General features: G+C 48.7%; 1 protein-coding gene across 1 annotated transcript; it reads left to right on the top strand.

Moving 5' to 3' along the window:
- The first annotated feature begins 28129 nt into the window (after positions 1–28129).
- On the top strand, positions 28130–31086 carry FAM43B (family with sequence similarity 43 member B). Its single transcript, XM_047728433.1, has one exon. The coding sequence runs from the start codon at positions 28998–29000 to the stop codon at positions 29970–29972; it is 975 nt and encodes a 324-aa protein (XP_047584389.1). The 5' UTR covers positions 28130–28997; the 3' UTR covers positions 29973–31086.
- Positions 31087–53265: the final 22179 nt, after the last annotated feature.

Below are 53265 nucleotides of genomic sequence, written 5' to 3'. Positions count from 1 at the left end.
GATAAGTTCCCAAGGCACGAGGCAGAAACTTTGGGGGTGCCAAGCCTGGGAGACGTGGGCTACCAAGGACAGAGCCACCACTGGAAACACAGAGTTGAGGCCATTAATTTCCTCTTCGAGAAGCAACAATTCTCTGTGAGGCACTGAGTAAATGCCCTCTTCGGCCATCCATCCAGCAAGACACTTAGCAGGGTCCAGGCCCCAAATTGATACAAAAGCAGTCACCTTAGCACCTGCACTGACGTTACCAGACAGGTGCCATGGGAGACAGAAAATAGAAAAGATCCACATCTGGTTGTCACTCAGTGTCCCTACTTTCCCTTGGGAGAGCCTCTAACATAATAAGTATCATATATAATAATTATATGCTGTATATATAATATGATTATATAATAATTATGTAATTATATAATATTATATAATGTATTCAAAATATTTTTAATAAGCATCTTCCCCATGTAATGTACTCTTCCAGATATGGGACACAAGGATAATGTACAGGACATGCCCCCTCCTCTCATGGGATACAAGTGAGACTTTTTTTTCTTTTTACAATGGTTGAAGCCCCATCTATTTGTGAAAAGAAACTGAGATGATTTCCTAAGATGGAACATACCATAAAACAGATATATTAAAAATAAGCATAGGGTCATCTGGATGGCTCAGTGGGTTAAAGCCTCTGCCTTCGGCTTGGGTCATGATCCCAGGGTCCTGGGATCGAGCCCCACATCCAGCTCTCTGCTCCACAGGGAGCCTGCTTCCTCCTCTCTCTCTCTCTCTGGCTGCCTCTTTGCCTACTTGTGACCTCTGTCAAATAAACAAATAAAATCTTTTAAAAAAACATAAAATAAAAAGTAAATAAAAATAAACATAGAAATCAATCAATAACAAAACCCAGCAGAGGGGTGCCTGGGTGGCTCAGTGGGTTAAAGCCTCTGCCTTTGGCTCAGGTCATGATCCCAGGGTCCTGGAATAGAGCCCTGCATCGGGCTCTCTGCTCAGCAGGGAGCCTGCTCCCCCCTCCCCCCGCCTGCCTTTCTGCCTACTTGTGATCTCTCTCTCTCATTCTCTCTCTATCAAAGTAAAAAAAAGAAAAAAATCTTGAAAAAAAAAGTTATAAATGAGGGGCACCTGGGTGGCTCAGTCGGTTAAGCGTGTGCCTTCGGCTCAGGTCATGATCCCAGGGTCCTGGGATGGAGTCTAGCATCGGGCTCCTTGCTCAGCGAGAAGCCTGCTTCTCCCTCTGCCTGCTGCTCCCCCTGCTTGTGCGCTCTCTTTCTCTCTGACAAATAAATAAATAAAATCTTCAAAACCCAGCTGAAAGGAGCAGGAAACTAACAGGTACTGGGCATCTAGAATGAGTAACAATTACAGTTGGACACCATCTTTGACCGTGAGCTTCCCAACAGCCATGGCAAAAAGGAAGTGTGTTAGGTACGATCTCATACAAAAGACAGGGTGAGTACCTGAGAGATCAATTCAAGGCAGCTGGTGAAAAGTGTGATGAAGAGGGACGGGCCAAGTTGACTAGAGGTCAGAGGGTCGATTCACCGTCCATCCCCAAAGATGCTGCGGTCAGAAGCTCATGAAAGGATACAGGCTTTGAGGATTTCCCAAAAGAGGGTGCACCTGGGGTGGAAGCGGAGGGGGGAGTCTAAGCCCAGTGGGTTCACTTTCACTCTCAGTCGTCTTTGGGCCCGTGGCACCTACTTACCATTGACTGACCAAAGGTTCCAGCACACAGATGAGAAGTCTTGTGGAAGGCAAAATGGCCTGTGAGGATGTAGGGTTGGGCCTTGGCCTCACCAGCACCGCAAACCATGGGAGAAGTCTTAGCCCCTAGATGGGGACTGACCTGTTCACTACTTCACTCTGAAATTCCTCAACACAGTATGTTATCAACCGAACATTGTAATTTTCTTTTTTAACAGTTTTATTGACATATATTTCAAGTGTACAATTTGATGTTTTTTTAAAGGTTTATTTTTTTAAGATTTTCTTTATTTATTTGATAGAGATCACAAGTAGGCAGAGAGGCAGGCGGTTGAGGGAGGGGAAGCAGGCTTCCCACTGAGCAGAGAGCCTGATGCAGGGCTTGATCCCAGGACCCTGAAATCATGACCTGAGCCGAAGGCAGAGGCTTAACCCACTGAGCCACCCAAGCGCCCCACAATTTGATAAGTTTTGACATTTGTATAGACCCATCAAACCATTAGCACAATTAAGATTGTAAATATACCCATCACTCCAAAAAGTTTCCTAGAATTCCTTGGTGATGCCTCTCTTCTGCTCCCACCATCCTTCATCCCCAGGAAACCTCCTATCTGCTTTCTGTCACTATAAATTAGTTCGCATTTTTTGAAATCTTCTGTAAATGGAATCACACAGCAGGTACTCTCCCGTCTCTGGCTTCTTATGCTCAGAATCAGCATTTTGAGATCTACCTACTTTGTGTATCAGTAACAGCCCATCTCTTTCTTACTGTGAATCGTCTTCCATCATAGAAATACACCTCCATCTTTTTATCCATTGACCCGTTGATGGACATCTGGGCTTTTTCTAGTTCAACTACTACAAACAAAGCTGCTTTGGACATTCGTGTTCAAATGTTTGTATGGACATAAACTTTACCGCTCTGGGGTAAATGCCTAGTACTAGAATGCTGGGTCATACCATAGATAAACGTTCAACTTTTAAAGAAACTTCTAAACAGTTCCCTAAAATGGTTGCACCATTTTACATTCCCATCAGTGGTGTATGCGAGTTCTAGATCTTCCAAACCCTCACCAACATTTGGAACAATAAGCCTTTTTTAAAAAGGATTTTATTTATTTATTTTTGCGAGAGACAGCATGTGCACAAGAGAGCGAGCAAATGAGCAGAAAGGAGGGGCAGAGGGAGAAACAGACTCCCTGCTGGGCAAGGAGCCCTATGCCCATGGTGGACTGGATTCCAGGGGGACTCGATCTCCAGACCCCAGGATCATCACCTGGGCTGAAGGCAGACACTTAACTGACTGAGACACCCAGGAGCCCCCAATCAACCTTTTTATTTTAAACATTCTAGTAGGTGCAGAGTGGCATTTCATCATGGTTAAAATTTGCATTTCTCTAATATTAGACTAATGATGTTGAAGGTTTTTATGTGTTTATTTTCCACTCATCTGTGTTCATGGTGATGTGTCTGCTCAAATCTTTCTCCCATATTTTTGTTGGATTGTACTGCCAATTACTGAGAGTCCTTTATATATTTTAGACACAAGTCTTTCATCAAATATGTGATTTGTAAATATCTCCTCCATATCATGTCTTAACTTCTCTTAAATTGTCTTTGGAGAACAGTAGTGTTGATTTTTATAAAGTTCAATTTATCAGTTTTTTTCTTCTCTGGACCATGCTTTCTTTCTGGGTTGCATCAAAGAGATCTTTAGCTAACCTAAGATCACAAAGATTTTCTCCTCTTTTCTCCCCCCAGAGTTTTATCGTTTTCGGTTTTACATTCTGTCTACAATCTGTTCGGCATATGTGGTGTGCCAGGCACTGGGATTTCTGTGCACCATCTCCTGCTATCCTTGCGTTTCCCTGCAAAATGGTTACATACTATTTTCCTCCCCATTTTCAGATGTGGGAACTGAGGCTCAGTGAGGTAAAGTTGTAGGGTTTCCCCAACTTCATCTCCCTCCAGATCTATATGCCTCAGCACTAAACTATACTGACTCATTTCTCTCTTGTTGTTGGCCCTAAAAACTATTCAGTGATCAATCAGTCATTTCCTACCCTGAACCCCACAAGTTACTCCTGTTCAAAGATTGAGTCAGTGACAGCCCATCTGGGGAAATGGTCTAGAAATCAGGACTCCTGAGCTCTAATCCTGACTCAGGTTGGTTTTACCACTGCAGGGGGAAAAAATGGAAATTATTTGTAAAACGATCTCCAAAGGTCCTTCAATTTCTACATTCTATGATTTCGGGGATTTTCCCAAGAACCAGTGCAGTGGATACTCTTAGCCACAGAGAGGCGCAAAGCGCACAAGAAGCAGCCGGCGAAAAGCCGGAGGATAAAAGGGACTGGGGCCTACGGAGGGAAGACAAGGAAGGTGGAGGGAGCGCTCAGGCTAAAGGCAGTCCCCGGCTGGGCTGTATCCAGGGGTCCCACTATGCCTCAGTCTCGCTATTTGCCGACAGGTCCTGTGGCCCTCACATGTTGCTAGTTTTACCACCAGCCTCACCTGGGAAATACAGGAGCCCCCCTAGTTATGAACAGCACCCCTTGGCCAGTTGGAAGGACCAGCACCCTGGGTATTGGGAAAGGGGGTAATCAGGCAAGACTGGAGTCCTAGGCTCTGCCATTTACTAGCAATGTGGTCTTTGGCAAGTCCCGGGTAAAATGTTTTTCCTCTGTAGATGTAGATGGTCCCCAGATTATCCTCCAGCTGGGATTCTACTACTTAATTTCAAACTACTTAAAAATTGGAGAAAGAGGGGCGCCTGGGTGGCTCAGTGGGTTAAAGCCTCTGCCTTCGGCTCAGGTCATGATCTCAGGGTCCTGGGATCGAGCCCGACATCGGGCTCTCTGCTCAGCGGGGAGCCTGCTTCCTCCTCTCTCTCTCTGCCTGCCTCTCTGCCTGCTTGTGATCTCTGTCTGTCAAATAAATAAAATCTTTAAAAAAATAAAAATAAAAATAAATAAATAAAAATTGGAGAAAGAAACATTCTCCTCCCCAGGTACTAGACAAACCATTTCCCCATTCTGAGCCTTTGTTTTCTTAGCTGGAGGGTTTGTATGGTTAGGGAATAATAATAGCAGTAACATTTACTGAACGCCTACTATGTGCCACGCCCTCAGCTAAGCAACTATGTACAGAATCATCCATTTTGCATTCAAAAGGGACTCTGGAGCTCACCTGTCACACCAGCAATTCTATATTTACATGTATAATGATTCATTTCCGGTCCATCTCCCCTGCTGAATTCAAAGCTGAATGAGCCAGGTATCACTCTTGTCACCTGCTGCATTCTCAGTACCTAGCCCAGGAGCTGGTATACAATAGGTGCTCAATAAATACTTGTGGAATAAATAAATGAATGAGCAAACCCTGTCCAAACTGATTCCCAGTAGAAGAGGCCCTTCTACGGGGACTCAGAAAGAGTCAGCCAGCCGTTACCTGAATAATTCCCTCGGTGGGGAACTCACTACCTCACAGGAGTCTATGGGCAGCCTTCTGTATCTCTGGCACTTCACCTTCTTGGCCCTGGTCCTGCCATCCCGAGGTTTTGACCATCCTGAGGAAGAGACTGAATATTGAGCCCCTCTGCATACCTCAGAAATTTCCCTTGAGTTCTGCCAACCCTGAGCCCACCTAACTCTAATGGAAGGAAGTAGAGAAACATGATGGCAGGTAGAAAGAGTACAAGATGGTGCGGACCTGGGCAGCTCAGTCAGTTAAGTGTCTGCCTCCAACTCAGGTCATGATCTCAGGGTTCTCTGATTTGAGCCCCAGGTCAGACTCCCTACTCAAAGGGGAGTCTGCTTCTCCCTCTGCCCTCCCCTTGCTTGTGCACTCTCTCTTTCTCTCTCTCCCTCAAATAAGTAAATAAAATCTTTACAAAGGAAGGAAGGAAGGGGGAACAAGATGGGAGGAAGTTATCTATGTGTGAAGCAGCTGGGATAGACCCTGAAAAGGAAACAGACTGTAGACACTGGAGAGGAAGGGATAAACAGAGAACCCTCTGGGGAACCATGTGTTGCAGGAGGTGGGCCTTGCCTTCAGCCTCAACCAATGATAGTGGCCCTGGTTCCCTTGCCAGGGACTGGCTTAGGAATGAGCTCATAACCCAGTTCTAGTCAATAAGCTAGAGGGAAGGTCTGCTGAGGGGCTTCAGAAAAGCCTTCTCTTAAGAAGCACAGGCTGAAAGAGATGGCCCCTGTTCCACCTCTGATGAATGGATCTGGATGTGATGCAACTGTTGAAGCCCTCTTGCTGCCACCAAGACCAATACACGGAGAAGGGGAAATCCAAGAGAATCATAGAGAAGTGGAGTCGGAACCTTGATCAAACTGTGCCTGAAGGTGTTCCATCTCTGACCTTCTCATCAACAGAATAATAAACCCTATGGCATAATCCCAGTGAACTGGCCATTGGTATTACCTGCAAGAGCATCCTAACAGATACACAGATAAAAAGACAGCTGCATTACGAGGGCTCTTTCAGGGACAAGTGCAGAAGTTCACCTTCAACATGCTTGAAAAATAGAATGCCTTAGTTCAGAAACTGAAACGTTCAGTGTTGGATGGATCCAGGACTCAAGTCATGTTATCAGGACTCATCTTCTCTCTCTCTCTCTCTCTCTCTCTTTCTCTCTCTCTCCTCTGTTCCATTCTGAGGCAGTCAGTCCCCAGGTCATAAAGCAGTCACCGAGAGCCTTAGACCCATATCCTTACAGCTTTGCAGCCCCAGTGGAAGAGGACTTCCCTTTCTCAATTGTTTCAACAAAGTTCCTATGATTTGAGTTCCATGGACTGCCTTGGATTTCATATCCATCCCTGAGCTAATCACGGAGGACAGGGAAGGAAAACACTGACTTGTCAAGAAGGAATGGTGTAGCCACTATTAGATGCATTATGGCACGAGGATTGGCTGTTCAGTCCAATCCAATAAATATTTACTGATTGCCTTCTATGCAACAAACACTGTTCTAGGCACTGTAACCCAAAGAAATGGAGATGGACCAGTGTCCACTCCACCAGCCATAAGACATGCTGGAGCAGCAAGAACTCAGAAATGTACAATGACAACTGACCACATTATAACCAACACAACCACGTTCTTGATGTAATAGCTTGTGTTACAGCCTAGCCAGTCGTTGGCAGTTGTGAAATGGGCTACAGTTTCCTTTCTTGGTCTAGATACCCACGGGCTTTGATACAGTCGCCTATGTTCTACAGGAGGCACTCATTAATATTTAGATGAATTTGGCCAATTTGATCAACGAATATGTTTTTAACTTGTGATTACAAAATATAAATAGAATTTTTATTGATCAAAAATTCATTCAGTTACAAGTCAGTGAAACTCAACGGAGGGCCAAAGATGAAGGTGAACCAGCTTGTACTCTAGGGTGCAAATTTAAGGAGGCACTCATTCTTAGGTCTGTACAAACAAGCTTGCCTTCCTCCAGTCCCAGCCCTGGCTCAACTCAAACTAGCTGAAGCCAAAAAGGAAAAAAATATTTACAAAACAATATTCTAACTAGGAAAGGTACAGTGGTGATGCTGGCCAATAGGGCACATGGATCCAGGACTCAAAGGCACCCCTATTTATTCATTCTCTTCTCTTCTCCCCTTCCCTCTCCCTCCTCCTCATTTTTCCGCTGCCTTTTTACTTCCTTCTCCTACCACTATTCATCTTTCTCCTTACAATTACATCATCATTGCAAGCAGCTCCGGGTTAAGCTCTTTGTCTTGTAAGCAAAATGCAAGAGGGGACTGGGAGAGTTTCCCGGTAGTGGCATTCAGGAAAATCTCAGGGAAGACCTCGCATTGGTTATCTTTGGTCACGTGTCCATGCCTGGACCAATCACTGTGACCAAGGGGTGGGATAATACGGTGGTGTCATCTGGGACATGTATTTGTTCCTGTGGTCCAGGGGCTGCAGGTTGAGGCCAGGAAAGTGTCTGGTAAGCTAAGACAACTCCGAGTATTGTAAGTCTGAAACAGTCTAGCCCTCGTTTGTTTTTTTTTTTTTTTTCCATTAAACAATTATTTTTTTTAAATTTTTTTTTGAAACAATTATTTTTAAATAACAGTTTGATAACCTGATGTTCAAAAAAAAAAAAAAAAATGCAACAATTGAGTTACAAAAGAACAGATTCCACTTAGAGCAGGGAGTGTGGAAATTGTGGGGAAAGAGGCTGGAAAAAATAAAGCCAGATCAATGAGGTCCTGTAACTGATTACTTTAATAAACTTAGTATATCAATACCCACCAAATGGTGAAGTCCGCACTCTACTCAGGAAGCAGCAAGGAGTTTTTGAGCAGAGCAGAGGCATGTCCGAGTGAAAGAAATGGCTCTGAAAAGCCACCAAACTGTGTGGCCAACACCTCTCAGGCTGGCAGGAGAGGTAACAAGGCCCACGTGCTGGAAAGGACTGCAGTCTGGGGAAGCCGGTAGCCCGAATGCACACAGCACAATGCACATTGTCGGGGCCCTAACTCCTATGGCATCGTGTGGGTCCTCGAACTCAGAGGACTTCCACAGGGTCATCCCTGACACACCCTCACCCCCATATGACTCCCTGCTCTTTCCCAGGCAGACCCACTCAAGCTCCCCAGACAGGACCCACGACCATTCCATTCTGGGGCCATGGGGCAGTCACTTAAGACCCTTGGGCCCCCGTTTACTCAATGTTTACCAGGCGCAAATAGCTCCCAACCACACATACATGTTGAAAACCCGCACTGAAATATAGCTAATATTTATCGAGTGCTTATTCTATGCGAAATCCTTTGAATGCATTATCTAATCAAATCTGTGTGACAGTGAGTGGCAGAGACGCTAACTGCACCCAATATTGGTCCCATCCATTCTTGCCTTGTCATAAAAGCTCCTGGTTTCAGCTGGGCACATAAAAACGGCATTTCCCGGCCCTTCTTCCAAAAGTATAACCATCTCAGCAACAAAGTTCGAGACAAAGGAGAGGAAAGGGAAATGTCACATTCCAGGGAATGTTAACAAACATCAGTTTAATTAAGAGTAGGGGAAGAAACGCTTCAATAGATACATACTTAGATCATAAGACACATCCTGATTTTATAAAGAAGCTCATCCTCCTGCACTCCCTCCTTTCCTCCTGCTGGCTGGAATATAGTCAAGATAGCTGGAGCTCCAGCAGCCATACTGGATCATGAGGGAGAAGCCAGGCGCTGAGGATGGCAGAGCAGTAAGATAAATGGGTCCTGGATCCCTAATGGCTATAAAGTCAGCCTGGACTTCCTACATCTATCATAAAGAAGTGAAATTTTGTCTTTTTTTAAGTCACCATTTTTTGGCTTTTTTTGTTACTCCCAAGTGAACCTAATCGCAACTGCTAAGCCTAACTACCCTGCACTAGCTGTCCCCACCCACTTCCTGCTTCGTTTTTCTCCAGAGCACTAACTACCATCTAATGTACTTTATTTAATAATTTGTGGGGTTTTTTTTAATAATTTGTGTTTTTATCATTGGTCTGTCCCAGTGGAATGTAAGCTTACAAAGACAGAGATTTTATGTTTTGTCCACTCCTGCATTCCTAGTTCTTTGATAGTGCCCAATTCATAGTAGATGCTCAAACAAAATTAGTTTAGTGAACAAATGGAAGGATAAAATTACATAATAAAATGAACTTACAGATGAGGGTCTGAGAGTATCTCACAGCGAGGAGCCTGGACATGAAGGGAACCCAGGCTTTCTGGCTCTTGAACACTAACTTAGTTGCTACCCAAGTCAGGGGACCCCTCGAAATCCTTCTGACTGGAACCATACCTTGTTTCTTTTCTTTTTTTAATTGATTAATTTGTTTATTTATTTGAGAGACAGAGAGAGCATGCACACAAGCTGAAGGAGGGACAAAAGGAGAGGGAGAAACAGACTTCCGGCTGAGCATGGAGCCCCGACTCAGGGCTTGACTTGGGACTCAATCCCAGGACCTTGAGATCATGACCTGAGCCGAAGGGAGACACTAAACCGACTGAGCTACCCCGATGTCCCTCATACCTTATTTCTAACAGGAAAGGCTACACTTCTTCAGGGAAAAAATACGAGCAGGAATCCGAGGCGGAGGAGAGTCTCAGAGGTCTCAGGCTTAGTTACTCATGAATATTGGGAACAACGTTTTCTTGATTCTAAGACACCACTGATTATAAGACACACTATCAATTTTATTGGGAGTGAGGAAAGAAACGCTTCATTAAATAGGGACATTGATCATAAGACATCTTGATTTCAGAAACACTATACTGGGGAAAATGTGCAACTTCCCTTGAGGGAGTGGAGAGGCCAAAATGCCTTTGAGAAAGCTGTCAGAGGTATTTTCTTAAGTCTTCCTCGAATGAATAGAATTGGGCCAATTTTTTCCATAAAAGAAGCTAAAACAAGGCTGGGTTCTTTGATTTCCTCCCCCCACCTACATCTACGCCAGAGCTAAGCACCCCCTTCCTCCTGTGCCTTATGCACGACGCCTCTTTCTTTCAAGCCACTATGTAATTTGAGTGTTTACTTATCTCCTCTGCAAGATTCTGGACTGGAGAATGAGGGTCACTGAATCATGTCCTACTTGCCCCCACAGCCCCAGCACAGGGTCTGGCACACAGGAGGGTCTTAGTGAATTTTTACTGAGGAAATGCATGAATGAATCGAAGAGCAAATAAGCAGAACAATGGGTGAAGCGTTATAGGGTTATGCCTCCACCTGTCCGATCCTCAGCCCATGGGGAGTGGAGGGCGAGTGTTCCCGTGTATGTGCCCAGCGGAAGCCAAGCAAGGCCCCAGGGATTTGAACAGCATCAAAGAGAGGGGCAGGAGTCAGATCTCCTTCCCAGGGTGTGTGTGTGTCTGGGGGGGGGGGGGGGTGTTAGACATTGGTTATGCAACCCTGTGGAAAAGAGCTGTTTTTACACTGGGGGAGGGGCCCGGCCTCTAACCCGATACCCTCAGGGGCTCATCAATTCTGGAAGGAAACCTGGTGCTGCTCAGCTCACCTTCCCCCTCCTCAACCCCCAGGCAGGAAGAAGACAAGACACATTTTCTCCCCAAAATATGCAGAACGGTGGTTGCCATGAGCACTGGGATCTGCATGTTGCTTGACATCCGTTTTTTTAGAAGTTCAGTTGCCATGGTAACCAAATACCGTTTTCGAGACTGGAGATGAATCTCTGGCTTGAAGCTGAGGGAGACGGTGGCTCTTTCTAGACATCTCCTGGTGCGGCGGGGCGGGACTGAGCCTTCCACCTCGCCGCTCAAAAAAACATCAAAGAATTAAATCGAATTGCACTGAAGCAGCCTAGGAAAAATGGAAGGGGAGTGCAGCTCCCATTAGCCTGGCTGGGCTGGGGGCTGCCCAGTGCCCTCCTCGAAACCACCCTGGGCACTGTCAACACTGCCTGCTGCTTAGGTGGCAGGGACTTTCAAACAGGAGCCAGCGTTGCTGGGGGCACATAGCCCAAAAACAGGCAAACACAACCACAGCCGAAACAACAGGTGTTTATGCCACAAAAACATTTACTGAGCAGCTACTATCAACTACGGATAGTCCTAGGCACTGGGGATACAGACAAAAACCTTCCTCAAAGAGTCTAAATCCTAGGGGCGCCTGGGTGGCTCAGTGGGTTAAGCCGCTGCCTTCAGCTCAGGTCATGATCTTGGGGTCCTGGGATCGAGTCCCGCATCGGGCTCTCTGCTCAGCAGGGAGCCTGCTTCCCTTCCTCTCTCTCTGCCTGCCTCTCTGCCTACTTGTAAACTTTGTCTGTCAAATAAATAAATAAAATCTTTAAAAAAAAAAAAAAAAGAGTCTAAATCCTGCCCCCAAGAAGACAGATGATAGACAACACAGAAGGAAAAGATGGTTTTCCAGAAGGTGGGGTAGGTTGACAAGCGCCCCCCCCACAAAGATGTCCTAATCCCTGTGAATCTGTGAATATTTCATCTGAAGTAGCAAAAGAGGTTTCAGCAGTCATGATTAAGTTAAGGATCTTGAGATGAGGGTCTTATCCTGGATTATCCAGGTGGGCCCCAGATAAACAAGAGGCTATGCTGCTGGCTTTGAAGGTGGAGAAAGGGGCCACGGGCCTAGAAGTTTAGGAAACTTCTAGAAGGTGGAAAGGGGAAGGAAACAGATTATCCCCCAAGCCTCCAAAAGGAATATAGCCCTATGGCGTTCTGATCTCCAGAATTATTAAGATAATAAATTTGGGTTGTTTTAAGCCACTGTTATAGTCATTTGTCATAGTAACAATAGGAAACTGAGACAAACGGAAACACGTCAATGGAGAAAAATACAGCAGAGAATGAGGGCAGAGAGTAGAGTGGGGCAGTGGGTGTGGTGGGAAGCAGTCAGACCTCCAACGTTCTTGAAATAAGAGTCGAGGTAAAGGGGAAGAAGGACTGGCTGAGGGTGTGAAGGAAAGGAAGGAATCAAGATTGATGCTCATTTCTTGCCCAAGTAACTGGCAGGCTAGTCATCACTGGTTTGGGTCATTTTCATTTTGAGAAGTTTATGTGACCTGCAAGTCTAGAATAGGAAAGAGTTTGGAGTTCAGAGGAGAGGTCCAGGCTACAGATAGAATTTGGAGGTCGTTGGCTTATAAAATGGTATTTTGGGCAAAGCGCCCAGATGAGATCACCAAGGGAGTGTGGGCACTCCAGGACCTGAAGGTCAAGGAGATGAGGAGAGCCCAGTGGAAGAACTTGAGAGAGTGGCCATGGAGAGACAAGGACACCAAAGAGGATGTAAAGACGGATGTTCTAGAGGAAGGGGTGACCAGATGTATCAAACGCTGCTGGGAGCTCAGTTAAGGTGCGCACTGAAAGTTGACACTGATTTAGCAGCTTGGCAGTCGGCCGTGACCTTGAGAAGCACAGTGGAAGCCAAGGCCGGATATGAACGAAGGGATCCAGGAGACCGGGAGGGAAGGAACTGGACCCAAGAAGCAGAGAGCACGTTTTCAAGTTCCACTGCAAAGAACAGTGGGGAAGTAGGCATTGGCTAAAGACAGCATGTCAGATCAAGAGAGGATTTTATTTTGTTCTCATTTTGTATGGGATGAAAAATGATGGCATGTTTGTATGCTGATGGAACAATTACCCAAAAGAGGGGAGTGGGGGGAAATTGAGAACACAGAAGAGGGCACAGGGGCTCTCCGGGGGGAAGAGCTTGAGGAGGGGAATGGGGTGGGCTGTGGGCTCGCTCCCTGCGGTGGAGGGCCGGCTCTAGGCAGCTGCTCCACAGTAGCAGAAAGGAAGCAGCATGTGAGCACAGATGTAGGTGGGCGGGTGGGTGTGCTGCTGAGTCTGAGGAAGTTCTCTTCCTAGTGCCCCAATTTTCTTTGTGAAGTAGGAAGCAAGATCCACAGCTGAGAGTGAGGACCAGGAAGGAGGCGTGGGGGTCTGGAGGGAGAGGAGGTGTGAAGTCATCACGGAGAGCGGGAGAGTGAATGGACTAGGGACATAGAGTAGAACTGGCTGGCTGGCTGATGTCTGCTTGAGATGAATGGTCGTGAATGGAGACCAAGCTGCGGTCTCCGTCTTGGTCCAGCCAGGCCGAGCTGTGCGGGTGCAGACTCAGAGTAGGTGAATGGTTGGGTGAAGCGAGATTTGGGATTCTGCTCGGTTTAGTAACTCAGCCTGGGGGAAGAGCAAAGCACTTGAGGGGGTTTGCGGGAGGCAGAATAATGCCCCCCTCCCCAAAGATATCCACAGCCTTATCCCTGGAATCTTGGCATATTTTAGATTACAGCGAACAGGAATCCGAGTTAAGGTTGCAGATAGAATAAAGACTGGCAATCGGCGGACCACGAAACAGAGAGATTATCCTGCGTTGTTCAGACAGGCCAAGTGTGATCTCCAGGGGTCTCTATAAGTGGAAGAGGAAGACAGAAAAGACATAAATGGTCAGACGAGACTCCCCAACATTGCTGATGGTGGAAGGGGCAATGAACCCAAGAATGTGGGTGGCCCCTAGAAGCTAGAGAAGGCAGGGAAACAGAGTCCTCCCTGGAGCCTACCAATAGCTTGGTGTTAGCCCAGTGAGGCCCATTTTAGATTTCAGACCTCTAGAACCACGAGAAAATGGATTTGTGTTGTTTTCGGCCATCAGGTCCATGGTGTGAGAGCGGCAGCGGGAGACGAATACATGGATATGCCAGGAAGTCATGGCCTCTGAGCTCAGGGAGGAGCAAATCGAGCTATGAGCAGGGTACAAAGGTAGTAAGATCCATGAATGAGAGGACCAGGTGGGGTCCAAGAACTACAGGAGAGGACACACTGGAAGGTAAAGTCTTGTACTAAAGGATGCTTTGAGTTGACATTATGATGGGATTGCAGCTTTTGATAATGGCAAGGTCAAGGGTAGGATAATAAGAATGAGTACTAAGACGGGGCAGGAGACAGGATCCTCACAGGAGGAAATGGGGGCTGAAATGGTGGGGGATCCTGTTTGTGGCTATGGCAGAGAACAATGAGCCAGGACTTAACATCTTTCGTGGGGGAAAAAGGCCCCATGTGGGTGGCACGGTCTGGTGACATGGGAGATTTCAGGGGGGAGAAAGGGATTTTGATTTGGGAGCAACAATGGGAAGCAGCAAGGACCAGTACCCGGCCACAGGTCCAGTGGTTTGAGTGGTATGGGATAGGACCCACCCACCCATTGCAAGGGCTCCAAGAAAACACTGTATGGGAGGGCCATTGCTCAAACCCCTCATTTGTAACTAGCCTCTAAAATGCCTTCCAAGGGTCCAATTTCCCAGCACACATAACCCGATATAGTCCCTCCCAACCTGGAGCAGGACTGGTCCTGTGTGACTAATAGAACATGGCAGAGACACTCTGTGACTTTGGAGACTAATCATAAAGGGTTTTGCAGCTTCCGTGCTGGCCTCTTGGCTCATTCTCTCTGGGGAAAAGTCAGCCACCATGCCACGAGAACACACAAGCAGTCCCATGAAGAGAAACTAAGGTCTCGGCCAACAGCCATGCCATCTTGCCAGGTACAAGGGTGAGCCCTGTCACAGCAGACCCTCCAGCCCCAGGCGACTCTTCAGATGATGGCAGCCCCAGACAGCATGTGGCTGAGATCTGAGGAGAGACCCTGAGAACTAGCCAGGGGAGCTGCCCCCAAATTCCTGACCCACAGAAACCCTGAGAGGTAATAAATTATTATTGCTGTTGTAAGCCAATGTGTTGTGGAGGGAATTATTTCATAGATAACTAAATAAACCTGTGCTTTAAAAAAAGGGGGGGGGGTGCCTGGGTGGCTTAGTGGGTTGAGCCTCTGCCTTCAGCTCAGGTCATGATCTCAGGGTCCTGGGATCGAGTCCCGCATCGGGCTCTCTGCTTAGCAGGGAGCCTGCTTCCTCCTCTCTCTCTGCCTGCCTCTCTGCCTGCTTGTGATCTCTCTCTCTGTCAAATAGATTTTAAAAATCTTTTTAAAAAAATCTTATTTATTAAAAAAAAATCTTATTTTTTTTTTATTTGAGAGAGAGAGAGAGAGAGCATGAGCACGGGGGAGGGAGAGGGAGAAGCAGACTCCTTGCTGAGCAGGGAGCCCCATGTGGGACTCCATCCAGGATCTTGGAATCATGACCTGAGCCAAAGGCAGATGCTTAATGACTGAGCCACCCAGGCGCCCCAAACCTGTGCTTTTTTAATAGTCTCTCCTCAGCCAACACCCCTAGATTTCAAATGAAATGACTTCCTCAGACAGGTTGCCCCTGACCCTTTTCAGAGCCCTCTGTTCTTCTTACCGCATAATTAAATAATGATTTGCATAATCGTTCGTTTTGTGTACATTCCTAGGACACACGCCCCTCTCCCAGCCAAGACCATAAGCTCCAGAGACGGCCCACACATACCTTGCAGGCCTCTGTCCCCCGTGCCTGCCACATAACGAGTGCTCAGAACTCATCTGTTGAAAGGCTGGCAGAGTGACTGAAGACTGACCACATTTGCTTAGGGAAGGGGGTCCAGTGGAGGGGGCCCGTCGAGATCAGCTTCGGGACAAAACGGAGCCACATCCCCGCCTCCAGCCTTGTGTTTGATGCCACCTGCCCGGGCTCAGGGCCTGGAGGGCCGCAGCTGTCTCCTCTTGTCTGCATTCCCGAGAGCCAGCTGTACCCAAACACAAGCCTCAGCTGAGACTCTTCCGTTTGTTACGCAAACATGATTTTGCTTTGAACCAGACTATAATTTGATGGATGCACCAGGAGCTTATCTCGTGAACACAGGTGCACTGAAAATAACATTTCATCCATCACCCGTGTTCATCTCCTACCTTCATACCACTTGGCACTCAAGCATCTGATCGTGGACCAACGCTATCCTGAAGACTCCTTGACATTTTATATCCTCCTGAATGAATAGGAATTCTTACCATACTCCTCTTTTTCTTTCTTTTTTAAAATTAATTAATTATTTATTTAGAAAGCACAAGCAGGGGTGCCTGGGTGACTCAATGGGTTAAGCCTCTGCCTTTGGCCCAGGTCATGATCTCAGGGTCCTGGGATCGAGCCTGGCATTGGGCTCTTTGCTTGGCGGGGAGCCTGCTTCCCCCTCTCCCTCTGCCTGCCTCTCTGCCTGCTTGTGATCTCTCACCCTCTGTCAAATAAACAAAATAAAATCTTTTAAAAAAAAGAAAGAAAGAAAGCACAAGCAAAGGGGGAGGGAAAGAGGGAAAGAGAGAGAGAATCTCTGGCAGACTCCGCACTGAGCTCAGAGCCTGACGTGGGGCTCAGTCTCTTGACCCTGAGATCATGACCTGAAACAAAATCAAAAGCCAGAGACATGACCGACTGAGCCACCCAGGAGCCCCTCCCCCACTCCTTTTTTAAAATTTCTGAATCACAAATCCACATGTGCAATTTTTCCAAAGGTTAACAGCATGCCAAACAGATTTCAGCTTTCTCCACCCGCTGCGTGGCCTTAGAGAAGCTATCTATCCTCTTTGAGCCTCAGTCCCCTCATCTGTAAAATGGGGATTACAACAGTTCCTGCCTGGCAAACAGTGACTGTAAGGTTTGGCTTGGTGAAGGAAAAGGTTTTGCATAATGCCTGGTGCCGAGTTAGCTTTCGGTAAATATGGGTTTATTATTATCACAAAAGAATAGAGCCAAATGACTTAGAAATGAATACAGCTTCAAATACAGCTTCAAACAGGGGCACCTGGGTGGCACAGTCGGTTAAGCATCTGCCTCTTGCTTTCAGCTCGGGGCCTGATCTCAGGGTTGTGAGATCAAGTCCCATGTCAGGCTCTGCCCTCATTGTGGAGCCTGCTTGAGGTTCTCTCTCTCCCTCTGCCCCTCCCACTCATACTCTCTCTCCCTCTCAAATAAATAAATAAATCTTTGTAAAATACACAGCTTCAGGGGCGTCTGGGTGGCTCAGTCGTCAAGCGTCTGCCTTCAGCTCAGGTACTGATCCCAGAGTCCTGGGATCGAGCCCTGCATCGGGCTCCCTCCTTCTCCCTCTCCCACTCCCCCTGCTTATGTTCCCTCTCTCACTGTCTTTCTCTCTCTGTCAAATAAATAAATAAAATCTTTAAAAAAAATACAACTTCAAACAAATCTGTAGAATTTTAGATGTTCAAGGACAGTCTAGAACAAATATAAATTCTTCTTTAAAACAAATAGACACACAAAGGTCTATCAGTTTAGCACCAAAAGACCTATATATACACACACACACACCTAGAACTGAGATGCCTCCACACCAGAACATAACTCATTTCTATTCACCATTTACGCAATCACTTACAACCACCTGAATATTAAGAAAACTGTACTTTAAGAGCTCTGAAAACCTTGCCAAAATCTCTCTAAATGAAACAGTTCCCAGCCTTCAAGAGAAACTTTGCACCAATTACTCTCTACCTTTTTCAGAGAAGGAAGGCAAGCTGCCCAAGGTCACAAAATGAGTCATTGTCGGAAGTGAGTTTTGTGTTTTAGTTTTTTTTTTTTTTTTTAATTTAAGTGTATGTGCTGTCCTTTAAGAATAACGTACTCAGGATTTGCTCTAAGCTGTTTCTGTCGTAGCCGAGAGGACGACCACTGAGTCAGCTGGCAGGAGCACCTCTCATTCTCATTCTCATGTCCAACAAATGTCTTTGCAGAGCCTACTAGGTTCTGGATGCTCTCGGGGGCACTGTGGGGTTCAGCAGTGTAAAGGATGGACACACTCCCTGCTCTCGGTGTGCTCCAAGTCTTAGGGGTAGAGAGAGTCAAGCATTATATAAATGATTACACATATAACAACATGATGACAATTCTGAACAATGCTTTAAGGGTGCTGTGAGGGACAGAACCAAGGAAAAGCGGGAGAGCTCAGGGGACTGTTTCCCTGGCGGTGACACTTCAGCATTGGCTTGGAAGATGAACAGGCTAGAAGAGAATGAGATGAAGGGGAAGCATGGGGGTGAGAAAGAAAAACCTGCAGAGAGGACGGGACAGGGCTGGGGAGGTGGCAGGACCGGGAGACTGGCATAGCATGGCTGAGGCCAGGGAAGCCGGGAGTGGGGGTGGAGCGCAATCACACAGAGATTTGGGGGGCCTGTTGACAGATTAGGGATTGACTTAGTTATCTTCTGCTAAAAAAAAAAAAAAAAAAAAAAAAAATCCTCCCTCCCAAAGCTTAGCAACTGAAGACCCCAGTAAGCATTTATTACGTCCCAGTTTGAGGAGGGTGGGCGAGCCTCGTGGTCTGGCACAGGGTCCCTCACAAGGTTGCAGTCCAGATGAAAGCTGGGTCAGGGTCACCCGAAGGGCGGGGATCAGCAGGGTCACTTCCAGGTTCCCTCACATGCATGGTGAACTGATGCCGGCTCTTGGCTTGAGGCCTCAGTTTCTCCCCATGTGGACTCCTCCAGACACTCGCTGCTCAAGTGTCCTCATGACCCAGCAGCTGATTTCCACCAGAGACAGTGACCCACAACGTCCTTGCCTCAGAAACCACACCATGGGGTACCTGGGCGGCTCAGTCGGTTAAGCCTCTGCCTTCAGCTCAGGTCATGATCCTGGGGTCCTGGGATCGAGCCCCACATGGGGCTCCCTGCTCAGCAGGGAGACTCTTTCTTCCTCTGCCTGCTCCTCTCCCTGTGTATGCTCTCTCTTTCTCTCTCTGGCAAATAAATAAGTAAAATCTTAAAAAAAAAAAAAAAAAAAAAAAAAAAGGAAAGAAAAGAAACCATGCCATGTCCTTTCTCCAATGGCTGGCCCATGACCTATGCCAGCACTCCTCAGTGTGGGAGGGGACAATGCGCAGGCATGAGTACCAGGGAGGCGGGGATCAGCGGGAGCCTCTCAGTGGCTGGCGACAGCGGGAACATCTCATGCATTTCTTCAGTGTCCCCTGCAGTGTCTGGTTTTGAACTCAGCACCGACTCAATAAAATGATTCCTATGACGGCACAATGTCCAGACTAAAAAGGACTATGGCGATGAGTCCAACTTCCTCAGTTGGCAGAAAAACATTGCTGAATGAATATATAAATAAATACAGATTAATGAATCAATTGATGTGCATCAAGGTGCTTTTATGATCCCAGGAACAAATGGTCATGAGAATATGACATGTGACTCCTAAGCACAGCGGTGCCCCATCTGTGGGGCACCCGGGGGTCTCAGTCAGCTGAGCGGCTGACACTTGGTTTTGACTAAGGTCAGGATCTCAGGAGAGTGAGACGGAGCTGTGTCCGGCTGGCACTCGGCACAGAGCTGCTTGAGATTCTCCCTCTCCCTCCACCCCTCCCTGCCTTGCTCTCTCTCTCTCTCTCTCTAAAATAAATAAATCTTTTTAAAAATGATAAAATAATAATGGGACACCTGTGTGGCTCAGTGGGTTAAAGCCTCTGCCTTCGGCTCAGGTCATGATCCCAGAGTCCTGGGATCGAGCCCCGCAAAGGGCTCTCTGCTTGGCAGAGAGTCAGCTTCCTCCTCTCTCTCTGCCTGCCTGTCGGCCTACTTGTGATCTCTGTCTGTCAAATAAATAAATAAAATCTTTAAAAAATATAATAATAATAATAAAATAATGGCCCATCTGAAACTACTGAGGAGAGACTTCCGGTAGACATGGAAAATTGAGGTAAACTCCCCAGTCCTTCCCCAAGCCTCACCAAGATGACAACAAAAGACCAAAAGTGGCATCAACTGACAAGAAAAAAAGAGAGAAGTGAAGACAGCAGCTGCGAGGTGTTAAGAACATTCTGGAAGATGGACGGCACATGGGCAAGGGGTAGTAAGCTCAGTAGGGTAGGAACAACAGAAACCTCACAAGAGTCATGCCAGGGGGCCAGGAACCGGGGTCAGGTGGAAGGCGGCAGTGAGAACCCCAGATGCCATCCCCTTTCCTGAGAAGTGCACACATTCCCACTTCTGCCCTTGGGTGGTGGACTGGAGCTTTCCTCTCTGGAGGGACTGTCCCCAGGGCGTCTGGACTGAGGACCCCGGGGCACAGCCCGGGTGAGGGATTCCCTGGCAGCCTGCCTAGCCATCAGGAGGCAGGAGGCAGGAGGCCCCATCTCCACTCCTCCCCCAGAGGGAGGCAGCCCTCCCCCAGGTGCAGGCCGCTCTAGAAGTTCTCTCTGGGGCCAGTGGCTTGCCCAAAAGAAAAGCCCTACAGACCTTGATGTTGTGAGGGTTGTTCGAGAAAAATCAGAGCTGGACTGTTAAAGTGGTAAAAACAGATTTTATCCAGAAGTGATTGCAACAGGGGAAATGAGACCTCGGTACAGAACTGGGCTCCATTCCCAAAACAGCAAGAACAAGTGGGGCTTTATAGCCAAGGAGTAGCATGGACTCAGTGGGTGGAGAGTTAAGAGGCTCCAGCAGGGGTGAGGGGCTCTTCTCGCTAAACCGACTCCGCAGGATTCTTGCTGAAGGTGATCAGATCTCCCCTGCGGGGTGGTGGGGGGTGAGGAGTTGGATCAGACATTGAGGGTGACCAGATACGGAGGGCAGGGCCCTACTTTATCAGTAAAGTGACTCACTGAGAGTCTTGCTATGACCGAGCGATGCAGGACTGGGGCCAGAGCAAAAACAGTGCACAAGGGTCTGACTCAAGCTCTGGCAAGGAGAGCCTTTGTCCGGCTTGCCTATAACATCGACGGCTGAGTTCGTCAGGTACTGAGGCCAGGCACGACAAGTCCTGTCATCCCCCTCCACTCCCCAGTCTGCGTTTGTGCCTCTCAGACACAAGAAACAAGGATTCCCAGACAGTAGGGGAAAGCTGTCCACATGAGAATCAGAGATTTATATTTCTAGAAATGAATAATAAAAAAAAATGAAAAACAAGGAAAAGGAACCCAGGTAGCAGAGCAATGCCTGAAACTGAAGAGGGCTTTTTAAAACAACTATAATTAGGGGCGCCTGGGTGGCTCAGTGGGTTAGGCTGCTGCCTTCGGCTCAGGTCATGATCCCAGGTCCTGGGTTCAAGCCCCACATCAGGCTTTCTGCTCAGCAGGGAGCCTGCTTCCTCCTCTCTCTCTGCCTGCCTCTCTACCTACTTGTGATTTCTCTCTGTCAAATAAATAAATAAAATCTTAAAAAAATAAAATAAATAAAACAACTATAATTATAATTCCAAGGTTATCTTTTTCTCTATATATAATCAATGTAAAGCCTTATCAGAATGATGTAGTAATAATGCAATGTTTATAAAACATAATTCTTATTGCTCTTATTTTAATCAGGATACCAAACTGAATAAAAATCACAACAGTCTCCAGAAATAATAATAATAATAATAATAATAATAAATAAAATGTTAAAATAAAAACAACTGGGATGCCTGGGTGGCTCAGTCAGTTAAGCGTCTGCCTTCAGCTCAGATTATGATCCCAGGGTCCTGGGATGGAGTCCCATAACAGGCTCCTTGCTCAGTGGGGAGCAAGCCTCTCCCTTTGTCTGCTGCTACACCTGCCTGTGCTCTCTCTCTCTCTCTCTCTCTGACAAATAAATAAATAAAATCTTTTAAAAAAATAATAAATATAAAAAATAAAAACAACTATAATTAGAAAACTATAAAAATACCACAAAAAAACTTTTAAAGCAAGTTCACCAAAGTTACAAGATACAAAACCAACACACAAAAATCTGTTGCATTTCTATACACTAACAATGAACAATCTGAAAAATCTAAAAAATTAAGAAAACAATTTCATTTACAATAGCATCAGGAAGAATAAAATAGTTAGTAATGAACTTCACCAAGAAGGGGAAAGAGCGGTCCACCAAAGCCTATGAAATGTTGCTGAAAGAAATTAAAGAAGACACAAATAAATGGCAATGTTCATGGACTGGAACTGAAGAGGGCTTCATATTGTTACAATGTGTCTATCCTACCCAAAGAAATTTACATATTCAATGCAATCCCCATCAAAATCCCAATGGCACGGGGCACCTGGGTGGTTCAGTCGTTAAGTGTCTGCCTTCGGCTGAGATCATGATCCCGGGGTCCTGAAATTGAGCCCCGCATCAGGTTCTCTGCTCTATGGGGAGCCTGCTTCTCCCTCTCCCTCTCCCTCTCCCCCTGCTTGTCCTCCCTCTCTTGCTGTGTCTCTCCCTGTCAAATAAATAAATAACATCTTTAAAGAAAAATCCCAATGGCACTTTTTGCAGGAATAAATATAACCATCCTGAAGTTCACATGGAATCTCAAGGGATCCCGGATAGCTACAACCATTTTGCAAAAGAAGAATAAAGTTGGGGATCTCACGCTTTCCATTTTCAAAACTATAGTAATCAAAACAGTGCAGTACTGACACAAATACCAACATAAACCAATGGAATAGAACCGAAAGCCCAGAAATAAATGCTTGCATATGTGGTCAAATGATTTTTGAAAAGGGTGCCAAGATCACTCACTGAGGAAAGGACAGTCTTTTCAACAAATGGTGCTGGAAAAACTGGACACCCCTATACAAAAAAAAAAAATTATGTTGGATCCTCACCTCATACCATATGCCAAAACTAACTCCAAATGGTTCAAAGACCTAAAAGTAAGGCTAAAACTATAGAACTCTTAGAAGAAAACAAAGGGAGAAAACTTCATGACATTGAATTTGGCAATGCACCAAAATGGCAGGCAATAAGGGTAAAAATAGATAGAATGAACTACAGCAAAATTTAAAACTTCTGTGCATTAAAGGACATAATCAACAGAATAAAAAGGCGACCTAACGAACAGAGAAAATATTTGCCAGTCATAAGGGGTTAATATCCAGAATATATAAAGAGCTCCTACAATTAAAGAATTTTAAAATGGGCAAAGTACTTGAATAGACATTTCCCCAAAGAAGATATGCAAATAACCAACGGGCATATGAAAAAAAAAAATGCTCAACAGCAATAGTTAGGGAAATGCAAATCAAAACAACAATGTGATACCACCTCACAGCTATCAGGATGGTTACTACATATTTTTAAAGTAATAATAACAGAAAAATAGCAAGTGGTGAGGGTATGAAACTAAAACCCTCGTGTGGTGTAAAATGGTGCAGCAGCTACAGAAGACAGCATGGTAGTTCTTCAAAATATTAAAAAAAAAATAGAATTACCATATGATCTAGCAATTCCACTTCTGGTTCTAGATCCAAATAATTTGAAAGCAGGGCCTTGAAGAGACATCTGTACACCCACATTCATAGCAGCATTATTCACAGCAGCCAAAAGGTGGAAGCAACCCAAATGTCCATCAACAGATAAGCAGGTAAACAGAATGTGGTATATCCATACAATGGAATATTATACAGCCTTTAAAAGGAGGGAAATTCTGGCACCTGCTACAACACAGATGAACCTCAAGGACATTATACAAAGTAAATAAGCCAGTCACAAAAGGACAAATACTGCATGACTCATTTATATGGAACCACAGAGATAGCAGAATGCTGGTTGCCAAGGGCTAGGACAGGGAGAAATGGGGAGTTGTTGTTTAATGGGTATAGCATTTCAGTTTTATAAGATGAAAAAGTTCTGGAGATTGGTTGCACAACAGTGTGAATACGATTCACAATGCTGAACTTACGTTTAAGAATGGTTAGATGTACTCTGGAAAATAACATGCAGGTTCCTCAAAAAGTTAAAAACAGAGCTACCCTACGACCCAGCAATCGCTGGGTCACTATTGGGTATTTACCCCAAAGATACCAATGTAGTGATCCGAAGGGGCACGTGCACCCGAATGTTTATAGCAGCAATGTCCACAATAGTCAAACTATGGAAAGAACCTAGATGTCCATCAACAGATGAATGGATAAAGAAGATGTGGTATATATACACAGTGGAATACTATGCAGCCATCAAAAGAAATGAAATCTTGCCATTTGCATCGACGTGGATGGAACTAGAGGGTATTATGCTGAGCGAAATAAGTCCATCAGAGAAAGACAATTATCATATGATCTCCCTGATATGAGGAAGCTGAGAGGCAACGTGGGGGGCTTGGGGGGTAGGAAAGGAATATATGAAACAAGATGGGATCAGGAGGGAGACAAACCATAACAGACTCTTAATCTCACAAAACAAACGGAGGGTTGCTGGGGGGAGGGGAGGAGGGAGAGGGTGGTTGGGTTATGGACATTGGGGAAGGTATATGCTATGGTGAGTGCTGTGAAGTGTGTAAACCTGGCAATTCACAGACCTGTACCCCTGGAGCTAATAATACATTATATGTTAATAAAAAAGAAAGAAAGAAAGAAAGAAAGAAAGAAAGAAAGAAAGAAAGAAAGAAAGAAAGAAAGAAATTAATTTATCTTGGACTGGGACTGTCAGGGGTAAAAAAAAAAAAAAAGGCTATAGGCTTATTTCTTTCCAGATTTAAAAAAAAAAAAAAATCTCTCTTATGGAAAAAAAAAAGAGAGAGAATGATTAAGATGGGGGTGGGTGCGCCTGTGTGGCTTAGTCGGTTAAGTGCTGACTCGAGTTCAGCTCAGGTCATGATCTCAGGATTGTGAGGTCAAGCCCTGAGTCTGGCCCCACACTCCGCGTGAAGCCTACTTGGAGATTCCTTCTGCCCCTCCCCCCACACACTCTCTATTAAGTAAATAAAAATATTTAAAAAGAAAAAAAAGAATGGTTAAGATGGTACATTTTATGTTATGTGTATTTTACCACAACTAAAAACTAAAAAAAAAAAAAAGTTAAAGCAACTATAACTACTATTCTTTGAGACATGAACAAGAATGGGATGCTCTAAAAAAGAACAAAAAATTGCTTTTAGAAGTGAAAAGTTATGGGGCGCCTGGGTGGCTCAGAGGGTTAAAGCCTCTGCCTTAAGCTCAGGTCACGGTCTCAGGGTCCTGGGATCAGCACCACATCGGGCTCCCTGCTCAGTGGGGAGCCTGCTTCCCTCTCTCTCTCTGCTTGCCTCTCTGCCTACTTGTGATCTCTCTCTCTCTGTGTCAAATAAATAAATAAAATCTTTGAAGTGAAAAGTTATGAGAAAGATATGAAAAAAAAAAAAACTAATGGAAAGGTTGGAAGATAAAGTTGAGGTAATGTCCCAGAAAACAGAACAAACATTTTTAAAAATTGAAAATTGGAAAGAACATTGTGAAAAATGAGAAGACCAGTCCAAGAGGTCCAACATCTGACTAAACTACATCTGCAAAGAAAAAACAAAAACAGAAAACAGAATGGAGGCTATTAACACAAAGAAATGTCCCTCAAACTGATTTCCAGATTAAAAGAGACTGATTTCCAGATTAAAAGACTCACCAAGTACCCAGAGTCAATGCACATCGCTATGAAACCTACACCTCTGGGAGACCATTAAAACTTTCAGAGGGAGGGGCACCTGGGTGGTTCAATGGGTTAAGCCTCCGCCTTCAGCTTGGGTCGTGATCTCAGGGTCCTGGGATCGAGTCCCACACTGGGGTCCCCGCTTGGTGGAAAGCCTGTTTCTCCCTCTCCCACTCCCCCTACTTGTGTTCCCTCTCTCGCTGTCTCTCTCTGTGTCAAATAAATAAATAAAATCTTTTTTTTTCCCCAAAGATTTTATTTATTTATTTATTTGACAGACAGAGATCACAAGCAGGCAGAGGCAGGCAGAGAGAGAGGAGGAAGCAGGATCCCCGCTGAGCAGAGAGCCCAATGCGGGGCTCGATCCCAGGACTCTGAGACCATGACCCGAGCCGAAGGCAGCGGCTTAACCCACTGAGCCACCCAGGCGCCCCTAAATAAAATCTTTTTAAAAAACAAAATAAAATAAAAATAATGCAAATATCAAAAAATTAAAATAAAAATAATACAAGTATCAATATGATAGAAATAAAAATGAGTGGAAGAAGGACCACCCCCCAAAAAAATATCCAACTGCACACTAGTCCATAAAACAATGATGGCTGACGCAAAGGAGCTCGTACCAAGGACCAGAGTGAAGAGAACCTGAATAAAAAGAACAGCGGAGCTCTGGATGCCGCTGAGTCCTCTGAGGGACCCAACCTGGCAGAAGTGCAGGTCTGAGACCAAGCCTGAGGGTGTAAGGAGGAACCCTGGAAGTGAGGCGTGGGGGGAGGGAGAGATGAGGGGGGATGGGAGAGGTGGGTATCCCTGCCAATGAGGCCAAGTGAGTTGTGAACAAGGTAACAAATGAGCTCACAATGTCAATTGCAGCTTTGAGGTCCAGGGGACCTCACATAAAAGCAGACTACTGCACACTGATCTCCCACAGCCCTGGGGGCGCCCTCCAGAGGGGATGTCCCAAAGGCAGTGGGAACAGAAGCCACAGCCGCTTAGAGAGGCAGTGAAGGCCCTCCAGGCTGCACACCTACCTGTAGCTCCTTGATCTCTCCTCCTCTGGGAGGCAGGAGGCTCAGGGACCAGATAAAAGGCGTGCAATCCTGGGGACCTACTTACACGAAAAAATGGTGGTTTATCTGAAATGCAGATTTAAGTCTGTGTCTTGCATCTTGTATGTGAACCTAGTAACCTCAGAGGCCTGGACGCATCTCCGTTTTGCACGTCGATACTTCCCTGCTGGGGCCACTCCCACCAAGGCGGGGGACACAAGGAACCCTCACCCGGAGCTTCTACACAGGAGACCCCCAAAGCAAGAAACAGCAGGATTTCTCCATGAGCTACCCCTCTGGTCAAAACCAGCTCAAGCTTTTTCCATAAAGGGAGTTGGTTGAATTAATGTCTCCTCTGGCCCAAGAGGCAAATCTAGCCCCATGAAAAGCACTCAAAACATTCATTGTGCTTCTCAGAGCCTGTTCTCTTGTGGGGAAATGAGGCCACATCTTCAGGGCGGCGGGAACAGCGGGAGGCTTCCATGTCCTTCTTGAATGAATGTTGATCACAAGCACGTATTAACTTTTATAATCACTAAAAAGCAATAGACATTCCCATATTGAAAATAAAATGAGGCCACAGTAAACCAGATCATCTGTGAGGGTCCCTCCAAGCCTAAGAGTCTGCAATTCTAAGTAATTGTCTGTTCATAATTTGCATGTAATTTTAGAAACATTCAGTGATACAGCCTAGTTATGGGTTTTTGTTTGTTTGTTTTGGGGGGGTATTTGGGAGATTGGGCGGGGGCTTTGATTCCCCCAAGGACTCTGAACTCAGCCATTCACTACTGGTGCCTGCTGACCCTGAACGTTGAACAATCTTCCCCCTGCCCCCACTCCCAGAGGTCACTTGGCTTGCCTGGCGGGGCCGAAGCCTCTGAGCTGGTTCTTGACCTAGAAGAATCCCCAGATGACCTGTTCTGAAGCCAAGGAAGGAGCCTGGATGTTGGCTGTGTAAGAGCCCCAAGATCGTGAGACTCCTGGGCCCCATCGAAGCAGACCTGGGATTCTACAGAACCTATGGTTTAACAAATCCTGAAAGGGGGAGATGCGTCCCCCCATCCAGGGACAACTGTCTCCTAGTACTCCAGTCCCCTCCCCAGTTAAAGCACCCACTGATGGGTCGCAGAGGAGGACAGAAGACACTCATCTATATGCAGCACTTGTGGACTCCTAGGAGGATTAGGGCCTGCTTCTGGGTCTCCCAAACCTGAGTAGAGCACTAGTCCCACCTCCTACTGGCCCTTTGACCTTGGGCAAGTCACTTAACTGCTCCGAGGATTTCATGAGATAATGAATGCTAAACCCCAGGGCTTCCGGGAGCAGGATCCGAGTTCGCAAACAGGAGTTTTATCTATTTAATCCTCAGAGGGCCCAGAGGTAGCCCTTTGGCCAGAAGGAGCTTTTCAGCTGCAATTCCCACAGACCCAGGACTGCTCCGGAACGTTCCCCGACCCTCAAAAAGTACCCCTGTGCTTCCCGGCCAGGCGAGGGGCTCTACTAGGCGCTGGAGCAGTGACTGCTCTCCCGGCTCAGGCGCAGCAGCCTGGCCCATGACCTTGGAAGAACCGAGGAGAAAGCTTCACCAAGCGACAGTACTTTTCCACTACAGGGTTCGGCCACCTCAGCTGGCTTTCTGCTGTGCAGACTGGAGGCAAAGTGCGCCAGGCCAGCCCCATCAGGAACCCACCCAAAAGCACTCAGAGATGGGGGTAGGGATACGCGGTGACTGACAGGCAGCAGGAAACCTGGAGAGAGGAGGTGGATCCCGAATGCGCCAAGGGGAGCGTGGAGACCACCAGGGAGGTCAGAGAAATGTGCATTTAGCAAAGCCCTCCCGTACATCTCAAAAGATTCCTACTCCTTAACCGCCCCTCCTTCCCCACTCCTTCAGTAAGAAGGATTAGACCCGTTCCACCGCGCCTGTGCCGGGTCCGGGGCGAAGAGCAGCGCGAGCCGGCGCGGGGGAGGAGAGGGAGGAGGGCGAGGGGAGGGGACAAGAGAGCTAGCGGTCCCGCCCGGTGATGTAGGCAGCCCCGGGAGGTGGAGCCGCGACGCCTGAAGGAGTCCCCACTGCAATCGCGCTCTTGGTTTACCCCTCCGAGCGGCCAGCCGCCAGACCCAGCTCCCGCGACCTCCCTGCCGCCGCAATTTGAGCGCCAGGGACCACGGATTCCCCTGTTCGGGCCTGGGGGGCGCCTCCACCACGCCCAGCCCCCTCCCCTCTTCGCTTCCCGGACGGCTGGAGCTACTCCCGGGGGAGGCTGTTCCCGGACGCTCGGCCGCCGCCCGGACATCTCGGCTGCCAGCCCGGCCGGGCACCGGGCATCTCCGGACACCGACTGGCCCCGGCGCCACCCAGCTGCTGGCGACCCCGGGGCCGCGGGCTTCTGATCGCCCTCCCCTCCCCCGGCCGCCGGGCAGGACGCCCGTGAGCTCCCCGTGCCCCCAGCCCCTTTGGCCACCGCCGCCGCGATGCTGCCCTGGAGACGCAACAAATTCGTGCTGGTGGAGGACGAGGCCAAGTGCAAGACGAAGAGCCTGAGTCCGGGACTCGCCTACACGTCGCTCCTCTCCAGCTTCCTGCGCTCCTGCCCGGACCTGCTGCCCGACTGGCCGCTGGAGCGCCTGGGCCGCGTGTTCCGCAGCCGGCGCCAGAAAGTGGAGCTCAACAAGGAGGACCCGACCTACACCGTGTGGTACCTGGGCAACGCCGTCACCCTGCACGCCAAGGGCGACGGCTGCACCGACGACGCCGTGGGCAAGATCTGGGCGCGCTGCGGGCCGGGCGGGGGCACCAAGATGAAGCTGACGCTGGGGCCTCACGGCATCCGCATGCAGCCGTGCGAGCGCGGCGCCTCGGGAGGCTCGGGGGGCTCGGGGGGCCGCCGGCCGGCGCACGCCTACCTGCTGCCGCGCATCACCTACTGCACCGCGGACGGGCGCCACCCGCGCGTCTTCGCCTGGGTCTATCGCCACCAGGCGCGCCACAAGGCCGTGGTGCTGCGCTGCCACGCCGTGCTGCTGGCGCGGGCGCACAAGGCGCGCGCCCTGGCCCGCCTGCTCCGCCAGACCGCGCTGGCGGCCTTCAGCGACTTCAAGCGCCTGCAGCGCCAGAGCGACGCGCGCCACGTGCGCCAGCAGCACCTCCGCGCGGGGGGCGCCGCCGCCTCGGTGCCCCGCGCCCCGCTGCGCTGGCTGCTCAACGCCAAGTGCGCCTACCGGCCGCCGATCGCCGAGCGCGGCCGTGGGGCGCCGCGCCTCAGCAGCATCCAGGAGGAGGACGAGGAGGAGGACGCAGACGCGGAGGAGCGCGAGCGGCCCGAGGTGCTCAGCCTGGCCCGGGAGCTGAGGACGTGCAGCCTGCGGGGCGCCCCGGCGCAGCCGCCGCCCGCGCAGCCCCGCCGCTGGAAGGCCGGGCCCAGGGAGCGGGCGGGCCAGGCGCGCTGAGAGCGCGCGGGGGGGGGGGGGGGGGCAGGACTTGCGGCCCCAGCCCCGGCCGGCCTGACTTCCAGCCTCCAACCCTGGCCGTGCCCGCTTCGGCTCCCTTCTGGTGCCCTGCGCCCCCCCCCCCCGCCCCTCCCCTTGCCTCCCTCGTGGTCTCAGTTGTTGTCTACCCCTTGTCTCATCCTGGCTCAGGGTGACGCCTGATATGCCCTTGATTATTGGGGGACAGAGGGGAGGAGAGCAACAGAGTATTCGATGTTCACCTTTCCCCCCACATCCGGAGTTTCTGACTGCCTTCCATCGTGGAATTGTCCATAAGCTTTACAACAGGTCTTTGTCCATAGACCACCCCCTCCCTCCCAAAACAACCTCTTCAAAGAAGGGGAAAGAAGTTTCCAGAAAACCAGGCGGGTGGCCTTGGATGCCGGCCAGGTGGAAGCGGTGGTCCTCCCCTTGGCCAGTCAAGCCTTCCTTGCTGGGATGGGACCAGTTCTGGGCAGGCATTCTCATAGAGAACGAACAGTGGCCCCAAAGACCTGAGACCAGGTCCAAAGTGGGAAGGGAGTCCGCTGCCATACTCACAGGCCCTATTCCTGGCCTCTCTGCCCCCTGGAGGACTTCTGGACTTCACTGCTCTGCCTCTGGAGAAGACTGGGCTGGTCCTACCAACCCAAACAACAGGTTAGACCAGGTAACAGCCTTCTGCCCCAGGCGGCTGCTCAAGATTGTGCCCTGGTACCTGGCACCCCCAGAAGACTCCACCCCCCATCTCCACAGACAGATGTGTGGGGTTCCCCACTAGGTGCCTCCAAGTAGGAGCAAGATGGGGTCTCCAAAGGAGGTAAGGAGAACCTCTGGCAGGTGCTTGAGGACACTGACTACCCAGAAAGTGGACACAGAAGAGATGTCCCCCTCCCCCCACCTCCAGTGGAGGCTGGTCAGAGCAGGAGGGTCCTGACAGGAGGTGGGTTCTCATAGCCAGCTGAGGAAGGGGCATGTGTTCACCCAGCAGAGGGAGAGGGTCCCTGCTCAGGTGTGTCTCAAGAAGGCCACAAAAAGCCCAAAGATCTATGTGTCACCAAATGATCATTGTAAATAAAGTGGACCTGCTTTTTCATCCTTGTCTCCACTCTGGTGTTTTGTTTGATGCCAGGCTTGCTGGGGACAAAAATACTATCAGAACTCTAAGGGACAGGACAAGCCCCTAGGAAGGGGCCCCCTTTAGCATCTGGAGCCAAGCGGCAGGATGGGCGGGGAAGGGCTGCCACCAGGAAGCTGTTTCCTTAATGTCAGGGAAGGAGACAGTAGCAGGTGTGACATCACCTGTGCTAAGCCTTGGAGGAGTGTCTGCTGTCTGTCTCGGCCTCCCAGAATGTCTGCTGTCTGGGCACTCAGAGGCAAGTGTCTCTGGGATGTTTGGCAGGGAGGGGGCACGGGGGTGGGGACTTCTCATCAGCCCCACCTCTTTGAGAAGATTCCTGTGTATGTCAAAGCCTGTGGTCTGAGCACGGTGTCTCCCCAGGGATGAGGAGGGGGGCGGGTCATAAAGGAGATGGGGTGGGTAGCACATTTTTCTTTCCAAGGAGCTAGAGAAATCTGCCCAGACCTTTGTGACAGGGTGAATGTTGAGCTTGGATATCTTCTTTATTCCTGTACTGAACTGGGCACCGATCCCAGACTTCTCCGGAGCCCAGACGAGTAGCCTCTGCAGTGGCCGGCCGTCAGGACAGTTCTGTTTCCTGGAGCTGCAGGAACAGAGGGTAATGCTGCCACTTCACCGGGTAGAGCCCAGGCAGGGGCAGGGCTCCTCGAAGGGGGAGGCTGGAGATGACTCCATGTGTCGGGGAAGAGGGACGACAGGGACCCACCAGCCAGGATGTCTTGCATGTTCATGGCTCCCCTCTTACACATCGCCAGCAGTTCTGTTGGTGTTCCTCTCCATTTGCAAAAGGAGACGAGGACCCGGGAAGATGTCAGACCAGAGAGACCAGGATGCGCTGCGGGCGAGGCAGCTGCTGGTGTGTGAAGCAACCTCACCCGGAAACAAGGTCGCAAGTGCACCATCTTTAATCAGACTCATGGGGGTGACGCTGACCCAATGCCTGTCTCGGGACAGGTACTGAGCTGGACACAGGGGGTCCAGGAGTCCCTCCCCTTGGGCTCTTACAGTCTTAGGTGAGATGCACATGATTAAAAGAGCAGAATTGCTGCATAATAATGCACAGGCACCTTCTCAGCCTCAGCTCCTACTCTGCTTTTCTCTGGAGCCTCCCAAAACACACACACACACGTGCACGCGCGCACACACACACACACACAACCCTCCTCCCTCCTTCCCACTCTACTCTCTATGCCTGGGGTTAGAAGACCAGGGCGAGGGGACTCTGCCTCCTTACCAGCTGTGTGACATGGGACAACTCACTCAGCCTCTCTGAGCCTCCCCTTGATTAACATGAAAAAAAAGGATAATATCGACCTCACAGGCTAATTGTAAGAATGAAATAGAATCCTACCCCAAAACATTTTGGTAAACAATAAAACACCCAGCACATGTGGAGAACAGCTGCTTTACCCAGAAGGCCCTTCTCTTAAGATTAGGACTTCAGCGTGCTTGCCCAGCACCCACTGCAACCCCACAGCAGTGGGTACAGGTTGTCTTTCTGGCCACATCTCCACCTTCAATGACATAAGCCACAGCATAGCACAAACTGACACCAGGTTATAGAAGGGGATCTCTGGGAGCATCATTCCCACCAAGAGAAGGGGGCCACTCCCACCTCCATCTCTGCACTGATCTTGGCTTTCTCCCTGATCTTAGGTACAAAATGGAGAGGAGCCCTGACCCACTGGTAAGCTGTCTGGGCTCCTGCATGCTTTCTCCCAGCCGTTACAGGTTCCCCGTCTATAAAACGAAAATCGGGTGGGCTGGACCAGTGGTTTTCAAATCACGTTCCTCTGATTCCCCAGGGGTGCCCAGGATGCTGCTGTCGGGAGTGATAGGCAGATTGGATGGGAAGGCCCCCCCAACCTGCTTTAACTGAAGCCGCTTATCTGTTGTTTTCTCTTTGGGGTTTCTGTGATTCCCTTTGAATAAGGGGATCCTCCCGATTTTTCTTTCTTAAGTTCAAATCACTGGGTGACCTGCTCTGTCAATTTCCCTTCCAGCCCCGATGCGGCATGCATCTGAGGTCCGTTGGGCTGACGGGGTCTGAGAAATAGCACCGGCACCAGCATGGGTCTTCCCAGGACCTCTTGGGCCTCATTTCCCGCTCTCCTGATGCCCCTCCACAGCAGCTGAGCTGTGACAAAGGTGGCTTGTGCCACAGCCCACAGATCCCAGGGTCAAGTCGCTGACCAACCCTTAATGCCATTGTGACTCTGTGGCTCATCTTCTGGACGGGGTCCTGTTCCCAGTTCCCCAGACAGGGCCAGGTGCTCCCACCTCGAGGCTTGTGCCTGTTCTCACCACCGGGCATGTCCTCTTTGGCTACACATTTTCAAATCCTACCCTCTCTTCAAGGCCCAGCTCAAATCCCACCTCCTCCAAGCTTTCCCTAATGCACATCCCTCTTCCCCTCCTGCCAGATCCAGGGTTGAGCTCTCCTTTTAGCTCGCGCAGGACATGGTCCTCATCACGTGACCCCTAGGATTGCCCTTTTTCTGTGTGTCTCTCATAGCGATCTATTTCACTTCCCCGCCCCCTTTGGTACCTTGACCACAGTGGGGCAAGGGCCGGTGCTTGATACTAATTTGTTGAATGAGTGAGTGAGTGAGCCAGATGGAAGAGCCATCACAGGGTAGGAAACCAAGTGGGTGGAGAAGCGCTCCTTCTGCCAAACTTCTGCCTGGAGATGCTGAAGGAGAACTATATCCTCAGACGCCCTGTTCAGATGGATGGCTATTCTTGGGGAGAAAATCAGCAGCTGACATGAGGTCACTGGGGGAAACAGAAGCCGCCGTCCCCGGGATCGGCTCTGTGCTCCAAAGCCTCAGGACTAGGCTTTCTCGCTCTGCACACTAGACCAGCGCCCAGCACAGGGCTGACTCAGGACAGAGCAGCTCCTCGTGGTGACCCTCCAGGCTTGCTGGCTGGGCAGCCGGAGGTCCGTGCAGACAGCTGCACTCTCTAACGCACAGGTAGTCAACCTGAATTTGGGTGTCAGACACATCTGAATGCCAGCCCCAGAGCTGCGCTTTGGACGGCTCTATCACTTTGGGCAGATTTCCGAAGGTTTCTGGAGCCTTGATTTTCCATCTGCAAAAACAGCGATAGATGAGTCTAGGTCTTATATGGGTGTTGGGAGGATGAAAGAGGGCGCTGCCTTTGGGCAATTTATTTAGCCCCGTGCCCGCCAAACTCAGTAAGCAGTAGCTGCCGCTTTCTGTTTATTATTACCATTCTAGCTGACGCTGCTCACTGACAGCACTGGGATGACATCAGGTGCCTGGTCACATGATGCCTGCTCCCCACCCCAGGGTGGCTCTCCGCCTAAAGTCCCATCATCTCTAAATCATGGGAGGAGATTCAACTACAGTTTGTCTCATCTTTGTCTCTAGTTGTTCAACTGACATAAACCCAATCATCTTAACTCTAGAGTAGACCTAGTATCTTGTGTCTTTTTTTGTATATCCTTTTCTTTTTGCAAAAGCACGCTGAGCAAAGCACACCTAGGTGAATGAATGAATTAATGAATGAATGGGTGAATAGTGAGTTAAGATTAGCAGCTGCAGGCAGCAGTGCTGACACATATCCTTCCCAGCCAAGGTCTTCAGAAAGCTGGGAGGTCATTCCTTCGTGAGTGATGGCTCAGCTTCTCCCTGCCGCCCCTCTCCGCCCATCCCTGTTTGTCCTTGGCTCCAGGCTATGGAGATGAGGAGGATGCTGCTGGCTTAGGGACCAGGCGAGGTCCCCAGGAGAGCACAGCTGGAAAGGATCAAGGGGGCTGACATGCAGATGTCATGAGTCTCGGAGCCAGAACGGTCCTCTCTCTCCTTCTGCTCCACTGCCTGCCTGTCCAGGAGCCCATATGGGTTTGCTGATTGATCCAGAATAACTGACTTTCATCATCCTCAACTTCTGAGGGGACAGGAAGCTGGGCAGGCAAGACACTAAAGAGGAAGCTGGCAGTCAAACCACCATAAGGGAGACCTCAGCTCAGAAGAGTGGGCTAGCACTGCTGTGTGCTGGGACATCTTGGCAAAGAGAGAAAGGAGCTGGGTGGAAAACAGGCAGACCTTGGTTTTGCCTGCCCAGCATTGCCCCCCTTTATGGTGGAGTCTGCTTCCTCTTCCTCCTGGGAACACAACTAAATTCTCCCATTCTCCTCCTGTGCTGAGGTGTGGTCATGCAACTGGGTTCTAGCCAACACAATTCATGACTGTCATCTGGGCAGGGGCTGGACCACAAAACATAAGCTTTGCTTTATTCTCCTGTCTGCCTGCTGGGTGTCATCACCCAGGGTGTCCTTGGCATCCACGTGTTGAAGATGACAGCGCCTCCATCAGCCTGGGCCCCTGAATGACTGCAGGAAGTGGACCCCCACCCTTGCCACCAAGGGGAGCAAGAAATAACAGTTTCTTGTTAGCCCCAAACGTGTCAGGGCTGTCGCAGCACATAGCTTACCTTCTTGTGACCCATTGCCCTGGGGCTCCCGGTGAAACCCCCATCCCCCACACTTAGTTCCTGGTGTTCTTTCCAGGGGAGCTGACTTTGCTCACTTGGGCTCCAGTGGAGGTCATGTGATTGGGGCCTGACCAATCAGAATAGCCCATCTCCTCAGCTCCAGAGATGGGATGGGCATGAACAATCAGAGACAGGAGAACTTCATTCTGGGTCTGTCCTTGAAACTTGGAGAAAGAGAGACTCTCTTTCTGCCAGGGTTCCTGAGAGGTGGGGATATATCTGGTGCTGCCGGCAACCATCTTGCCACCATGAGGAAAGAGAGCCTGAGAGACCAGCACTGTGAAAAGCAGAGGGGCACCCAGAGAGAGCAAGACCAAGCCCCATGACGTTGCTTGAGCCCCTGGATTCCACCACATCTCCCCAGTTCTGCTTTCGGTGTTTTCAGTTCGTAAAGCCAATAAGTTGTACTTTTTGCTTAGGCCAATGTGAGCTGGGCTCTGTGTCCCTTGAGTCAGAGAGAACCCTGACCCTGCCATCACTGTTCTCATTGGATCCCCCATGCTGGAAAAGGGGGATCCTGGAAAGGCTTCAGGGTCTGTCACAGGTTAGGTCTGGTTATGGGACATCCAGCTAGTTCACTAGATCCCTAAGTCCCCAGGCCCCTTCCCTCTCTGGGGCCACGTGGTCTTCCATCCTGGCTACCCTTTACACCCCTTCCCCCTCTCTTCTCTCTGGTGCGGCTTCCTTCCCTGTTCACGTGCCTCCGTGCCTTTGACCAGGACGTGGCTCTGACCCCAACTCCATGTCTGGTTATACTTTAGTATAATCAAAGTCTCTGGCCTTCTTTCAAGTGCTACAGCATGAGGCGGACGGGTGCAACTCAGCCTCTGGATGGTCCCCCAGCTCGCGAATCCACCCTCCCCCACTAGCTCCAGCTGGGGAGTGGGCTCACCAGATGGAAATCTCTTAGGGGACCTTGCCTGGGGAGGCTCGCTTCCGACAGTGGAGCCAAGGCTGAGCAGGCTGATCTGGAAAGCAAAAGCCTAGAACTGCCTTCTAACTGCTCCGAATGTCTACTTTCTCTGTCATGTGGAGGTGATGTTCCCAGCAGCTCCTGCCTTGGAGGTTATTCTAAGCGGCCGTCCAAATGGGATGGAAGGCCCAAGAGCTGTGAAAAGCATCAGCTTCCGTAAAAGAGCCTGGGGCCTGGGTGCATCCTTATTGGCTCCCAGCCAAGAAAGCTGGAGTGAGGCAGCTCTGCAACACCCAGGCTGAAGGCTCCCATTTGGAGGAAGGAGCCCACAGCAAAGGAAATGAGCACAGAGCCCAGGGAGTGAGGTTTAAAATAGACATCTGCAGGGATTTCCCGCAGGGGAGAGCCACATGGCCAGGAAACAGCTTGTGGAGCTCCCAAGATAAGCTCTCTACCTCCGCGGGTACACAGACACCACCCCCCAGGGTGGACTAGGGGGATGGGTGGTGCACCCCTGTCTGCACACAGAGGGGACCCCCCAAAGACACTCGCAACCGGAGCTGTCCCTGAAGTTCTAAAGCAGGAATGGGGAAGAGCATAAGCCCACCTGTGCTCTCCTACTCACGGGCCCTGGACAGCTCCAGTGCACTCCAGCCACTAAAGCCAGCCTCAGATCTCATCCATCGAGTGTGGAGACAGGGAGGGGAGAGGGACTTTGCAGTAAGATCAAAGAGGACACTTACCGCTTACTCAGTCTCCAAGGGACAGGAGACTTGCATCATATCAACCCCTCTGCCAAAGCAGACAGGTGCAGATGGCAAAATGGACTCTGGGAAGTCTCCCGCTAGCCTCAGGAAAAGCACACTGGCAGATGACTTCCAAGGTCTAAGTATTGCCCACGGAGCCGTGCATGTTGTCAGTGGCTGGAGATGTCTGCAAGGATATGTCCCCCCAGCAGTCTGACTCCTTAGAGATGAATTAAATTATTTTTCTAGGATTATAAAAGGGAGCACTTTTTTTTTGAAGTTAGCAAAATGACAAAGATGTAAGAAAAAATTAATACTCTCTCCCAACCCCTCTCTATTCCTTGATTCCCGTGCCCTCAGCATGCACACACTGCTAGATAACTAATGGTACAGACCGGGGGTTCCTCTCTCCCACTGTTTTCCTTACTTGTGAATGTAAGTAAACCCACATACACGCATATAGCGATTTTGCCATTTGGTTGCACAAAAATGGAGTCATTCTCAAACCCACTCTGCAAGGAGTTTTATTCTCACTTACCTCATGCACCCTCACCCCACCCTTCCCAGTTCCCTGGACCTAGTCTGACTCCTTCTCTTTCAACAGAAGCACAGTGTAGTCCACATCTTCTGTTAGTGTGTGTTCAGGTGGTCTCGTGTTTTTAAAAGCACCTAATGAACCCCTGCCAAATGCAGATCTCCAGACCACATCTCCAGGAACTGGACCATGAGTTCTAAGAGCCCTTTCAGCTGAGACATCCCAGCACCATGGAGCAGGAGGAAGGAAGCTCTTCCCAGCTGTGAGGTCTGGGAAGAAGGAGCAGAGGCCTGCTGAGCATATCCACATGTGGGCTGAAAATAAATAGGGTCAAGAAGAATTGACAAGAACTCCTGGTGCCGGGATATCTCAGCTGAAAGGGCCCCTAGAACTTGTGGTCCAATTCCCTGACTTCCAGAGGAGAAGGGGGATTTGTCCAAGGTCCCTCCTGGACCCCTAGCTGGAATCCTGGCCTCCCTGTGGGTTTCCCAGCAGGCAGAGGAGATATTGACCATCTATCTAGGGTTTCTTGTGCTCCAGGGATTGGGCTGCAGACCAGGAATTCATAACCCACCTCCATTCAACTTTCTTTAGATAAATGCCGAGTGCCTACTGCATGCCAGGCACTGTCCTAGGTGCTGAGGAGACAGTGAACAAAATACACAAAGATCTTCCTGCCCACATCCTAGTGAGAAGCAACTAACAATCAATAAGAATCATAATAAATGAATAAATTCTGGAAAGGGTGATGTATATATGGGAAAGAAAAGAAAAAGTAGAGTGGCATAAGGAAAGTGTGTACCTCTTCCCTCCCCTGGTGCCTTGAGATGGAAGAGTCTAAGGTTATCAAATTTCTGGGCTAGCAATGGCCATGGTGGCAGAGACTGGTTAGATGGTCCCCAAACCCTCTTCTTCCAGAACCACAGCTACACATTTCCCAGCCTGGCATGCTGCCAGGTGTGCCCATGTGACCGAGTTCTAGCCAATAGCATGTGAGGTCTCTCAGGCATGGCCCACAAAACCCTGCCCTGAACACAGCCTTGTTTTTCCACTCCCCATCTGCCAGCTGCATGGAGAGGACACCGAGGGAGGGGGGTGAGAGTAGGAAGCACGGCCCCAGGTGGAAGGGTCTGGCTCCCTGAAAACGGGGAAAGGGCAGAGTCCCTGAAGAGACTCAACTCCCTCATCAGACTTTGCATGAGGGATAAGAGGGTTCACCACGGGGCTTGAAGATGAGGGAGGTGGTTTGCAAACCATATCAGGCAGAAGACAGATGCCAGGGGTTTTTAGATCTGTTTGAAAGACTTCTCAAAGCCATAGCTACCTTCCTTTCTCACTGTCCCCTCCTGTCCTACTCCACAACCCCCACTCATCCATCCATTTGCTTAGTCATTCAAGTAATACTTATTGAGCTCCTACTATATTCCAGGCACGGTTTGAGGCCCTGGGGATATGGCAGAGAACAAAGCAGATGAAAGTACCAGCCCCCAAGGGGTTTCCATTCTCTCCAATCTACCAATCATCAGACCATAAACCAAATAAGAAGAAAAGAGAACGCTTTTACCGGACCCGTTTTACAGACGAACAGCCTGAGGAGCAGAGGTTAATGACTTAAGCGGCTATGATTTTGGCTGCTTGTAATAAAAGCACAGCTGGGACCCTGGGAAAGACAAACCTGCCATCTTGTCATTTCACAAGGTGGGGACTTAATTCCTTTACAAGGCAGTGGAGCGCCTGAGCCACAGAAGCCAAGAGCTTGGGTTCACGCTGCCTCTCAGTAGGCGAGTGGCCTACAGCATGTTTCTTACTCTTTCTGACCCTCAGTCTCCCCACTCGTAAAGCACAGGTAATAACATCCTAACCTCTGTGGCAGATTGCTCCATAAGGGCTACTCATGAATTCTCCCTCCCCATACCCACTCCCTAGTGTGGCCCCTTCTCACATTGACTCTGAACTTGGCTACGTGACTTCCTTTGGCAATGGGACTTCCACAGACTCGACGACTCATGTGAAGGGGTGAAAACTGCAGGATGGGGCTTGGCTGTCTTGGGACTCTGTCGCCCCATGGAAGAAACCCAGGCTGGCCCACAGGAGTCAAGTGGCCCCATCTGCAATCCGTGCCCTCCCCCAGACATGCGCAGGAACCCATCTTCAACCATGTAGCCCCAATTGTGCCCTGATGTGATTGCACACGCAGGACCCTAGGCAAGACCATCAGAAGAACTGCCAGTTGAGACCAATCCACGTTTGCTGGCCTACAGAATGGCGAGCAAGTAAAATGGCTATTCTGTTAAACCAAGGAGAGTCCAGGTAGATTGTTTTGTGGAAACCTCAAGGCAGGGTTCTAAGGAGTCAATGAGAATATGCATGCAAAGCACTTAAAATGTGGTTTGGCACAAAATAATAACTCAGGGGCACCTGGGTGGCTCAGTGGGTTAAGCCTCTGCCTTTGGCTCAGGTCATGATCTCAGGGTCCTGGGATCGAGCCCCGCATCGGGCTCTCTGCTCAGTGGGGAGCCTGCTTCCCTCTCTCTCTCTGCCTGCCTCTCTGCCTACTTGTGATCCCTCGCTCTCTGTCAAATAAATAAATAAAATCTTTTTAAAACATATTAAAAAATAAAAAGAAAACAAAATAATAACTCAATAGGTTGAAGCTCTTATTAATACCGTGTCACCTGGAGCCAAGTTTCTTAGTTTCAGGAACCCTCCATGTTGGCCTCTTTAGTTACCCAAGTGTAAAGTGAGCAGATTCTGGAGAATTCTGTGAGATCGCTTGAATCGGCCTGCAGTGGCTACAGACTGGGAGATTAAGGGCTCTTTGGGTGGACTTTAGCCTAACTACTCCTGAATGAGGAAAGAAAAAGGAATTTCAGGCAGAGACCGGATGGCCCCAATAGGGAGTTATTTAAGGTTATGTAACCAAGATTGGCAACACTGTTATGGACTCTTGGGTGTTTTCTGGGGCCCCGGAGTTTGCCCTGAACTGTACTTTGCGGGTTTCTTCCCTCCCTTCCATGTCTGTGTTTTGAACCTCTACTGTGTGCCAGGGACAGGTCTAGGTGCCCAGGACACAGCAGGGAACAAGACAGACAACCATCTGTCTATAGGCAGAAGGACCTGTAAGTAATGCCATCAGACAGCAATCAGCATCTGAAGGGACATGGGTAAGGTAACAATAGAGAGTGATGGGGAAATGTGGTCAGGAAAAGGCTCGTGGAGCGGGGGCCACGTGAGGACCCCAGGGAAGGAACATCCAGGAAGAGAGAAGGGCCTGTGCCAAGATCCGATGATGAGAACCTTGGTATGTTTGATGAGGCTGGTAGCTTATGGGAGATGGCTGGGGCCTGTGGCCAGAGGGACAGGCAGAGCAACTTAGGCCATGGTGAAGACTCTGGGTTCTCTTCTGAGCAGTGGAAATTTCTGGATGCCTTGTGTCTTCGAAAACTCAGGCCACTTTTTACAGGATGGAATTGGGAGAGGGAGACACAGAAGAAGCAGGAGAACCAGTCAGAGATGCAGGTGGGAACCAGTGGTATCTTGGACCAGGACTGGAGTCATGAAGACGGGGAGAAGCAGCTGGACTCAAACCTAGTTTGAAGGAAGAGCCTGGGCGTGGTGCTGGTGTGAGTGTGGGCATGAGAGGAAGTGAGGATCTAGGAGTCACCGCCAAGTTCGTGGCCTGAGTAACTGGGTGACTGGCTGTACCTTGAATGGAGGCACAGATGGGGCGGAACCAGGCAAGTCGGGGACCAGGAGAGGGGAGAAGCAGTTCTGGTTCAGACCACCTCGGATTCAGATGCTAACAGGCCTCAGTCAAGGGGCCCAGAGGCCAAGGAGGCAACTAGGTGGGCAGGACTGGCTCCAGGATGGAGGCACGTGAAGTCTGGGGGCCACGATTCTAAATGGCATTCCAAGCCATACTTCTGGATGGAGTCTCCTGGCAGAGGAGTGGCCGCAGAGAGAGGCAAAGAGGGCCCCCATGCTTGGTGGCTGAGCGGAGAAGGAAGGAGCCCAGGGTGCAGAGGGACAAGAGGAAACGGAGATCAAGGCTTCCTGGAAGCCAAGTAAAGTGAACAAGAAAGAGGGCGTCCACGCATCTAACAACACTGCAAGGTCGAGGGTGATGACCTCAGAAAACTGACTAATGGTTTTGGCAAGATGAAGGTCACTGGTGAGCTCAGCCAGGGCGACTCCAGCATTAAAGAGAGAAGGGAGAAACAGATGGGGAGAGAGTTTTGTTGAGAGCACCTAAAACAGGGTGATCGGCGGGGACGGAGGTAGCGGAGCCTTCTCTCGGTCAGCCTCTCGATCCCCCAGCACATGGCTTACAGAGCACCAGAAAGGGCAGGCCCTGAGCCCTGGGAGACAGTGGGGAACAGGGCAGTCACCTCCTTCTGCCTCAGCTTACAAGCCACCTCATGAAGAGGTCTTGTCAACCCCTCTACCCAAAGTGGGGCCCCGGGCTCATCTCTGTGCCAGATACAGCTCATATTTACAAAATTCAAGGTCCCTTTAGGGAACCTGACCCTGATGACTTGTTACCCCCTTCCTCACTAACTAGAGAACTAGAGTAGTGATTTGGCCTTAAAGGAGAAATACTCAGGTGCTTGGGGAAGCAGCTCATGAGGGGCCCCGACCTGACCTCAGTGGTCAGAGGCCTCCTGAGGATCTGACTTTTGAGTCAAGTCCCAAAGGATAGTGCATCTCAAGGAAGAGCAGCTCAGACTTGGGGGAACAGCAGATGCAAAGGCCCTGAGGCAGCAAGGAGTTTGGCACCTGAAGGATAGAAAGTGGGCTCTGGAGAATCGTGACCAGGACAGTGAGGGTTTGGGAGCAACAGTTTATGAGGGACATTAAAGAAGTGGGACATGGAGCAGGGAGGAAAGAAGACTGGAAGCGGGCAGGGGGCAGGAGGTAGGATCCCTGTCCCTCCCAGTCTGCCCTACCCTCAAAGCTAACACCTGGGAAAAGAAGCAGATTACCTCCTCCCTCCCTGCACAGTTCCAGGGTCCAGGGGGCAGCACGCCCCCTCTATAGGTGGAATGTGGTTTAAAAAGACCAACAGGGAGACAAGTGACAAGGGACAGCTATGGTGGGTGGGAGTGGGTAGAAGAATGGGAAGAGGACTTTCACTTTAGATAAGGTCAGGAGGGGGCAGGTTGGGCCCTACTATGTACTCATCTTGGTCCTTTAATTAGCAGTCACTGAACCCCCTTCTTCTCCCTCTTCAAACCCCACTCCAGGGGAGATTTCCATCTGTGGATGGGCCTCACTGTGGGTGAAACTTGGACCATATAAACTCCCCCACTTGAATCTTTGCTGGCAGGATGGGGCCATCCCGGCTCCCTATCCCCGCCCCACCGTCGGTCCCCACGCGGGGATCCTCTCATCATCCCTCTCCCATTTACTGGCTTCCCTGGGGGGTCCCATCAGCATCGAGGCTGTGGTGGCCACAAGGTGTCCTGAGCCCTACAAAGCTGTGGCCCGTAAGCCTGACCCCATAGCTGACATCCTAAGAGGGCCTTCCGTTCCCCACCCCACAGTGCGCCCTGCCGAGCCCCACCCCAGGCAGGAGGCTCCTCCCTCTCAAGAAGCAGGGTTCCCCACTGGGACAGTAGAGTCTCAACGGAGCCGCTCCTGCACAGGAAAAAAATGCCGCTGCCTATTTTGGTCACGTGTTCTCCTGCTCAATGGCGTCTAGGGTCATAAAAATCATGGCTCCCTCTCTCGCTTGCTGAGGAATTCTGTGCAAGGGATTTCACCTCTCAGAGCCTCGATCTCCTCATCCATGCAATGGGCAGCACACCTCCCTCGCGCGGTGGCTGTGAGAACGGCGGGTGTGTCATGGCACCCAGCTCAAGTCCTGGCATGTGGTGGTGTTCATCAGGCTCGTATCTCCCCTTTCACGGCTGCCCCATCCAGTCAATCACCTGGGCTCTCTTTTCTCTGGGACTAGCCATGACTTAGAATATTCTCCCCAGCATCCTGTTTACAGGCTCCAGAACAAGCTCACATACCCTTGATACTTCGAAGATTTTTTACCATTAATCCCTATAGGGAAACGGAAGTAGCAGAAGAGTGGACAGCACCTCTGAGCTATTGTGCATGCTGTTCCACCTTCTTGGAATGCCCTTCCCTGCTTAACTCACTGGTGAGCTACTCATCCTTCAAGATCCAGCTGTCATAGCCCTTCTTCTGGTGCAGGAGTTTCTTGCTGCCCCCTCCCCAGGTAGAGAGACTCCTAGCCCTCTGTGCAGCCCTGACCCATGAGAGGAGGGAGCACCGCAGAGACACACCCTGGTCAAAGGTGCATAGAGGGTAAGCACAGAGGGAGCATCTTTGCAAGGTCCCCTGCTGCCTCCCCCCAGGCCAGCCTCTACCCTACCCAGGGATCTCTGGAACCCTGGAAAGGGATTCTTGGTCTCAGAGGTGGGAACTCAGCCCTTTGGACCCTGGGCCATGTTAAAAATTAATCTACAAGTACTTCATGCTACCCTGAGCAGGCCACTCTGCAGAGAGTTCTAGAAATTGTCCCTCCCCCTACTCTGTTGCCGGGGTTTGGAGAAGGGGAAGGACTGGTCTGTGAGTTCCCCTGGGATGATTGGAGCATGGGGGTTATTGTCCACAGGCCTTGGGCTAGGAAGGATAGTTACTCTGGGAAGGACTGGCTCAGCCAGTGGTTAAGCAGGGAAGGACATTCCAAGAAAAGGGAAAAGCTTGTGCAAAGGCTCAGAGGTACAGTCCATCGTCCTGCTAGACTTCCGCTTCCCTTCGCTGGGCTCAGCCAAAAAGTTCCCCAAAGTCCCAAGGCTTATAGTAACTATAGCATTAGCATCAGTAACAACAATAGCTTACAGTCAGTAAACATTCTCTATGGGTCAGGCCTTGTGCAAGGGCTCCACACGTATTCTCTTGTGTGTCCTCAGAATAAACCCACCAGAGAGGTGCCGTTGTTACCCCCACTTTCTAGATAAAGAAAGTGAGCCTCGGGTCACCTGGGTAGCTCAGTGGTTGGAAGGCTGCCTTCGGCTCAGGTCATGATCCCAGGTCCTGGGACTGAGCCCCACATCAGGCTCTCTGCTCAGTGGGGAGCCTGCTTCCCCCTCTCTCTCTGCCCTTCCCCCACCCCTGCTCATGCTTGTGCACTCTCTCTCTCTCTCAAATAAATAAATAAAATCTTTGGAAGAAGAAAAAAAAGGAAAATGAGCCTCAGAGAGAAGCTAAGTCATGATCACAGTCATACAGCTAATCCACTAGTCCCTGTGTGATTTAGCAGTGGCCCCTTTTTTTCAAATACACTTAACAAGTTTATTTAAACAGAAAAGATCGGCTTCATTATGCGTGTGTCTTTTTGGTTCAAACGTATACATTTATCTAATCTTAAGTGAACCACTGAGAACCGTGAGCCATTGTAATATTTTGAAAATCTCGAGCTGGATCTCTTGCCTGATCTTTCAATCTTACAGCAGCTTTAGGATCCGTTAGACTGACGTTTTGCATGAATGCCTCTAGAGAATGCTCACTCTCATGGATAGTAGCTACAAAGGTAACCATTCATGAAGAGCTCACCTGCCGTATCTGAATGCTCTCTAACTGTTCTGATTTAGAAACTTAAAAGAGGCATGATAAATAAGCACATTTTGTTTTAAAAACAAATTCTTTATCTAAAAGTTACTCACGCTCCTAGCAGAAGAGAGGGTCAGGAGTATTCAAAGTGTACCACAAGGGGGCGCCTCAGTGGCTCAGACGTTAAGCGTCTGCCTTCGGGGCTCAAGTCATGATCCCAGAGTCCTGGGATCCAGCCCCACATCAGGCTCCCTGCTCAGCGGGAAGCCTGCTTCTCCCTCTCTCACTCCCCCTGCTTGTGTTCCCTCTCTCGCTGTCTGTCTGTCTGTCTGTCTCTCTCTCTGTCAAATAAATAAATAAATAAAATCTTTTTTTAAAAAGTACCAAAAGTAGTAAAATGCACATTAGACAAAAGGTCACCAGCTGTTGTAAAACCATCTCACTCAGGGGTTAATGAGTAGAAATCTATCTAGGTACTCCAGGCAGAAAGGAATTTAATACAGGGAACTGATGCTTACGAATCACGGTGGCGGGGAGGGACCAGAGTAGTGGAAGTCAGGGGGTTCAAGGTCATACTACAATAGCTTCCAAGGTCACTGCTACCATCCACTGCTGCTGCTACCCAATTGTCCCGCACCTATGACCCACTCCCCTGCTTGTGTGCTGTCTCTCTGAAAAAAAAAAAAAAAAAAAAATCATTGGTACTCTCCTATGTACTAACATTCTTATATGAAAATTTGGGGATGTAATTTTCTTCAGTATGATTTTTTTTTAAGAGTTAAAAATACATGTTCGGGGACGCCTGGGTGGCTCGGTTGGTTAAGCTGCTGCCTTCAACTCAGATCATGATCCCAGAGTCCTGGGATCGAGTCCCACATCGGGCTCATTGCTCAGCAGGGAGCCTGCTTCTCTCTCTGCCTCTGCCTGCTGCTCTGCCTGCTTGTGTTCTCCCTCTCTCTCTCTCTGACAAATAAATAAATAAAATCTTTAAAAAATACATGTTAGGAATGATAGACTTCTAGTTCCTGATGAAAATCACAAACCAGAAAAGTTCCCAGTCTCCCTCCCTCAAACCTCGCCCTGTGAGTGCCCTAGAAAATCAATGTGGCTGTGGAGTGGTGATGGATAGAAGGAAGTGAGAACGTGCTAGGGTGTTGTCTTGTTCAGAAGAAAAATATAAATATTGATAAGCTTTAGAAATTGATGGGAAATTAGCATAAGCACGAGTCATACTAATATGGATAACCACTAAAGAAAAAAAGAAAATGAATAGAAAAAAAAATACGGATTTAGTAAAAGTCAGAAAAGGTGAGGACAGGAGAAAACAAAAACACCGAATCAAAAAGACATCTGCACCCCAGGTTCATTGCAGCTTTACTTGGAAGAGCCAAGAGTAACCTCGTGTCCATCAGTGGATGAGTGGATAAAGAAAATGAGGCATAAACATGCCATAAAAAAGAAGGATCTTGCCATCTGCCACAGTGTAGAGGTATCTTGAGAGCATTATGCTAAGTGAAATAAATCAAAGAAACAATTCTGTGTGATCTCACTTATATGTGGAATCTAAAAATAAGGGGTAAAAAATGAGCTTCTAGATGGGGAACAGATTGGCGGTTGCCAGAGGCGAGAGATGCGGGTGGGTAAAATGGGCGAGGGGATCAAAGGTACAGACTTCCAGTTATAAAATAAGTAGTCCTGGGGGCACCTGGGTGGCTCAGTGGGTTAAAGCCTCTGCCTTCGGCTCAGGTCATAATCCCAGGGTCCTGGGATGGAGCCCATCATCGGGCTCTCTGCTCAGCAGTGAGCCTGCTTCCTCCTCTCTCTCTGCCTGCTTCTCTATGATCTCCGTCTGTCAAATAAATAAATAAAATCTAAAAAAAAAAAAAAAGAGTAAGTCCTGGGGATGTCTTATACAGCATGGAGATTATAGTTAATACTGTATTGCGTATTTGGAAGTTGCTAAGACAGTAGATTTAAAAGTTCTCACCAGTAAAAAAAAAAAGTGTGTCACTATGCATGGTGATGGATGGTAAGTAGACTCTCGGTGATCGTTTCACGATATATACAAATATCAAGTCATTACGCCGTGCACCTGGAACTCGTATCAGTGGCATGTCAATTACATCTCAATTAAAAGAAAGAGGGGATTGACTACGGGGATTAGGTTGGCTTCAGACTTGTTTGAAGGACGGAGACACAGACTCTATTTCAGGAATAACCACGAATCTCACTGCAAAACTAGACCGGCGGGGGCTCCTGCCACTACTGCTACCATGGCTGATTTAAGGACCTTGTGGCTGGTTACAGTCAGGAAAACCTCCTGACTGTAAAACATAGGCAACGGCTGACACTCCCGCTCTGCACCAAGAAGGCAAGGACCATCCTGGCATAAGGCTTCTGCTGCAGCTTCTGCAAAGGAACTGAAACACCTCCCAACAGTGCCTCCAGAAAAGCTACGTGGCCACTTCCTTCCAGGGCTCTACCTTCCATTTCTGGCCAGCTGGCATCTCCCTGGCATAAGCCAAGTGATCTGTGGAAATCCTAGTGGCAAGAGAGTCTGGAGATGTCCTCTCTAGCATTCCAGCCTCCCCAGCAGAAGCTGTGATGGAAGGAGCTTTGGAGGGATGCTGAGTAGGGTCAGTCTTCAGTATTGGCCACAGTCCACCTCTTAGTTCCTCATCATCCATCCCCACCCTACTTTCCATTCTTAATCCCACAAAACAGCCACCACGTGTCACCACCCAACCTAATGCAAGTGTGTCTCAAACAAGAACATCTTTAGACTTTCCTCGGAAAACCAAATCGTAAGGCCAGCAGTAACCGTATCCAGCTCCCACCCCAGGGAGCCTGAGTAATGTTCTTCTCTTCTCTAACCACAGTCCTACCTTGATATCCTATAATCTATACACTTAATGGTAAAGTTTACCACCAACACACCACACTGTACAAAAATGGCAGAGGAAGGAGGGACACTTGGCACCATCAATAAACATTTACATGACTTAGTAGAACACATCAGTAAGTACTATATTTCTCATTTCTGTCACAAGCCATGAGGCATTTATAACATCCTTCCTCTGCTGTCTATTCCATGTTCCCTAACCCTTCAGCAAGTACGTCTTGGGGTCAGAGGTTTTGACCTCCTGGGATGATCTGAGCTTCATTCAGGAGGAAACTGAGACCGCAGTTGTCCTGCTCATTCTGGGCTGCTGTCCTCTTCCATTAACTTTTACCACCAACCACGGAATTAGAAAACAACTCACGGGCATCTCTGGGATCCAGAGATGCCCGTCTCCCTGTTCCTACTGTGCAGCAGCAATCAGAATTCCCCCTTAATGACCAGAACCGATCACTCCAGCCAACATGGAACCATTAGCCACCCCAAACCCACTTTATTCCCCCCATTTATCCAGGGCACGTGGATTCTGAAGTGGCCAGATGTGGGTCTCAGTTTCCAAATAAGGGGGACCTCTGTAGTTTGCCCTGGCAGAAACATTCTTCCTAGCATAATAAAACCTCTAAACTAGCAGAGCCCAAGGTCTTGGGGAGCAAAAGCTTTAGAAGTTACCTAGCCCAAGATTCCCCAATCCATGAATTCTGGAAGAAAGAGAAGTAGCCCTTTGTACTGGCTGCCCATTCAGAACATATGCCAACACTGGGCAAGCACTTCAGAGTCATACGAGGTCATCTTGTTTGCTGATCCTAATCAAGTCACTGACCTATAAAGCAGAGTGATTCTAGTGATTAAAGCATGTGGCAAGACTGGTGAATCTCATGCTCACCTACCAAGTTCTTTATTGCTTTTGCTGAAAAACGAGGCCTCTGGTCAGAAGAAATGCTATTTGCACTACTGAGATTGTGAATAAGATGTTCAGGAAATCCACCAGTGATGTTTCAGGCAGAAGGATGGCAGGCAGAGCATGCAAACCCATAGCCAGAATAAACACCTAGTCCTGGGAGGGCTGATTAATCCAGCCTCCATAATGAAAGGAATCTAATGTAACCAACCTGCCACCAGATGGCAGGCTGGTCCTCTCCAGATCAGGTACCATATTGAAGGCTCAGAGCCACTGCGGAATGTTGGCTTTCAGCCATAGTGAAGAGACTTGAGCAGAGACAGCTAATGGTCACCCAGTATGCACTGATTTTGTTCAGGCCATCCATGTACCCATCCAAGAGAAAGCATTTCTCAGCTTCCCTTGCTACGAGGCAAGACCATATAACTAAGCTCTGGCTAATGAAATGTAAGCAGAAGTGCACCCTTACTACCCTTCTACCCTTCTTTCTGCTGCTCAGAATGAGTTTGTGAAGGCTTAAGCTCCAGTAGCCATCTTGGGCCATAAGAGGAACTTGAAGATGGAAACCACAAGCTAAGCGGGTAGAAGCTGGATCCCTGATGGCTATGGGATCCTAGACTAAGACAGAGAAAACTGTATGTTATTTAAACCGCTATTATATGGTGTTTTCTCTAATATAAGCCAAACCTATTTCAAACTGATATATATAGATATCATGAGTAAAATGTCAGAGGAAAATCTAAAACATAGCAATTACAATAAGTGTAAATGGATTGAGTATCTTATCAAAAGACAGAGACTTCCAGAAGAGTTTTTTAAATCACCAGTAATATGTCATTTATAACTCAATCACTTACAATGAAGGACCAAAAGATTAAGAATAAGGCAGGGGATGGAGTGCCTGGGTGGTTCAGTTGGTTGGGCATCTCACTTGATTTCAGCTCAAGTCATTGTGAGGGTTTTGAGATCAAGCCTGGCATTGGGCTCTGCACTGAGTATGGAGCCTGCTTAAGATTATCTCTCCCTTTCCCTCTGTCCCTCCCCACACTGAAGGAAGGAAGGAAGGAAGGAAGGAAGGAAGGAAGGAAGGAAGGAAGGAAGGAAAGGCAAGCGTTCTTGTTTTAAGACCCACAGACTCCCAGTAAGTCATTGGATAAAATTCAAAGAGTCTGTGAACTTGGAAGGAAAAAATATGCCTTTATTTTCACTAAACTCTAACTAAAACTTAGCATTCCTGTTATTTATAAATGTAGACAACAAACCACAGAAATATTAGCACATCTATGACTTTGTCACCAAAGTAAATCATACATATTTTCATATCACTTTATTGTAGTATCCTAAAATATCTTTTACTCCTATCACTACTTCAAAATTACAGTAGTGGGACACCTGGGTGGCTCAGCAGGTTAGAGCCTCTGCCTTCGGCTCAGGTCATGATCTCAGGGTCCTGGGATCGAGCCCCGCATCAGGCTCTCTGCTCCTCGGGGAGCCTGCTTCCTTCTCTCTCTCTGCCTGCCTCTCTGCCCTGTCTGTCAAATAAATAAATAAATAATTAAAAAATAAAAAATAAAAAACAAAAAAAAGTCACAGTAGTTGTTAGGCCTACTGTTCAATCTTGTTATTTGATACATCAATAAAAAACTACATATAATATGACAAATATTTAAACTACTCTGATAATGATTTCAATATAATTGGTTTGTTTTCTAATTCCATGCATTTATTTTTTTAAGATTTACTTATTTATGTATTTATATATTTACTTGAGAGAGAGAGAGTGTGTGTGTGAGCAAGGGGAAGGGCAGAGGGAGAGGGAGACAAGTAGACTCCCCATTGAACAGGGAGCCCCAAGAAGGGCTCAATCCCAGGACCCTGAGATCATGACTTGAGCCAAAATCAAGAGTCAGATGCTTAACTGAGACCCAGATGCCCCAATTCCATGTATTTAAAAACATTATTTTAGGGGATACCTAGGTGGCTCCGTTGGTTAAGCAACTGCCTTCGGCTCAGGTCGTGATCCTGGAGTCCCAGGATCGAGTCCCACATGGGGCTCTATGCTCAGCAGGGAGTCTGCTTATCCCTCCTCCTCCCCACTATGTTCTCTCTCATTCTCTCTCTCTCAAATAAATAAATAAAATATTTTTAAAAAAACAGCAACATTATTTTGGGGGGGGGCCACCTGGGTGGCTCAGTTGGAACAGCTACATGCAAAAGAATGAAACTGCCCACTTTCTTTCACCATATGTAAAAATAAACTCAAAATATGATAAAGAGGGCTACCTGACTGGCTCAGTCAGTGGAGCCTGTGACTCTCAATTTCAAGGTTATGAGTTTGAGTCTCACATTGAGTATAGAGATTACTTAAAAAAATAAAATCTTGGGACACCTGTGTGGCTCAGTAGGTTAAGCATCTGCCTTCAGCTCCGATCATGATCCCAGCGACCTGGGATCGAGTCCCACATCAGGCTCCCTGCTCAGGAAGGAGTCTGCTTCTCCCTCTCCCTCTGCCCCTCTTTCCATTCATGCTTGCTCTCTCTCATTCTCTCTCTCTCTCTCTTTCTCAAATAAATAATTTTTTAAAATCTTTTGATGGATCCACATGAAAGTACTTGCTTTCTAGGTAAGCACCTTTGCTTACCTAGAGCCGAAAGCACTGCATCTCAAGGTAAACACGCAACTGATTTCACGAAGTCCTGCGACATTACACTCTGGAAGGCTGTTCCAATTTGCAACCCCAGCAGCTGCACATGAGGGTTCCAGCCTCTCCTCATCTTTACTAACACTTATCACCATCCGGCTCTTCTTTTTATTTCTGCCATCCTAATGGGTGTAAAGTGACATCTCCTTGTCTTAATTTCATTTCTGTGACTGTAAAGAGGTGAAGCAAATACTTCCTTCACCATCTGCATTTCCCCTTCTGCAAACTGCCTATTCATATCCTTTGTCGAGCTCTCTGTAGGTCTCTGGTCTTTTTCTTGTTGATTTGCCATGAGCTCCTTACATAGTCACTATATTTGTTTGCTATTGTTCTAGTCTTTGAAAAGACTTTTTTCCCCCCCAGTTTTTCAACCTTCTGCCAGCTTGGTCTATCAAGTCTTTAACTGAACAAAACTCTTCAATCTGTATGTGGCTAACTTTGAAGTCAAAATTCTGACAGAAGTTCTTTCTATCCCCATTTCCTCTGTAAAATACCTGTTCAAGTCTTTTGCCTACTATCTTATTGGGATATACATGGGTGTGTGAACCCAACTCCAACCCTGGGGCTGGGGTGTTGCCCATACATCCAACAGCAAGCAATTCTCGAACCCCAGTTCCCTGTCCTACAATTCAACTCAATTTGAGCACTATCCACCAGGAGACAGCATCAGATTCCACAGGTTACGGGTTCTGTTCTACAAGAGGGCACCCCCCCCCATCCCCCACCCCTCCAGGTGTCAGTCGCAAGCCCAGATTGTCACCTGGGCTTCTGACCAACCAGCTATGGAAGGTTCAAACCCCTCCTTAGGTTCAATTAATTTGCTACAATGGCTCACAGAACTCAGAGAAACATTTAACTCACTCAGTCACCGGTTTATGGAGAAAGGCTAGAACTCAGAACAGCCAGATGGAAGAGATGCACTGGGCAAACGAAGTATGAGGAAAGAGATGTAGAGCTTCCGAGCACCCTCCGGTGAGTCACTCTCCCTGAACCTCCACGTGTCCACCACCTCAGAAGCTTTCCAAGCTCCTTCCTTTTGGGTGTTTATGGACACTTCATTATAGAGATGGATTAAATAATTGGACATTAGTGACTGATTCAGCCTCTAGCCCCTGCCCCACTCCTGGAAGTCAGGGTTGGGGGGTAGTGGGTAGGACTGAAAGTTCCAACCCTCTAATCATGAGGCTAGTCCCCTGGCAAGCACCCCTCCTCATTCTTAGGTAAGGTCCAAAACTCAGCTCATTAACGTAATCAAAGATACCTCTTATTAACTTAGGAAATTCCAAGGATTTTTGGAGCTCTGTGCCAAGAACAGAGTCAAAGACCAAATACATATTTTTTTAAAGATTTTATTT

Source organism: Lutra lutra, chromosome 4 (assembly GCF_902655055.1).
Source record: "Lutra lutra chromosome 4, mLutLut1.2, whole genome shotgun sequence".
NCBI classification, from domain to species: Eukaryota; Metazoa; Chordata; class Mammalia; order Carnivora; family Mustelidae; genus Lutra; species Lutra lutra.
The sequence above is the reverse complement of the archived record's forward strand: the minus strand, read 5'-3'. Positions and strand labels throughout refer to the sequence as shown.

What these genes read in the sequence shown, in the direction of transcription:
- FAM43B (XM_047728433.1), top strand. Translation starts at nt 28,998, where the DNA reads ATGCTGCCCTGGAGACGCAACAAATTCGTGCTGGTGGAGGACGAGGCC.